A 72,089-nucleotide genomic window follows, 5' to 3' on the forward strand; every position below is an offset into this window, starting at 1 on the left:
AAGTCTAAAGGCTGCTGAAACGGTGGCCGGAGGGAATAGATCAGTGGTGGAGGCATTTTCCTGGAGAGAAAGAAGAAAATGGTTGTGGGAAGAAGAAAAAGAAACTGAAGAAGAGAGATAGGTTCGGTGGAGAAGAAGAGAGAAATATCTAAATGTGTGGATTTCCCATTCTATCCTTCTCTTTCTAGTTCTCCGAAATCGGAAAGCCATCTTCCAATCATGATAACTCCTTCTCCCGACAACTTTCATGATGGAAGTTTTTGGAAACGAGTTATGGATCAGAAGTCAACTCTTGAGTCAACTGAATTAAATCGAAAAACGACTTAATGGTTCTCGAACCGATTTCTACTTCGAGTGAAGGCTATTTAAAAGACGTAGAATATGGATATAACCAAAATATCATTTCATTAATCTCCATGAAATTACAAGAAATGAATAACAATATTCGGGTTATTACAAGCACAGACCTAGTAAGTACATAATACATTCTTATAATAATTTGGCTAATGAGAAATTCAAATATGAACAACTAAGTAAAATGTATACCAAGAACCAGGTGTATTTTGTCACACGAATTCTTACTTATGCATATAGATATACATATCAGCATCAATATATTCAATCAATTGTGTGAATTTTCAAGAAAACCGGTAATTAATCACAAAGTCACATGTTAGGGTTCACGTTTACCCAAAACATGGATAAGCCTCAACATACCGAGGCCAACACCAAAATATGTATACTCAAGGTCAATTCTCCTATGAGTATAATAGTGCACTATCTGTAGAACTATGTCCCAATGCTAACTCACAAAGCGCAAAACAATTTTACCAGCAATTCACTTAAGCACGGGGTAGTACTAATCACCCGACTTCACACATCCAACTCAATAACGTTAATAGAATAGCACAAAGTATAGTAATTAAGACAATATTTAAATACTAAAAAAATATATATAATCTTACACCAAGATATAAATATTTATCAATAACTCAATGTATGCATGAAATAAACAAGTTAATAAACTTGAAAGTAAATGTGCAAATAAAGTAAATGTACTTTAAATTAAAAGTAATTATATGATATTAGTTAGTAGTTAAATGATTAGTAGTTATTTCTCCCATAATAAGGAAAGTCTTTGTCCAAAGTAGCAACTGTCTTTCAAATAACAGTGTCAAAGTCCGTCAAATTTCTGTATCGATAACTCAATCAATAAACGTCCAAATTAGACAAGTGAGGAGTCTCTGTTTCAAGGATGTTTCGTAAAGAATCCAATAGGATAAGTCATACAGTCAAGTTCAAAGTCATTGAGTCCAAAAAGTTCAAACACAGTAGCAGTGTAGAAACCGATCATCAAGTTATCATCTTAGATGTCTACATATTCTACTTATAACAAAAAATTTATCATTTCTTCTCAAACTTTCCAGATTAAAAGTATAGGTCTTATACGTTAATTTGATATAAAGTTTGTGGAAAATGGTTAAGAAATGAGTGAGATATGAGTTTTTAAAGTTGTGAGTGTTACAAAAGATTTTCAGTTAGTTTATTAACTTCAACTTTGATTAGCCATAACTTCTTCATTTCTAAACATTTTTGAGTGATTCAAAAGCCTAAATTGAAGAATTTCTCATGAGGAATGTAATGCTATTATTACCTTGGATAAACTCAGATGTTATAAAATATGAAAATATAACTCTTACCAAAACATGGTCTTTTCCATTTTATCCTTAGTTATGCACTTTTATAAAGCATAAAAGACAAAAGATTATAAGGGTATAAGATGTACTTACTTCGAAGTTTTAGGGGTGAAATGATGGTTTTGATGTGGATCCAAAGTTGAATTACTTTAGTAAAGAAAAAACTTGTTTAATAGATAAAGAATAAAGGCTAGAATTTTAACTTGAGAAATATTGGATGGTTGAGTTTTCTATCAACTAAGGGAACTCTAGACTTGCATGATTTTTGATTTTGAAGTGTGAAGAAAACTTAAGACAGCTCACAACTATAAATAGGCCAAGAATGAACACAAAAGTTCAATTCTCACCTACCCTTCTCAATATTATTGAGTGATAGCCTAGCAAGTTAATGTTGTTGTTGGCAAAGAAAAAAATAGTGTGATGGGGTAAAACATAAAAATAAATAAGTTAGGTTCAAAACATATTTGTATACGGATTATATATATATATATATATATAGTCCTTATCCAAAGTGAACCTTCACTCTAAAATTATAGAGTGAAGTTCTAATTTTGGCACATTTTTTGGTCAATTTTTTTCACCATAAGTGATTCAATATTTAGATATTCTATTCAAGATCATCTCCAAAAAATTTCATCCAATTTAACAATGGTTTGAGCTTTCAAAATCGAGATTTACACGAACGGTTCACGTTGAACAGCTTTAATTCGTTCATTGATTTAATCTAATTTTAATACCTTAGCAATGTCCGAATTGGATGAAATTTTATAGAGATGATCTTGAATAACATACCAAAATATTGAATCACTTATGGTGAAAAATATTGAAAAAAAGTGTGCCAAAATTAGAACTTCACTCTATAATTTCAGAGTGAAGGTTCACTCTGGATAGGGACTATATATATATATATAGATATAACAAATAAATTTATATGTGTTATTCTAAAAAGTAAAAGAATTTAGTATATTCATTTCATAAGGTTTTCAATATATTTGCACTATCTAACACTAATATAATGCATAAAAGATAATACTATTAATATTAGTCTTAAACTCAATTACAAAGTATCGAGTATACGCAAGAATATGAGCTATCGTATTCAAATCGTGGTCTAATACTTACAAAAAGAAATTTTCTATCTTTGAAAATATGAACCTTAGCATCATTGGTTTCTAAAGAGAAATATTAGAAGAAAAATTGAATTAATTCTAAGTTAATATAACCTTAGAGTACTAAATAGTAAATACTAAATTTCTAGGTATTACAGTAACGGGTTTTCTTGGCATTGTCGGCATATCACATCGCCTCCCAAGAGGAAATGACTTGGGTGCACTATATGGGGTAGCCACCGACACCATAAGGTGGAATATACATATACGGTGCTAGCATCATCATAATCATCATCATCATCGTCATCATCATATCATATCATCATCTGAAAGCCCCATATTCAACAATAAATATATATTACCTATACTTCGTTGATTCTAATGGAACAGCCGAGTTGATAAGACTTGCCTATATCTCGTTGATTCTAATCGAATAGCCGAGTTGATAGGACTTGCCTATACCTCGTTGATTCCAATTGAATAGTCGAGTTAATATGGCTTTCATGAGAAAAGAACAATAACAATGACTATGTAACATTAATCAAAGAGAACTTTACTACAATTATAACCCCAAAACTGATACAAGTATTCAATATCATATCCACCATCAATTGATGTAAACACATAGTAACCAACATTAACCGAACTCACAATGTATCGATCATCATCCACATAGGTAATATAACCTATATTTAATCTAAATAATGGCGGCTGCACCCAAACCTTTGTCAGGCTGCTTACGTACCTTTTTCAAAAGGGATCAAGCCACTCGTAGTTCAACTTATTTAAATAACCAAAAATAATACCACATACGATTTCCAACCGTCTATGGCACAATTTGGCATAGTTGTGTTGTGAGTAGAAGTGCTTTTGAAGCTGTTGTGAGCAGAATTGCTTTTGAAGCTGCTGTGAGTAGAATTGCTTTTGAAGCTGCTGTGATAGGAATCAGTTTAGGTGTTTGGTAAATTGTTTTGAAAATTTTTGTGACCGAAAATCAATTTTAAGTGTTTGGTAAGTTATAAGTTAAAAGTGCTTTGGAGTTGAATAATTACTAAAATCTACATTATGTTATAACTGTTTTATTAATGGACAATAAATTCATTAATTCTTCAATGTATGTAGCAAACTTGAGTTTTTTTCCAATTAATTACTTAATTACTCAAAATAATTTCCCATCATAGTCAATTTAAAGGGAACCACTACACAAAATATATTAGTCATTTGAAGTCGCCACTAAACATACTAACTAGATGCATCTACTAGACTTTGTGCAATCATATTTCTTAGCACCTCCATTTCTTGTCTTCCCATATGATCTTCTTCAAGTTCATGATCCTCCATATCCTCACCAATTTCTTCACTTGAGTAATCATCACTTTCATCAAAATATAAATCTCGATGAGCATATCTCCTTATGTAGTTATGAATGGCCATTGTAGCAATAACTATCTTTGTTTTGCATAAGGAAAGCTTGGCATATCACGTAAAATACACCATTTGTTTTCCAAACCCCAAAAGTACGCTAAATAATACTTTTAAGTGAAGAATGTGCATGGTTAAATATTTCTCTATGACCCGTCGGTTCTTCACCTCTACGAAAATGTGGAAGGTGATACCGGTCGCCTTTATATGGTCCTAACTTGGGACCGCATGAGAGAATTTCATCATAATTCAACTCCCACCATATATAACACAGATACCAAAATAATAATTGTGTCAGCCACCATTTGACATATCTTAACGTGGTTGCTCGGTAAAGTCTGTGTTGATGCTTGAATGAAAAAGGATGCAAGGGGTTGTGGAACAGGTAACAAATGGGCAGGAAAAGGCAACGAAAACAAAGGAAAAAATACAAAGGAGAAGAGAGGTAAAGGTGCATGATCTGGGAAGTTGATCTAAGCAAATAGTAATAACCAATTTCAAGAGATAAAAAGAACTCCAATACGTGAATGACATATTGGAAGGCTTAGGCTTTTATTTTTTATTTATTTATAAAAACGAGAGTAGTGTTTGGGGTCATTTTGTTTGGATGAATTTGACGGACCATGAATTCAATTTTAACGAATTTGTTAGTGGTGTTAAGGATTCTATTTTGACATGTGGTTGCATCTAGTGGGTTGCTAGATTACCTACGTACATTCGAAAATGGTCAAACCAATCGTAGTTTGAAAGGGTATTTTCGGTTTTATACCAACTTTAATTTGACAGGGGATCTGTTCGATTACTCGACATCAATATTTAACCCTGTAAACATCGTAAGTAATATAAAGCAAGAGAGTATCGTTCACAAACCGGGGATCCAACTAGGGCATAGAATTACGAACACTTAACAACAAATTCATAAGAGTTTAAGGATTTTGAGATATAGGTTCGATATCAAAGATAAAAACATAAAATAAAATCTAAACTAATATATACATGTGATCAACCAACCAACACACAATACATCACCAAAAAAATTCATATAAAGAAACCGAAAACAATTTCTAGTTCTCCTTTTAGAATCATGCCGAGACTTACTCATGAACAACTAAGATTGGATCATGCAATTAGGGTTCTAAGCAGTAACCTAAACACATAGACACTTAACACATTTGATTTATTCCAAGCGGTCCTAACTGAAATCTAACATGTTCATCTTATCATTTAATTCCAATGCCATGCACATTGAATTCATTAAGCATGTCACTTACTTAATCAACAATCATGCAATTCGAAATTTACATATAAAAGAATAAACGTGTTCATAGCATAAGTCTTTAATCCAACAACCTAAATATCATGCTACAAGTAGATATCAAAATAATTTAAAGGCTAAGCACGGCAGAAATCAAAATTCAAAAAACCAAAACATGAAATTACATCTTTATATAAATTGAATCAAGTAGCTATTTCATAGATAAAATCGAAACAAGTTTACAATATCCCAATCGCATATACAACCAAAACAAGAAAAAACCAAAACCGAAATAAACATAGAGAGAATCATGGTTACACTGTATCAATCAAGCGATCCTACAAGGTGTAGCCGTGGCTTTCTAAGGGAATGGAACTTCTTCACAAGCGTGCTTGAAGCTAAGGATGATGGTGAAGAATGGTGGAATCGGTTTTAGGATTTCTTGGAGGGGTGAGTATGAAATTCGAAAGAGCTTTGGATAGTATGTGCGCAAGGTTGATGATGTTTGAATAATGAGGTCATTCCTCTATATATAGGAGTCAAAAACATAGCATTGCCATCCCAAATAAGAGATCGAATCAGATTGGGAAGCTGAAATCTTCTTTGATATGGACTTTGATTCTTGTACTCCAAATCCAATTTGATGTAGGAAACCAAATCCAATTGGGAGACACTTAAGGGCTGCACGGTATCTCTCCTTCTTCAACTAGGAAATGGCTAGGCCGGCCTCTCCTCTCATCATCCAACTCGGACATGACTTCCTTGTCTCACTAGGAATGCATCACGGCATCACTACTCCTTGTCCAACTAGGATTTGTCTTTCCTGAAAAGAAATCGAGAATTAAGAAATAGGAAATAATGAAAATGGGAAAGTAGAGTCCTAGTCGGGTAAGGAATCCTAGCTCAATAATGATTTCTAACACTTAGCACAATTTCATCATCAATTTATACAAATTCGGCATAGCTCTACTAAAACAAACAAATGACAAATATGAACCTAAAACAACTAAATAAGAAGTAACAAAGCATAAGAATATGGCAAATATACATTAAGAACGTTACAGTTTGTCCTCCTATCAACAACCCCAGACTTAGACTTTGCTAGTCCCTTAGCAAACACTAAAAAGGGAAATCAAAACAAAAACAAAACAACTAGACTAACGACACTACTAATGCGTTCAAAATTTTGTCTCAGAGATCTTCAAACTCATAGCATCAAGAATAACACTCAATTGAAATAAATAAGATGAATTCAATGGTTAATAAACATGAGATTTCTTTTAACAAATAAGACATGGCAGAAACAGAGGTGATATTAAACTCGACATGTTCAAAACATGTTCAAGTTCAACCCACATAGGATATGCACTCCGAATATTTTTCTCTCAAGAACATGGCATATGCTTAAAAGCTTTTCACACACACAAGAGTTATAAACATATAGTGAAATCGAAAAACCTCATGAAAGATACCAATCATATGCACAAATGAACCCAAACCATATGCTTACTCATGAAACAAACTCCACAGATCAAGAGCTACTCATTTTAAGAATCATGCAGATCTTTATAAAAAGGAAGGCTTAAGCTCAGCATGGATATCATTTTTCATGGAAAACGGAATCACAATGGTCATCCTCAAGACTTAGTATAGCAAAACATTCACCTTATGTCGCCATACTCCATAAAACAAGGGCCAAATATCATTATGTTGGACTCATTCTTCACTTTAAACATTGTGAAAACGAACAAAGGCTAAAGTATAACATTATTAGGCCTTCAACAAATACATCACAACTCCAAATTCACAAAAACTACATGTGCCATGCCGTGACATGTTTTCATTTTTCAAAACCGTTCATCATGTTTCTTTTTCTTTTCTTTTCACACGGCATCTTTCAAATTTGGTTTTCTCTCTTCTTTCATACTATTTTCAAGGCATACATACATACATAGCATAACCCCACACTTGAATCAAATCATCACTCCATATTAATACCAAAATTGGTTCTGCCAAGCCTTAAAGACAATCTAGAGATATAACTATACTAAGCAAAGATATTAACATGTTGGTAATGAAAGAAAAAGCTTAACGTAGGCTGAAAGGGGTTAACATTAAGGTATCCCAAGCAGGGCTCAAAATAGGGAATACGGCTTTTTAACTTAAGTGGTGGCTCGAAAGTTTCACAAAGTAAGTTCTAGCATTCTCTAGTTTATTGCAATTCTATGACATATGAATTGATCAAAATAGATATAATGAGGTTATAAAGCCAAGAAACAATATAATAAACTCTCCAAAGAAATGCATATATATGGCTCGAAACTCACATAGGTTACATGAACAAGTAAGGAACATGCTCTTTTTGTACCTAAGTTTCAAAATCCGCATCTACTACATGTTCGTACAATCTTTACACATCGATTAACCATCAAATAACAATTAAGTTGAATTCAATATTGTGATCATCTATCAGCCATAAACTCAAAGATCAACTCATCCTAGACAGTTAAAGGCATACCTAAGACTCAAAACAAAAACAACTTAAACTTAAAATCGAAAAACAAAACCGAAAATTCACACTAGAAATCGGAATTCAAACAACAAAATCGAAATACATAAACATCAAACAATAGAATACAACGAATGATGAATACCCCACCCCACACTTAAAACTTACATTGCTCTCAATGTACAATATGATAAGCAATGAAAGTTAAAAAGAGATAAGGGATAAGAAAATGCAAACACTCGTTGATGGCTCCTTCATTGGCTTAAGTTCAGAGTCTATAGCCTAAACTATCTCAAAAAGATCACTTGCTTGTCGTAGGATCAAGGAGAGAAGTCTCCTCCACGTTATGTTCCACAAAGTTCTCATAGTACGGCTTCAAGCGATGTCCATTGACCGTGAATTCCTTTCCATGCACCATACTTTTGATCTGAATAGCACCAGAAGGAAAAACATTAGTAACAACAAATGGGCCAAGCCACCTAGAACGGAGCTTGCCCAGAAACAATCTAAGTCGAGAATTAAACAAAAGAACTTTCTGCCCAACGACAAAGTGTTTCTACCTAATCATACGGGCATGGAACGTATTAGTCTTCTCCTAGTAAACCATTGCCGAATCATAGGCCTCATTCCTAATCTCTTCAAGCTCATGCAATTGCAACTTCCTGTGCAATCCGGCCTCATCAATGTCCATGTTAAGATTCTTCACAACCCACCATGCACAATGTTCATGCTCCACAAGAAGATGGCACGCCTTGCCATAGACTAACCAAATTGGTGACATGCCAAGAGGAGTCTTGTATGCCGTTCTATAGGCCGAGCATCATCCAATCGTTGAGACCAATCCTTGCGTGATGGTCCAACAGACTTCTCCAAAATTCTCTTGATCTCACGATTAGATAGCTCGATTTGTCCACTTATTCGGGGGTGATAAGGCATAGAAACCTTATGCTTGATTCCATACTTCTTCAATAACGCCTCAATGGTCCGGTTGTAAAAGTGAGATCCTCCATCACTAATGATAACTCTCGGCATACCAAACCTAGAGAAAATGTTAGAACGAAGAAAATTTACAACAACTCGAGAATCATTAGTCTGGGTGGCTCTTGCTTCCACCCATTTCGAAACATAGTCAACACAAACGAGTATGTACAAGAAACCATTCGAGCTGAGAAAAGAATCCACATTCTAACACCTTAAGAGCATTTCTATGTGAACCAAATGTCCTCCAAAAGACTCAGAATGACAAAAAGTAAGTATAGAATGATGTTCAGATTCAGGGACACACCTCTTAATGATTTGATCAACACAATGTTTCCACAAGTATGGTTCATCCCAAACATAATACTTAGCTAATGCCTTGAGTCTAATCTTTTGAACATGCGATAAAGTATCTGAAAATTGCTTAGAAACAAGATAATTCACAATATCTATGTACCATGACTCACTTACCTTAACTCAAAAGAGTTGTTCATCCGGAAAACTCTCTTGGATAGCCAAGGGCTCGGCATCTCTCATCAAACGGCTCAAATGGTCCGCCACAACATTGTTCACTTCCCTTCTTGTCTTTGATCTCGAGATCAAACTCATGGAGTAAGAGAATCCATCGAATCAATCTCGGTTTGGCATCCTTCTTCATCATTAAGTACTTCAAAGTTGCATGGTCAGTGTAAACAATAACTTTGGATTGAAGTAAGTAAGAACGAAACTTATCTAAAGCAAAGATCACATCAAGAAGTTCTTTTTCGGTTGTGGTGTAGTTTTATTGAGCATCATTGAGCGTTTGTGAGGCATGGTAGATGGCGTAGGGCTGCTTGTCCTTCCTCTGCCCTAGTACAACTCCAAATGCATAGTCGGAGGCATCATACATCAACTCAAATGGCAAGGACCAATCCGGCGGTGCCATGATTGGTGCCGACGTCAAGAGCTTCTTCAAGGTCTCAAATGCATGCTTCCAATCATCATTAAAGTGAAAGGGAACATCCTTTTGAAGCAATGAACTCAATGGTCTTGCAATCTTGGAAAAATCCTTGATAAACCTACGATAGAAACCTGCATGTCCAAGAAACAATCGAACATCCCTCACATTTTTTAAGAGGGGTAAGTGACGCACAAGATCTATTTTAGACTTATCAACCTCAATTTCTCTAGATGAAACAATATGGCCTAAGACAATATCTTGCGTGACCATGAAATGACATTTTTCCCAATTCAAAACCAAGTTAGTTTCTTCACAACGTTTGAGCACAAGTTCAACATTCTCTAAACAGGTTTCAAAATTTCCACCATAAACAGAAATCATCCATGAAAACTTCAAATTTAGAATCAATATTTTCAGAGAAAATATGATACATACAATATTGAAATGTACATGCAGCGTTGCATAAACAAAAACGCATTCGACGATAAGCAAACGTACCAAAATAGAATGTGAATGTAGTTTTTTCTTGATCTTTCTCCGCAACACTAATTTGATTGTATCCACTATATCCATCAAGGAAACAATAGAAAGAATGACCAGCTAACCTCTTAAGCATTTGATCAATGAATGGCAACAGCATATGGTCATTCCTTGTTGTAGCATTGAGCTTCCTATAGTCGATACACACTCGGTGACCAGTCACTGTCCTTTGAGGCACTAACTCGTTATCTTTGTTCTTCACCACCATAATTCCTTACTTCTTTGGTACAACTTGAATTGGAAAGATCCACCTACTATCCGAGATATGGTAGATTACACCACAATCATGCAACTTCGTGATCTCGTCCTTGACAACTTGCATCATTGGTGGATGAAGACGTCTTTGACCTTCCTTGGTTGGTTTGGCACCATCTTCAAGTAAAATTTGGTACACACAACATGGTAGGCTGATTCATTTGATGTCGGCTAGGGTCCATCCTATGGCCGTCTTGTGTCTCTTCAACACCTCAATCAATCTCTCCTCTTGTTCCTCGTTGAGTGCAGATGAAATGATCACTGGCAATGTATCCTCATCTCCCAAAAACGCATACTTCAAGTGGTCCGGAAGAACCTTAAGATCAAGCTTTGGGGCTTGCACCACAGAAGGAAGATTCTTGTTAGTGGTAAAGAGAATTGGACTAGGAGAGACATAGCTTACCTCATGTGCAACCTGAAGAGAGGTCATGTTCTTTAGAACAAAGGATGGCACGGTATCATTAGCTTCTAACTCAGAAATGTTAGAACCATCACTTGAATCCAGCCCCTTAGCCAATAGTCAGTGCCAACTCGTCATATGCCAAGGTATCTAGATAGTTATATGAAAGGGAATCAAAAATGTCAACTGAAAAACAATCACTTAATTCTGAAAGGGGATACCTCATGGTTTCAAAGATATTGAAGCTAATCACTTCACCGTCGAACTCAAAGGTGAGTGTTCCACTAAACACATCAATTTCCGTTCGTGCGGTCCTCATGAAGGGAAGGCCCAATAAGATAGGGATCTCCTTGTCATCTACTTCAGTTGGCTCCATGTCAATGACATAGAAGTCTACAGGGAAAATTAAGCTCGAAACCTGCACAAGAACATCTTCAACATAGCCCAAAGGGACTTTGTTGGAACAATCGGCCAATCGAATCACAACATTATCTCGTTTCAAATCCCCTAGACCTAGGTCCTCATAAATATAGTAAGGTATTACATTGATCGATGCACCTAAGTCTAGCATTATCTTTTCAAATGTCATGTTTCCGATTGTACAAGGGATAGAAAAACTCCCTGGATCCTTAAGCTTTGGCTGTAGCTTCCTTTGGAGTACAGCAGAAACCGTCTCACTCATTGTGACAACCTCCTTCTCTCGAGTCATCCTCTTATTGGTGCACAATTCTTTCAAAAACTTAGCATACCGAGGATTGTACGCATTCAATAAAAGGCATGTTCACTTCCACCTTCTTGAAGATGTCGAGCATGGCTTGATCAGAGTCATCCTTCTTTTGCTTTGCAAATCTATTGGGGAAGGGAATACGAGGAAGACCATTAGTTGAAACCAAACCACTAGAGTTAGGATCCTACCTTTGTCATGCACGGCATGATCTCCTTGGGGTAGAGGCACATCATCATTAGCCTTAGAGGAGGCAGTGTCCTTCTCTAAGTCTTTGGCATTGAAACTCTCGGCCTCTTTTCCTTTAGAAGGCACGGCCTTCTTGTTTTGCTGCAATGGAGCATCCAAGATCCTCCCACTTCTTGTCATCATGGGCTTCACGTTAGGATTTGGCTCAGTTTGGCTTTGCAACTTACCTCCTTCATGGATCTTGCCCATGAAGTCGATCACTTGTCCCATCTGCTTCTTAAGCTCGGTTATGTCCTTAGAATGAGCTTGTTGACCTGTAACTAAAGCTTGAGTAGCAGAGTTTAAATTATGTTTCCCTTGAGAAAGGGACTTCAAGAGTTCATCATAGTTAGGTGCACATGTATTATTCGGACCATGAACATTAGAGTTAAAGGGAACAGAACCTTGAGGTACCTGAGGCCTCACAAACAAACCTGAAGGACGAGGTCCTTGACCTTGAGCATTGGATGATTGAGCATTGTTGTTCCAACGAAAGTTAGGATGGTCTCTAAGTCCAAGATTGTATGTGTTCGAGTAAGGATCATACCTAGGCCTTTGTTGCCGCATGAAGTTCAACTCCTCTTCAGTCATTGTACCATTTGGACAATTCTCGGTTGTATGATCTATGAAAGAACAAATACCACACACTTGAGTGTTGATGCTCGAACCATTGAATGCCTTGACTAGAATGTCAAGTTTCCTCTCTAAAGTAGCCATCTGATTTCTTAGATCAACATGATATACCCCACGGCTCTTGCTTCCTCTCTTCTCCTTGAAACTAAATTGGCGATTATTGTCGGCCAAGTCATCAATCAAGGTGTAAACTTCTTGTCCGGTCTTGTTCATGAATGTGCAGCCACATGCCGAATCCACCATGCTCTTATTAGTGGTGTTGAATCCTTCATAGAAGAATTGCACCAAGTCATCCAACGAAATACCATGGTGAGGGCACTTCCTTTGTAGTTCCTGAAATTCCTCCCATGCTTCATAGAGTGAATAACCATCCTTTTGAGTGAAGTTCTGAATCTCCCTCCTAAGTCTTTTCGTGAGTTGAGCAGGGAAGAATTGCTTCAAGAACCTCCTAGTCATTTCGTCCTATGTGGTGATGATTCCCGCAGGCAGAGAGTACAACCAACGCTTAGCGTCGTCCTTAAGGGTAAATGGAAACAAAAGCAACCTCAAGCCTTCTTGAGACAAATGATGAATCGATTGGAGCTTGCAAATGTCCAAGAACTCCCTAAGGCGAACATTACGGTCTTCCATTGAGGAATCAGAGTACTTAGGCAGCTGCCCAAGTAATTGAACTGGAAGGGAGAAGTTGGCTTTATCAAGTGGAGTGAAAGTAATGCATGAAGGTGATTCAGGGGTGGTGGGGATGAACGCATTCTTGAGTGTCATTGGAGCACCGACAAGAACTAGATCACGGTCCGCAATTGTGTCTTTGACTCTAAATTGAAGATGAAGGGGAAGGAAATGTCCTCATCTTCTTCTGATCTAGGTGAAGAGTTTAAGATTGAATTGCTTGGAGATGATTCGAAATCTAAGGGTCCACTTGTGAAAGGGTTGTTTAAATCTCTAAGTGCTTGAATTCGATCTTTGAGCTCTTGTGTTTTCTTAGATATTGCGGACATGCATAGTTCTTGTAACACGAAAGTTAAAGAGTTAGCATTGAAGAATATACAATGAAGACATGAAATCGTGCCCTCCCTTGATCATATACACGACACACTTATGAGAGAGGCACGACAACTATGTTGTCATGTTTACAAAGAGTTTAGTTCTTTACGTTTACAAAAGTTCATACAATTCACAAGTTCCTTTTTGTCATTTCAATGATTGAATAATCGATTGATTCTAAATTGTAAACCGAGGTGGACATGTGGCCTAAGTATGGATGCCTAGACATAAGATAGAGTCCTTGTTTCAGAAGGCCATGTAGCTAAATTAGAGATAGTGAACATGGTAGGACTCATTTTTTGAACTACGGAGAGCGAACTCCCTATCGACTCCATCACCGAGATGTATGTCAGCCAGTAGTTCTCTGAGATCCAATTTTGATCCCATGCACCAGGGTAATAAGAGAGTGTGCCCCTTACTCAGCTGGACTTAACCTTGGGTGTTAGACAAATCTCCAAGTGTTAATAAAAGCCGCCCTCGACCTCATGCAAACCCGAGAGCTAGCATGAAGGGTTAAGGCTAATATTAGCAAAAGGGACTTTACCTATTCCGTTCGATTTACAACCTACAACAATCATTCACTCAAGCACCAAAACAACAACCTAAGATATATTTACTATATGTACAACGAAACAAGCTAAAAATATACAAATGTACAATATGAACAATGAATTCGAAATTAAAAGTTAGGGATCCATCTCCATGGATCCCCGGAAACGGCGCCATTTGATCGGTTCGATTACTCGACATCAATATTTAACCCTATAAGCATCCTTAGTAGTATAAAGCAAGAGGGTATCGTTCACAAACCGGGGATCCAACCAGGGCATATAATCACAAACATTAACAACGAATTCATAACAGTTTAAGGATTTTTGATATATAAGATCGGATCGGTATAAAACATAAATAAAACCTAAACTAATATATACATGTGATCAACCAACCAACACACAAACCATCATCAAAACAAATCATGTAAGAACAACGCCAATGAATTCTATTCTCAATCATGGTCATGCCGTAGGTATCATAGTTCATCTCAAGTTCAATCATGCATCAAGTTCCTACTTGGTTCCTAATACATGGATACTATCGAGCTTAACTACTTGTCTTGCTACGAAATCTAACATACCAATTCATCATGCAATTATGTATCACATAGAGAAATCAACATGTTTAAGCACCTATCCAATGTCGAACTTAAGATCAAAATCGGTGGGAGAACAAAGAATTCATCAACTACTTGTATCAAAATCATTACTTACTTTGAATGATTAACATATGCAATATCAACTACTTGTCTTAATCAGACATGCAATATAAAAATACACCGAAAATTAATCAAGAACATGAACAGAAACTCACGGCATAAAACCTAAAATCATTGAATAGAAATCGAAAACAGCATGTCATTACACAATTCGAAAGTCACAACTATCTCATAGACAAGATTGAATTAAACTTTAAGAAAAAAAAACATAAATCATCCAAGAACAAGAACATAGAAAACCAAAATAAAACATGAAGATCATAGAGTTACACTTTGAAATAGTCATACGTAGTTTATTCCAAGCAAACAAATATCTTAGGCTACTTGCTTCGGATCCAAATGATGGAAAATGATGAATTTCGGTTTTCATGATTCTTGGTTAATGGAGGACTGTTTAGACAGAGCATTAGCTTGTGCTTGTGTGCAAGGTTAATGATTATTGAATAATGAGGCCGTGCCTCTATATATATGAGTCAAAAAAGCCTTCATGCCATCCCAATTAGGAGATAGAATCAGATTGGGAAGCTGAAATCTTCTTTGATATGGACTTTGATTCATGTACTCCAAATCCAACTTTATGTAGGAAACCAAATCCAATTGGGAAACACATAGGGGCTGCACGGCATCTCTCCTTCTTCAACTTGGAAATGGCAAGGCCGGCCTCTTCTCTCCTTATCCAACTCGGACATGACTTCCTTATCTCACTAGGAATGCATCACGACATCTCTACTCCTTGTCCTAATAGGATTTGTCTTTCCTGAAAAGAAATCGACGATTAAGGAATAAGAAAGAATGAAAATAAGAAAGTAGAATCCTAGTCGAGTAAGGAATCCTAGCTCAATAAGGAAATCTAACACTTAGCACAATTTCATCATCAAATCTTCCAAATTTGACATACCTCTACTAGAACATAAAAATGACAAATATGAACCTAAAACAACTAAATAAAGAAGTAACAAAGTAGAAAAATAAGACATATATACATTAAGAACGGCACACTTTGTGCTCCTATCAAATAAGACTCACCTCCTAGGGCAAATTCTCTGCCAAAACGCCCTGGAATCAAATATGAGACGGTTTGTTCTCATAATGGATGTCGTTTGCACTCCTCTACCTTGTCAGTTAGGTGGTTTCGAAAACAACTAAATTTGCATCTTGTAGATAAAGATCTTGAATGGATTGGTTTTAACCTAATTCAAGTCCCTCTAGACCACGGAGCGCATTAACTTGATTAAGGTAGGGATAGTAAAATGAAGTGTGATGGACTCTTAATGAACTAAGAGCCGAATGCTACAATTCCAAAACTCATTGCTTAAAACTCAGGGCTCACCACCCTGACCATCTAATCAAATCTTTTTGACTGGATAATGTAGGAGAATCACTTCGAAGACTTTTTATTGCATTGCGGGATAGATGTTGAACATCCCATAACCCTATGTTCATTCTGCCGAATGGATGAGCAGGAGCGACAATTCATAAGTAATTTATAACTTATACCTAAGACCCTCGTTACGCATAAGTAATTTACCCATAACTGTCTAGGGATATGTAGTATTGCATGCAGCTATGCTTAAGAATGAAAGGATTATGAGAATACTAAAAGTGATGACAGTTATTGATGATGTTATTCATCGGTTGGCTAAAGGTAATAAGGACGTTAAACGAATGCCTACAAGTATTCCATGAATTAGACGAAGTCATGAGAAGAGGTGTTTCCGTCGTATGAGTGATGATAAGTCTTAAGAGATGAAACTCTTCATATTTAAAGTACTATTTGTGTATGCATGTACTTGTTGTAATATACTTAATTCAACATCTCATTAGGTTTAAACTCATAAGGCCACGATGATGGCTAAGTGGGCCCACGCATATGTCAATGCTTGATCACATCACGTCTATGACATCAAATCCTATATCCCAACACAAAAAGGCAGTTTGATTAGCGATTTCATAATCTGCCCAGATTCGTAGGTCAACTTCCATAGGACCTATATGATAGCTCACTCGTTGGAAAATGATGAATTTAGTACCATCTAAACTGTGAGATTGAGTTACCGATCATGGGGAATTGTTTTGAAGACTTTATGGGGAGTTTATACCACATGTTTATCTTCAACTGTAGCTGGTGCGTTGTGCTCTTTTTTCCTTCGACCAAGCTTTTTTTTTTACCCAAGAGGTTTTTGTTTTGCTTGGTAAGGTTTTTACCTAGGCAACAGTATTGCACCATGACACATTAGGATCGCAATACAAGGGGGAGTGTTATAGGGGAATAACTCTCTGTAATCTTCCGGTGTATCTTGTCCTAATTAGTATGAGTTAGTCTAGATAAGGAAGTACATATAATCCTTGATTATACGGGATACGTAATGTCTATATAAAGGCATCCTTATCAATGAATAAATATTGATAATTCTCTCTATTGTAATGCATATTACATTCTTCTGTAACATTTTCTTATTTAAATAGGGAAACTACGTTTGGCTTGATCCCGTAATTGGGTACGTAGGCAGTTTGGTTACCACCAAATCCAGTCATAATTTCTAACAATTCTTTCTTTCATTTTATGGTTATATCACATGTTGAATTGTTACAGATTCATAAGCGAATGAAGACATTAAAGAAACAGTAGCTTTAAGATTTTATTCCTGGAGAAAGCAAAAAAATGCAAATGAAATCAAAGTTCAAACAGTACAGTTTGGGAACTCTGGAAGCAATGAAAGACAAGAAAATAAATAAACGGTCCTACATCATAAGGACATCTAAACAAATATTCAATGGGGAAAAGCGATATGATGTAATCAAATGATTCTTGATACCTCTTCGTCTCCAGGTTGTTTGAAGAAATAACTTTTTCGATCTCTTGAAGTTCCTCTTTCATGCAAATGGACTTCTCCTTTAAAATCGACTGGCCCTGATCCTGTTGTTCCTAGATAAGTTTCTTTAAAAGAGCAACAGTCTCCTCAACTGTGGCTTTCTCAGAATCATGTTTCTGGTCTCTTCTTAACATGTTTCTTGTCAGCTTTAATACCAAGCTCCGCAGCTTGCAAATCGTTGAGCTTCACAGAAGATTCGCCAACCGAGAAGTTAAGTCCTCTTTGATCTTCATGCATCATTCATAGTCGGAAATCAGATCACAAGCAAATGCCACATCGACTCCTGTGTTCGCTTGGAGAAGTGCATAGCTCTAGAGGTTTCAACTGCTACCTTTAGCATATGATCAATGGTGGTTGTAAAATGCTCAAGCAAAGCTTGGCCAGATTTCAGAGTAGGAATGACTGGATGTAGTAAGGCCAAAGATAAATTGATATCTTCAACATGAGTAAGCAAATCTTTTGGAACCATTGAAGAGGAAGCTTTTGCAAATATATTACTCACATGCCCGATGATATTATTCTTGGTGAATAAGGCCAATGTAGGATCAAACACAGATGACAGAATCTTCTCCACATCATCATCGTTCGGTATACACCTGGAAGAAGAAGGTTTATAACACTTAACTGCCTTTGGGACTACCTTCTTAACATTATGCTCCATAGTAGTCTGAGTCTTTTGAGTACATGCTTTACTTGAGCTCTCTTCAATTTTTCTCTTTGGAGGCTGAGTTACAAGTTTTGCTTCAGGAAGAACAAAATTGTAGCTGGAGTCACTTTTAGTCAGATTGATGTTCTAACCATCGTCCAAAGGCTCAGAGACGATTACACTCTCAAGCTCGCGAACATGTTGCTTCACCGTTCTATGAGTGTTACCTCTCATCTGAATACTTTTCTTGTTGGCACCCTACTTTTGGTCTTCTCAAGAGGGGCATGTTGTTTATCTTTAAAGTGAATATCACTTAGTTGCTTGTCCTTGCTATTACTGGCACTTGGTTGCTTGTCCTTGCTATTACTTGTGAAAGATGAGCATGCTAATGTGAAACAACATAGCATATCAACATAGAAGTCACACCAACAATAGCACACAATCCTTGACATACAAGCCTATAAATCTTTACCATTGACAAAACTATCAATGTCTTCAATGCATCAATAAATTCTCAATCATATATTGGTAGAATAGTTGTACTATCATCTCTATATAAGAGCATCACCATAAGTTTGTAATAGATAGTTGAATATCAAGTATATACACCAATTCTGGTTTTAATCTCTCTTGATTTCATCTAGTTTAACTTGGTATCAGAGCAAATATATGAGAGGACTTTGTCTCTTGTCTCTCTTTTCTAATTTCCTAGAGTTTGAGAAATCTAGTCATTAGAATTCATCATCGTCACCTGTTGGAATCCATCAACGTCGTATTGTATTACTATCGGCATTCCCATTCCGACATCTTCTGTGCATCTCCAACACCTAGTCCCTCCTCCACCGGCGTCTCAAGCCCGGCTTCTTCAGTCCGGCGTCACTCCATTTACAAATCCGGTGTCATCTTCAACAACCTGACCCGCGTCGGTCACTCATCCTTAACCTGACATCGCTCTTCTATCAATCCGACGTCATTTGAAAACCTACCCGCTTTGGCCATAAAGTCCAGCAAAAGTACGTAGAGTATATGCTATATTGTTTCTACTGATGGTGTAAATACACCGGCAGGTGCACCCAATGCAGAGAAGATCCACCGAAAGTGCAAATACACATGAGGCTAATTCTTTTTTAGTTATATTTCCACTGCATAACTACTCATTTACTTATTATTTTATGATGGGCGATGGAATTGAAAACTCTAAAGTCATGAGGTTCAGAAGTTTGAAGTATCTGTCAAGAATTCTGAAAGTAGTTCCTTTGGGGGAGCCAAACTCAATGGAACCAATTTCCATAAATGGAAGAGAATCATGACAACTCATCTCCGAGGATTGCATAAGATGGGGCATGTAACTGGGATAATTAAGGCCCCTAGTGAAGATGATGTTGATGCCAACACTAAGTGGGAAGATGATGATGGTCTTGTAATGTCAGTCTTGTATAAAGGAGCAATGTGATACTGCACGGATAATCTGGAAGACATTGGAAGACCTATACACTAATGAGTTTGATTTCATATAGGTTCATGAGTTAATGTGCACAACTTCAGCAATGCAACAAATTGGGCAGCCGGTGGCATAGTATTTCACCAAACTAAAAAATATTTCGGCTGAAATTGATATCAAGCGTCCTTGCAAGATCAAGAATCAGGAGGATATTGTTTGGTACCAGAAAGAAAAGGAGCTTGAGCGAGTTCACCATTTCCTGAGAGGTTTTGATGCAAAGCATAACAGTGCTAAATGAGAGCTGCTCAGAATTACAGAAACCCCTAGCCTGAATACAACTTTCACATATATCCGTAAGGATGAGTCTCAAAAGGAAAGTCTCAACCAAGCACAAGTTGAATTTTTTAGTCTTACTGTTCAATCGAGATCTCCAGCATCACTTCTTCATAAATTAAATTCAATTCCAATTCATCAGCAAGGACCACAACCTGGCTTTGAGAATCGTCCCCGTCCTCATTACTCTTACTGTGATTATTCAAGCAATTTTTGAGAGACTTATTGGAAGCTGCACCCGCATCTCAAACCGAAGAAGCATGGTTATCGTCCTAAGGCGAAAGCAGCTGTTTAGTTGGTCCAAGAACCAGATTTCTATGGTGTAACCGGTGAAGATCATCACACAATATAAATGGTGAAGCTACTCCTACAGCCTCTATAGCTAGTCGTGGTAAGATTGGTATGACTTTAAATATTTCTAACTTTGTTGGTTTTGATACATGGATTATTGATATTGGTGCTTCAGATCATATGACTTATGATAAATCTTAGTTTGCTAAATTATCTCCTCCATCAGTATCCTATGTTACTAATGTCAATGGTGAGGCCTTTCCAGTTTTAGGAGAAGGTCAGTCCGTATCACTCCCACAATAGAGCTTCTTAATGTGCCGGACTTGTCTCATCATTTGATATATGTTCCACAGTTGAATACTGAATCTAAATGCTATGTGACCTTTTATCCCATGTATGTGATCTTTCAGGATCTTCTCACCATGGAGTTAATTGGTCGGGGATATCTGAGGGGCAGGTTGTTCCATCTGGATCAAACATACGCACGAGAGAAACTAGGAGCACAATCCCGTGCTACCATGACATTGACATCTGATAAGCTAAGTGAAGTTTGGTTATGACATCATCGTTTAGGGCATCCATCTTTTAGTCTTATAAAGAAATTCATGCCTACTTTGTTTATTGGTGTGGATGAGTCAGGTTTACGTTGTGAAACATGTGTTTTGGCCAAAAGTCACTGTACTACTTACTCTCCTAGTAATTCCAATAAAAGTGTTATTCCTTTTGAACTTATTTACTCTGATGTTTGGGGACCCTCTAGAGAACCTACTGTGTCGGGTATGAGATATTTTGTGTTGTTTATTGATGATTGTACGAGATTGTCATGGATTGTCCTTCTTAAAACTAAAGATGAAGTTTTTTTAAGCTTTTGTTGCTTTTCGTACTCTTGTTCAAACACAGTGTAATAGTACTGTAATGACCCGAGTTTTCGAAACAATTTATTGGATTGTTTTAAATTTTATAAAGTTTGTGAAATTCATTAAACGACATTTGGTTGCTTTGCGACGTTATAAATCGACAACGGAAACGTTATCGGAACTTTTATTTAGAAAAACGTTACGTTTCCGCGACGTGAGAATCGACTTTTACTTCGTCGCTAGTTTGTGAAAACTTCCTTCACGAAAGTTGTAGAGCTCGTCGATACGAGTTCGTGGGCGAGTCACACGTTCAAATCGGACGTCGGACGTGAAAGTTATTAATGTCGGAAGTTAGTTTTCGATTTTGGAAACGAGTATAAAAAGGAAGTTTTTGAGATTAGGGTTTCCATTTTCGGAAACCCCTATCTCCTCACCCCCGCCTCCCTTTCTCCTTTTCTCTCTTCTCTCTCTCCCTCCCCGAGCCCTCTCTCACTCTCCGAGAAAATTCGTCGCCGATCTCACATCTCCGAGTGACATGGTCCTCACCGCTGGCACCTATGCCCTCGCAGGTTCGACTCCACCCTCCACCCTCCTCCGAGCAAGACGTGATCCATCTCGCCGCCGCGAAGCCTCGCCGCTCCTCACTCGAACCAAGCACAGCCGGTCCAAGCTCTCCGACGGGCTCTGGTGCTTCCAAGGCCGGGAATAGGTGAGGTTTTGATTAAATTGGTTGTTGTGATTATTGTTTGGTGATTTTGGGTTGTTTTGGATGGATTTGAGGAGGATATAGAGGAGATCGGAGTAGGAGGAGGAGGGGAGGATACCGCCGCCTTAGGCGGCACGTGTGGGTGCATGGAGGAGGTGGGAGGCGGCAGGAGGCCGTGGAGGAGAAGAGGGGAAAGAAAGGAGAGGATTTGGGGCGGCGGTGGCGTGCTACGCGCCGGTGTCGGAGTTGGCGCGTGGGCCCCACGCGCTGCCACAGTGAGTGGCGCGTGAGCGCCACGTGCAATCGCCGGAGGTGGCGCGTGTACCCCAGCGCCGCCACATGCGGCGGCGCGTGAACAGTGAATTCAAACAGTAATTTTGTAAAAATTATTTTTACGTACGGTAAGTGTAAAAGTGATTTACGTACAGTAAATGTGAATTTATTTACGTACGGTAATTGTAAATGTGAATTACGTACAGTAAATATAAAAGTAATTTCGGAAGGGTAAATCGTAATTATTATTTACTGAGACAATATGTATATGTACAAGAATACGTAAACAATATGTAAATGTACAGGAATACGTAATTAATATGTATTGTACTGTAATACGTGAATAGTAACTACGTGAACAGTAATTTCGTAAAAATCAGAAATTACTGAACAGTAAAATATTATTACTGTTTCGGCATTTATGGTTTTACGTAACGATTCTAAATTCACTTCTTATCTTTTCAAGGTGATCGATACTTCACATAAAGGATTCACATTCGGAATAGTGGAAATTACGCTCAGGATTATAAGGTGAGTAAAATCTCACAATGACGAATCTACCCTTGTGGAGATTCAGGAATATGCTAAGTGTTAAAGAATGAACTATGGTATGTATTTGATATAGTGGATTGTGTATGTGTATAAATGGTAAATAGGTACATATATATAGTTTGCTATATTATATATTGTCGTAATTTCCGTTGTGAATAAGTTCATTTTAGTGTTGAGATATATATATTGAGCATGTTGATTCGATCGGTACAATTTAATGTGATGATTGTTGTACGTGGCTTTAACATTGAGTTTTGTTAAAACGTTTTCGTCTTCGGACGTGTTTCTTGTCTTCGGACGTATTTATGTCTTCGGACCAGTCTTCGGACGTATTCATCAAACTACATGTCCACAAACACCTGAACAAAACGGAGTGTCAGAGAGGAAAATCGCCATTTTCTTGATATGGCTCACTCTCTTCTCTTTAGTGCTCATATGCCTAAATATCTTTGGGGCGATGCTGTCTTAGCCTCTTCCCACTTCATCAATCGTCTTCCGTCTTGTGTGTTGTCAGGAAAAATTCCCTTTGAGGTACTTACATCCCATGTTTCCTTATCTTCATTTCACAATCTTCCTGCACATGTCCTTGGTTGTGTTGCTTTTGTTCATGTACCTAAAAATCAAAGATCTAAGTTGGATGCTCGGGCAGTCAAATGTGTGTTTGTTGGATATGGAGGACATCAGAAATGGTACAAGTGTTATCATCCTCCTACTAGAAAGTACTATATCACTATGGATGTTACTTTCTTTGAGAATATGAGCTATTTTACCTCTTCTGATACAACTCTTCAGGGGAATCATTTATATTTCGAAGAGTTGTATCATGGAGAGGGGGAAGAATTAGAAGAAGTTATTCAGGAGAGTGAAACTTTGACGAATCCAGTTGAAATTATTAACTCATCAACTCTCAAAGAATATTCGGATTTTGAGCCTCCAAACATCTAGGTACCAGAACCGGCCCCTCATGTCATCACTCCTACCCCTGACTCACATCTCCCTGGTACTGAAGATTATCAAGAGGTTAGTCTGTCTACTGATATCAGTAGTAGTGCCTTCCAAACAAAGGCCCCCATAATTCACAGAATGCCTTCCAAACAAACTTGGGAAGCTCATAAGGAAAACGGGATACAGCGACGACACCATAAATGCCTGCTTCATATAGTGTCTCTTTGTAAGTTTCCAACACATATTCAATCCATTCCAATACACCGAAAGCAGAAAGGGAGTGTCCCCGAAATAAAAAGCCGTTCTCCTAGTCTTGTTTCTTTTGCAACATCTGGTGCATTATGGGGTAAAAATCAGCTCCGACTATCATCTTGTTATCTCCATCTTCACTATTGTTGACTTTCTCCAGGGTACAAGCTTTGAAATAGCTGCCTTAACTACGGCACGGTTTGATTACTTGGTCTTTTGCACGACGATCAAATTTAAGAAAACCAGAACGCAAATCTTCCTGAATAGCCCATGTTGGTCGACTCTCAAGTGACATAGTGAGTTTGATTGATTTAAGCGGAAGAGACCTCTGATACTCCAAATCACTCATGAATTTTCTTCCACCCTCTTCCAGGGACACGTTCAGAATAAAGCTCTCCACGTGGGTTCATGTCCTAACAGAAAAAAAAAAAACAAAAAAACAAAAAGAGACAATGGTTAAGCCTCGCACATGTAAGTCAATTACACAAACGATTCTTGAGGAGGCAACTTGTGGTGGTTGGCTAGGAAATGTTGCACGGGATGCAGCCCGGATAGCCCTCTACTATTATCCGTATCTGCTAGTTTAGTCATTCCCACCTGCAATATCTGATGCTAAATGTCTCAAGTTTAAAGTTTCTGGTATGATGCTTTTCTCGGTAGGTCAAAAAGGCGTTGACTGAGTTTCATGATTATTATACACGTGAATTCCCTCACAAGGCAGCAGAAACAGACGATCTCAGGTTGGTAGGTTGAATGCCGAACATAAGAAGAGAAATGAGCGGTCATAAGCAATGAGAGAGAAGCTGGGCAAGCTGCAGTCAGAGATAGATGAGAAATGGAATAACTTGATTGCTTTTCTCGAGACTGGTCAGAAAAATTTAAAAATCACCGATGATGTGAAGCCTTCCCTCCGAGTGGCGATGATGATCGTAAAAGGTTAAGAAAGTATATGAATTCTATTCTTAAACCAAGTTCTGTAGGTGGAAAAGTGGACAGCAAATTTGAACATCCTGGAGAAACCTCAATTGTGAAGAAGCTTTGGGACTTCATCATATCATAAGAGCATGTTGACTCTCCATTTACTACAAGGAGGATATTGAGAACGCTAAATTTTCTCAAAAGTAGTAACAGAACAATTTTAGGATTTTTGTTTGTCTACACTGATTGCACAGTAGTATTGCAGAGTGGAGGGGATTGTTGTTGGTTGGCTTTATGCTTCTTATGCATGTGAAACAAATTCATTCAACAGTCCTCGTTAATTTGCCTCATTGCATAAAGCCATAAACTGTTCTCATGTAATTTGATTCTTGGATAACCTTTTGTGAGTTATTTGCTTAATTGGGTTTGCAATTGTCACCTTGGATTTCTAGGTTTGGTTTATGCAATTGTCACCTTTGCACTAATCTTATTGCACTTGGCATGGACCATTGTCACAAAATTGGTAACAATGGTTGATCATGTTGCAGAAACAGATATTATCCCAGGTTGTATAGCTAGGCACGACTCCAGGTGATGTTATGTCACTGGAAATTGAGACAATAGTAATAATACACGTCTCTTTTAACCAAGTATCAAAAGTCCTAATAGAAAAATAAATTCGGAACGACAGGCTAAACAATTTCGCTGATTGGATTTCCAGACCATCTGCTTTAATCCTGCTTTGAATCGGATGATCTGTCTCTCCGGCCAGAGTTCTCATTCTAGATGCATTTCTGCACAACAGTAGAAAAGTCAGCTAACCCCATTCAAGACCAAAGTTCCATTCTTTAAAAATGGAAAAAGAAAATCAAGGAGCATGTGGAATGAGAAGGGAGACACCTTGGACTCTTTTGATCCCAGTGTAGAATATATAGCCGCACAAAAGTTAATCAACATTTTTTAATCTCTTCTCCATTTCTATGCATCTTTTCTCAAGCTCATTCACGCCCGACTCATCAGATACAATCTTCTCTACTCCTTTAAATGTCGTTCCATATGTATCAGGTTCGATTCCTTACGCTTCTTGTATTCAGCGTAGCCAACTTGCCACTTGTTCAAAATATATTTTAGCCGTAAGCAATGCTTCAATGATCAGCCTCGAAAATGCTGGTTTCCATTCAAACAACCACGACTGACGTACACACAAGGGAGAAGCATAGCCTTCCGCGCCGGTGGGGGAGTTGGGGATCGGCGGAGAGAGAGAGAGAGAGAGAGTAATTTGCCGAGGGAGAGATAAATCAGTTGCAATTTTTAGTCCAAGCATAAAAAATTTGGGCCCTTATGTGGATAAAGTCCTTATTGTCCTTGTAGTCTCTATAAAAGGTTAAAGAAGGGGGTTTCAATAAAAAGAAAAAAAAGGCATAAATGCCGATTTGCACCCTAAATTTGGCTGAAATTGTCAATTTGCACCCCGAACTTGCATTTGAGTCAATTTACCTCCTAAACTTGGTAAAAATTGCCGATTTACACCCCGAACTTGTATTTGAGTCAATTTACCTCCTAAACTTTGTAAAAATTGCCTTTGCACCACATCCGTTAAATTTAACTGTTTTTATCCAATTTTGTGTCACATGTCATGTACATGAAGGGTAATGTTGTCATTTTATATATTTTTTTTTCTTAAAAACAAATAAAACTATTATTTAAAATGAGGATTATTTTGTTAATCAAATTATTTATTTATATATTTTTTTCTACCTACTTAACCCTACTTTGAATTATATATTCAATATACCCACCCATTCAAATATAGTGTGTTGTGTATAAATATATTTTTATATGTACACATTGTTGGAGGATGAACAAAACGAGAATAATAACGACGTAATAGAACAGAACGTAACCGTTTATTGATTGATAATGAGGCCAATATATAGGCTTACATGTGATTTGGAGTCCTAATCTATTACAGAGATGCGAATCTATCTCTAACAGGAAACCTAATAAGGCTAAGACACACACAATGGTAGAATAGTAATTCTCTCGGAACACATATTTATTTTTAATTTTCAATATATTTATTTGTTTATATTTTTTCTAATATCTTTTAACATACCATATCACATAAAATAATAAATATATAAATCAATAACATGTTTCGAAAAAACAAACATTGTAGTAAGTGTTCATCTTAAGTAATTTTATTAATTTATTTCATTATTCAATATGAATAAATATATAATGACAATATTACCCCTTAAATGCATGACATGTGACGCAAAATTAGATAGAAACAGTTAAATTTAACGGATGGGGTGCAAATCGGCAATTTTTACCAAGTTTAAGAGGTAAATTGACTCAAATACAAGTTCGGGGTGTAAATCGGCAATTTTTACTAAGTTTAAGAGGTAAATTGACTCAAATGCAAGTTCGGGGTGCAAATTGACAATTTCAGCCAAATTTAAGCTGCAAATCGGCATTTATGCCGAAAAAAAAAGACAGTTATTGCCCTTGGAGAAAATTAGGGGAAGCGATGATATAAGCAGCCGACTGGTCTCACTTGATCACTCCAGTCCCCGTCGATATGGCTGAGAAGGAGGCTGCTCTTGCTGCCGTTCCCTCCGATTCCCCCACCATGTACTCTAATTTCGATCCTCCCTCTATCTACCCAATTTACGCACACCTGTTCTTTGTTTTTTCACTTCTTCTGATTGAATATCTCTGCAGATTCGACAAGGTCATCAACAAGGAAATACCGGCTGAGGTGGTGTTTGAGAACGATAAGGTGCTCCCCTGTTGAGAGCTGGCTGCTATTGCAATATTCTGTTTGCAATTATTTAAGATGAGAACTTCACTTTTCATTTTTTGGTTGGCATGTATTTCTCATCCAGTAGCTGAAATGATATTATTATACAAGTTATTACTGTTACTTACGGTTTGGGACACCAATTGCTCTAAATATTTTATTATTTGAGTCGAAATTTGTTTCCACTAGTACAGTTGGCCCAACTTTGTCATGAATTCTTATTCCTAGTGTTGCTTGCAAATCGGTCCATTTTTCTTCTTCTGGGTGAGCGTATATAATTTTTTGTGAAAGTATGTGTTTCAGCAATCCGTGAGATATGTACACTCAGAATGTTATTGTTGTGTGCTATTGATTATACAGCATTGTGCATCCTTATAATTCTCTCCCATATGGGTTTTTATTTTGAACAGGTCCTTGCATTTAGGGACATCAGTCCCCAGGCTCCAACCCACATTTTGATCATTCCCAAAGTTAGAGATGGTTTAATTGGATTGTCAAAGGTAATTATTACTGATTTCATGTGCCCCCCATCTAAAAGAAAGGAGGATATAATGAGGATTAAAAGCAATGAAAGTCATATATCTTTTCAGTACAGTAAACTCATGCTTTTATTCCGATATCTTTATTTTCTGTTCCATTGCACATTAGTTTTAGCATACTAAAATCGTGATATAGATAGACACACATATGTAAGTGTATACTTGGCGAATGCAATTCTAGTCTTACATGCACAGGCTTGGGTTTTTTGTTTTTGTTTTTAAGCTATGTAGCACCGACACCGACACCGCGATACGGCAAATCTTAAAAACTTAGATTCTGACACGTCGTCGATATGACAATTTATATATAATTTAATATATATTAATGTGTAAAAATATATATATTAATGCTCTTCTGCTACTGTTTAGAGATAGCCAGATCATCATACTCCCTTGCTACGACCAGCCCAAGCCCATTGTACACGTCTTTCCACAACTTCCTCTGTTCTGCAATGTTCACAAATCGCATGGCATCCAACTCCATCCTCGAGTAAGTGATTTTGTTGTTGTTGGCTCAAGCGCTGCCAGCTTGAATCATAGGGAGGGTGTTCTTCTCAGGTTTCAACCCATTTGCCAGCTTCTCTTTCCTTCTTTGGTTTCTTGCCTTCTTCTCATTCACTTCTTGCTTTGCTGCACTCCTTTGTGGACCAGATTGAGCATGATATTATATTTTTTTCTAATACAATCCCCCAAGGCCCGGCCCGCAAAAACCAGCAAGATCCGCTTTAGGTGGGCGGGCTTGGATCTTCGTATTTGTGAAAATACTCGGCCCGCCAATTATTTAAATTAATTAAAGCCCGAGCCGGCCCGGCCCGTTGACGAGCCCTAGTTTTCACCACAGAATCTGTCACGATCCCAAAATTTCAAGTATGAAACTCGAAATTCGACGTCATGAAAAACTCTCAAACAATCTCAATAAATCGAAATCATTTAAATGTTTCAGTGGATCATTACTGAGTTCACAATATAACTCAGACAACCAATTATTACAAACCAAAATTTATAAATCAACATTACATCAAATGGAAATGTAATAATCCTCACATATTCTTACACAAATCCACACAATCCTTACCACAAGATGGAAGATGAACGACTTCGAATCTTCAGAGTTGTCCTTCGATTTCCACTAATCGACACCTGCAGAGTTATCCCCTACACCATCGAATAGGTGCACCGGGATTGTAAACACAAACCCGGTAAGCTTTACAGTTCGTATGAGTAAAATAACAAATACTACTCGCATATCAATATATACGAAAATCCACAAATCAACAAATATAAATGCACTCATATCAAATTAGACGGCCCATCTGGTTGTCTAATAATGTGAAAATACATGAATTTATGAGAATTTGGCAACCCCTCTGTTTACCCAAATGCATTTATAAAACGGGTACTCATTAGCACTAGTACACCTCTGTTACCCCTCATTTAGTACACCGCCGACATTGGACAACCATCTGTCATCCAATATCAAAAACATATATGGGTACTCATAAGTCGATAACCCATCTGTTACCTCATCTGCAGTACCCCGGCAGACAGACTAGAGCTCTAACTGTATCGTAACTTTCGCCCGGCTAAAGGCTAGGTTCCGACATGCCAAACACGTCTTTACTATTAATAGGTTTTCACGTATTTACTATTCATGTATGACTGTATAAATACATATTAAGTACGTATTTCTGTACGTATGAATACTATTCTAAAGTAAATATTATTTCAGTAAATAATAATTACTGATTTACCCTTCTGAAATTAGTTTTTACATTTACTGAAAGTAAATTACATTTACATTTACTGTACGTAAAATAAATTTACATTTACAGTACGTAAATCACTTTTTACATGCACCGTCGTAAAAATAATTTTTACAAATTTACTGAGTCGAAAACACTATTCACGCACCGCCGCACGTGGCGGCCCGTGAAGTACACACACCACCTCCGGCAGACCGCGCGTGGCGCTCACGCGCTACTCACTGTGGCAGCGCTTGGGGCCCACGCGCTAAGCGCCGAGCCTTCGGCCGGCGCGTAGCACGCCACCGCCGCCCCTAATCTCCTCCTTTCTTCCCCCTCTTCCTCCCCTAAGGCGGCGGTGTTCATTATTTCCTCCCCTCCACCGATCCTACTCCGATCTCCTCCAGAAATCATCCAAAACATCCAAAATTCACACAAGAACAATCACAACATCCAATATAGTCGAAACCTCACCTATTTTCGGCCTTGGGAGCACTGGAGCTCGTCGCAGAGCTCGGACCAGGCGTGCGGGGTTCGGTGAGGCGCGACGAGGCTTCACGGCGGCGGGCTGGTTTGTGTCTTGCTCGGAGGTGAGTCGCGTCGAGCTTGCGAGGCCGCTGGTGCCAGCGGTGAGGAGCACGTCCCTCGGAGGAGGGAGATCGACGGTGAAGCCGAGAGGGAGAGAGAGGTTTCGGGGAGAGAGAAGAGAGGGAAGTGGGGAGAGTGAGGAGAGAGAAGAGGGTTTCCAAATATATGAACCCTAACTGAAAAATTCCCTTTTTATACTCGTTTCCAAACTCGGAAACTAACTTACGACATTAATAACTTTCACGTCCGATGTCCGAATCAAACGCGTGACGCGTCCACGAACTCGTATCGACGAGCTCTACAACTTTCGTGAAAGAAGTTTTCTCAAACGAGCGACGGAATAAAAGTCGATACACACGTTGCGGAAACGTAACGTTTTTCTAAATAAACGTTCTGAGAACGTTTCCGTTTTCGTTTCGTAATGTCACGAACCACCAATTATCGTTTTAAATTAATTTCACAACTTTATAAATTGAAAACAACTCGATAAATAGTTCCGAAAAATTCGGGTTATTACAGAATCACAGATAAGGCTTTCTTTTGCGTCGTCCTCTGCTTTGAAGCAAAACATAAGGAAAGTTGCGAGGTGGGAACCGAGTGTTAAGGCTTAGGGCTTAGGTTTAAAAAAAAAAGCAAAATGCTGATGTGGCGTGTCGGAAACAGTAGGTGGCGTATCGGTAAACGTGTCGGGCCGTGTCAAAAAAGTCAACATTTTCCGACACGCCGCGTGTCGGGCAGTGTCGGACACTCCGACACTTCGGTGCTACATAGTTTTTAAGGAAAGCCATAATATGGTTGTCATGAATTCTTACACGTGATGTTTAAATGCACGTAGTATTATCAATATTTGTTTATTAGATTTACTAGTATGCTATACACTCAGAATTAATCCATAGGATTATTCCATAGGATTATGGCACAAAATAGCTGCGGAGCTAATCTTCGTAATTATCCATCATATCATGTATTGTTCCAGGTCTGTTGTTAATCAGTTAATCACAGTGATAAATGTGAACTTAAACTATAGAAGCTGATTCCATTGCCTATTCATGTCTGCTGCGATTAATTGGTTTATATGCCTCCGTTAGGTATGGTATAGCAGCCTTTCCGAGCGAGCCTCTGGGATACCATATTAAACCAAAAGTAACTGAACTCAAAGGCCACCTTATTAATTTTTTCTAGTCTGTGTGAGATATACAAGTTGTTTGAGGAAAGAAAAGGGGCAGGACTTTATGGGTATTTGTTGTGGTGCACAGGCTGTATGTTCTGTGGTTTTTTTTTTAAATCTTTTATAACTCTTTTTCTGGTTATTTCTTATGAATTAAATGCCGTTGTAAATTGACATTGTTTTGTTTGTTTTTCCAAGTTGTTCTTTTTTTTTTATGGAGTGGACTTCTTTTTCTCTATATTTTTCTTTAGTTTTATAGTTATCTGAAATAAAACTAATGGTTCTGCTTCAGGAGTAAAGATTAGTAGACAAGTGTAAACAAACCCGTAAAACTAGTTTCATAGTGCTGCTTCTCTCAAGTTATAGGACTCCAAATAGGTGTTCTAGTAGTAGTTTTTAGGTAAGAAGACAATTGTTTTCATTAAAAAACATTCCTTTATATTTTCTAAAGTCATTTTTGTGACTTGAGGTATTTGTTTCAGTTCCAAATATTGATGCATTTTCATAATTAAGCGGGAAAATTAAGGTGCAATAGTCATTAAATCCCATGTAGGGATCCTGTTGCTTTGGTTGTCCCTTACAATAAGTGGATTTGTCAATTAAGTATTGCAATTATTTAGTGTTTTGTCAGAATCTTATTCAGATCTGCCCTTGTTAACAAATTGCAGTATGAGTTGGACTTTTATTCTTTTTTTGAATTTTTTTACCAGGCAGAAGAGAGGCACTGTGAGATTCTTGGTCAGCTTCTGTACACTGCCAAGCTTATTGCTAAACAGGAAGGCCTGGAGGATGGCTTCAGGATTGTGATCAATGATGGGCCAAAAGGATGTGTGTATTCATCAATACTTCAATGCGCGCTTTGATGATATCATTTTGATGTGTGTTGGTTTGTTAATAATTTTTTTAACATAGTAATGAGTAGTGTCCTTGTGCAGGTCAATCGGTGGATCACATTCATGTCCACCTCATTGGAGGAAGGCAAATGAACTGGCCCCCAGGCTAATATGTGGGTAAACAAAGTCTATTGTGATAATCTTCATCAAACTTATACTTGGCTTGTAAGGTGTTGCTTTCTGTATTATTGGAGATCTAAAATTGGACCTTTTTGTTCAATTATAAATGCCACATGATACACTGCTTGCCATTGGTTAACATTTAACGCTTTATGCGAGTTTGATTTGTGTTTTCTAGTGAATCTCAACATTGGTTGGTTGTGTTGTAGAGTAAAACTACTTCCTTGGGTTTGTTTATTCAACTTATTCTAGACCGGAAAAATATAGTTGAAAGCTAGGGTTTTGTATATATGAGTTGCAGAGAAAATGAAGAAGATGAAGAAAAGTTTGTATTGGCTTAATGAATGAATTATGTTACAGACAACAGTATAAGAGCTTAAGAGAGCTAAGAAAGACTGACACATGTCAGTGTACAGAAAACGAGCTAACTAACTAATATTAAGACAAATACATGATTTAACACCCCTCCTCAACTTGAGTTGGGTTGCATAGCCTCAAGTTGTTACACAAAAAGTATGTTGAGGAGAACATAGTCCTTTTGTAAACACATCAGCAAGTAAGTTGAAATCTGGTGGATACAAATTGAGGGGGGTGTATTCAACTAGGATTCTATAGGATTTTCTTGTATTTTAAGAATCTTTTGAAATCTTGTGGTATTCAATTAAGATTTTAAACAATCCATTGAAATCTCAAGGTATTCAATTAAGATTTCAAAAACTCCTATGAATTATAGTGGTATTCAAAAATAGATTGATTTTGAATGATTTCATTTATTAGTTGATTTTGTTGGATTTTGAAGCATTTTCACACTATATTATGCTTGTTAGAAATCAAGCATCTAGACATGAGATTTTGATGTATTTTCTCTCTCTCTCTCTCTCTTTCTCACTAATCATGTGTTTTATTTTAATTGCTCAAATCAATTTTTTGGGTTTTTCTTATGATTTGGTATAATTGTTGTAAGCACAAAAGAAATGATGGTTGTTTTTATAATTGTTTAAATAGTTGTTTTGCTAAAAAAATCAATTGTATAACAATCAAATTTCAGATTTTAAAATACTATTGAATGTTAATTGGGTGAAAGTTTATAAAATTGTTATTATATCTTTGATCCTCATTCAAGATAGTTGCACCGTTGTGATATTGATCTTGTACCTTTGTTTTATCGATGCTTATGGAAGTTTATAGAATTGAATCAAACTCATGTGACTTTAGGATTATGTAAAAATGAGATATTAATCCCTAATAATACATAGGGATGTTTGTTATTGCTTAACATGTATGTATAAAATTAATAAGGATGTAAGTAACTAGTAAATCTTGCCAACATACCATCGTAAAATCTATTAAAATCTTCCAAATACAATACAATCGATTCTTCTCAAATCCATACAGAGTTTAAATAATCCATGGATTATGCAATTCAGTAAAACTCCACAGATTATATGAATTCAAACAAAATCATTTGAAATCTAGATTGAATACACCCCCCTGAACCTTCATATAGCCTGCTTTGACTTGATTCCTCGTAAAATGGACATCAACCTCAATGTGCTTTAGTTTGGAGTGATACACTGGATTTGTGGCAAGAGCCAAGGCAGAAATATTATCACAATGCAAGATTGGAGTGTCACTTAGCTTGATATTTAAATCATGTAGGAGCATCTTTAGCCACATTATCTCAGAAGTAGTGTCAGTCATATTTCTATATTCTGCTTCAGTAGAAGATCTGGATACAGCAGTTTGTTTCTTACTACACCAAGAGATAGGAGAGTCATTTAACAAAATCACAAAACATGTGGTACTTTCTATCGTTAGGATCACCAGCCCAATCTGCATCACAGTAAGCTTGTAGTTTGAATGAGCAAATAGAAGAATCAGCACCCCTCCTGAAATAAATTCCTTGATCAACTGTGCCTTTAACATATTTGATGATTCTTCTTGCAGCATATAAGTGAATATCAGTTGGATTATGCAGAAATTGACAAACTGAGTTTACTGCATAAGAAATATCAGGTCTTGTGAAAGTCAAATACTGAAGACAACCAACTAGACTTCTGAATTGAACAATTTCATGATTTTAAAGAGGAACACCTTCACCTTGAATAAGTTTTAAACCAGACTTGCATGGCGTTGTGTGTGCATAACAATCATCCAACCCTGCCTTATGAATAAGATCCCTGGCATATTTCCTTTATGACACAAATAAACCTGATGGAGTATATTGAATTTCAAGGCCAAGAAAGAAGTGTAACTGACCCAAATCCTTCATTTCAAATTCAACTTGAAGAGCAACCTTCACCGATGATATTAGATGTTCACAAGAACCTGTGCTGATAATGTCATCAACATATAGAAGCAGAAACACACATTGAGAATTTTCATACTTGACAAACAGACTGGGATCTGCATAGGAAGAATTGAAACCAATTTTTGGCAGAAAGCTGGTGAACCTCTCATTCCAAGCTCTAGGGGCTTGTCTAAATAGAGAGATTTATTTAACCTACAAACATAATTAGGTCTGTTAGGATCAACAAACCCTCCTAGTTGAGCCATATACACCTCCTCAGATAATAATCCGTGCAAGAAAGCATTTTTAACGTCCATTTGATGAAGCTTCCAATTTTGATTAGCTGCAATGCACAGAATTAACCTCACTGTTGTGTGTCTAACCACAAGAGAAAACGTCTCATCATAATCCACCCCATACTCTTGACTAAATCCTCTAGCCACCAATCGAGCTTTGTGCCGAGCTATAGAGCCATCTGCATTTCTCTTTAACTTTGAACAACCATTTACAAGATACCAAATTTTTATCTGGAGGTAATGGCATAAGAGTCCAAGTGTTTTGATTTTGTAAGGCTGAAAACTCCTCCTCCATGGCCTGTTTCCATTCAGAAATTTTTAATGCTGATTTATAGTTCTGAGGTTCAGTAGTACTGGGATCAAAACTGACATGAGATAAAAGAGCAGCATAGCACTTCTTCTTAGAAATACCTCGTTTAGATCTTGTGGCCATGGAATGCTCATTTTGAGGAGCGGCAATACCCTCAATAGGATCAAGAATATTAGTTTCAGAAATATTGCTTGTAGGACAATAAGATGAAGCTTGTTGAAGAACCACAGAGACAGCTCCATTTCCAGGCTGAGTAGATAAAGAGAACAAGCCATCACTATGAGAAAACTGAATATTAGTGTCAGTCTGGGGATGAAATACAGATTGTGTTCCATCAGAATTTGGAGCAAGAAAATTTCTAGATCATTATGCACAAATTCACAAGCATTTCTGACAGCATGAGGTTCAGAGTAAATTTCATTCATAGCACTTGAGGTGTTTGCTGCATCATGAGTAGAAATATGACAATTATGAATATTTGAAATATCAGTCTGAGTTGAGATGTGACCTGATCCTGAAGTTGATACAGTGACAAGTGCAGGCAAGATTGGAGAAGTATGGGACTGAGTAATAGAAGAGCAAGGCTAAGAAATCTTTTCTTGAGCAATAATTTTCCTTGCATCACCTTCAGCATATGGAAACTTTGATTCCTCAAAAAATACATGTCTAGAGATAAAGAACTTTCTGTTAGCAGGACTGTAGCACATATATCCTTTATAGCCCGCAGCAAATCCCATAAACACACATCTTATAGTTTTAGGCTGCAACTTATTACTTCTGTAAGGAGTCAACAAAGGGTAACAAGAACATCCAAAAACCCTGAGCATATCAATCTTTGGAGTAGCTTTATACAATGCTTCATATGGAGACTGCATGTTTAACACAGATGTTGGCATTCTGTTAATCAGAAAAATAGAAGTAGCACAAGCATGATACCAAAACTTATCAGGTAATGAAGCATGTTGCATAAGTGTCACTGCTGTCTCTCTTATATGTCTATTTTTTTCTCTCTGAGACACCATTTTGCTCAGGAGTATATGGACAAGAAATCTGATGCAATATCCCATTTGCAGACAAAAATTCCTTGACATTTTTATTGACAAATTCTCCTCCACCATCACTTCTAAAAATCTTAATAGATGAAGAGAATTGAGTAGAGATCATAACACATAGAGATTTGAAGTAAGAAAGCACTTCAGTTTTATTTTTCATTGGAAACAACCAAGTGAACCTTGTACAATCATCAATGAATAAAACAAAATACTTGAAACCATCTATGGATAGATGTGGAGCTGGACTCCAAACATCTGAGTGTACAAGTTCAAATGGTTTGCTACTTCTAAAAACAGATGTTTGAAAAGGAAGTTTGTGAAATTTTCCTAACAAACATGACTCACACACCATACTATCACTATCTGTAGTAATACTAAGATCATTCTTCTGCATCATTAGCTTGGCAACTTCATTTGTAGGATGACCCAATCTCTGATGCCAAAGAGAAGCTTTGACATGCTTACCAATAAAGGCTGATGGAGAAGATGACTTGGAGAGCTCAGAGACTATACTATAACTTTTATTTGCTGAGGAAGTAGAAGATACTGAAGCTGACCCATGCTTGTTTACTAGAGGAATGTTGAATGGAATTGGATAAAGACCTTGCTTACTCAGTCCCTTGAACAGAATCTTGACATGCACCTTGTCCTGTATTATACACATAATATCATCAAACCACATTGAGCAATTATTTTGTTTGCAAAGTTGATAGATTGACAAAAGGTGAGCAACTATATCAAGAATATAGAGAACATTATTTAATTTTAGTGATCCCAATTTGGTATCACCAGAATGAGAGATACTCAATTGTTTACCATCGCCAATTTGAACACCTTCATCTGAAGGATATGGAATGACATTGTTCAGCATCTGCAGATTGTTTGTCATATGGTTGGAGGCTCCTGTGTCTGAAGCCAGTATTGAGGACCAATGGAATTAGCAGCAAACATGGCAGTGTGATCGTCTTGTTGACTCTACTGATTAGGGAAACCAATGATGAAGTAGCAGTTGTTTGCAATGTGGTTCCTCAGACCACAGAACTGACAAAGCTCATTTTTGTTGCCCTGCTGATTATTGCTAGAAGGAAGAGACCTGCAATTTTTGGCAACGTGGCCAGTCTTGTTGTACCATTGACACACAACACTAGAACTGGAAGCACCACCATTACCATTGTTGTTCTTAAACCCACCATTGTAGTTGTTACCATTGAACCCTCCATTGTTATTGTTTGCATTATTGTTCCTCATTTGATTGCCTCTGCTTGCATTACCATTTCCATTCCTTCCACCATGAGTGTAACCACCATGATTGTGACCACCATTACCATTTTGATTACCACTGCCTCTGCCAGCAAACATACCACTCATACCATTTGGATTAAACATAGGAAAACCAGTCATAGCAGGAAAACCATATGGGAACATAGGAGCATAAGGGCTGAAGCTTGGAGGATTAAACCTTGGAGGAATAACATGAGCATGATGAGAGCTAGAATTGCTATTTAGACTAGGAGTGGACATGTGAGTGGTAGAAGCAGCGCCACTTTGGCTTGACACAAAGCTAGAAGGCCCTGATTTTGGGGTGACATTGAGATTAGCTAGCATGGCTGACAAAAGAGTCTGAATGTTCTGATTATCAGAGGCAATATCCATCTCTGCAGCTTTGAGGAGAGTCTTGATCTGATTGATAGGAGCACAAGTATACTGAGTACGAATCACAGTCTTGATAGCAGCATACTCATTAGGCAAACCATTAAGGATAGCCATAACCACATCTTCATCATCATGTAGCATTCAACAGTATCTAAAGCATCCTTAGCACTCTTGAACTTATCCAAATAGGTTTCTATATCATCTGAGCCTTTCTTAATACTCTGCAAGTTATATTTCAATTGAAGAATATTGTGCTTACTAGCTTCAGCAAACTTGTCCTTCAACCTAGACCACATATCATGTGCAGATTTACTGCCAACAACACATCTCACAGCCACAGAGCCAAGAGTTTGACCAATCATGTTGACTATGCTCTGATCTTGAGCTTTTCAAACAACATATTCAGGGTTTATGACATTGCCATTCTCAGATTGAATAAATTGATCAGGAGACCTTAGCATTCCATCAACAAATCCAAAAAGATTCTGGCTGCAAAGGAAAGATTCCACACGAAAGAGCCAAGAAGGATAGTTCGAGGCATCAAGGAGGATATTTGGGAGGTACACAGTAGTGTGTGAAGAAATTTGAGGTTGGGAATTAGGGGATGAGTTCATGATGACTGAGTTGAACAGAATCAACAACTTCTGAAGAGTTTTAAGTATGAAATTGAGAGCTAGAAGCAAGAATTATACGGCGGAAGCTTAACAAAGACTTGAGCTCAAGCTAGGGTTTCAAGATTGGGATTTTTTTTTTTTAGATATGAACAATTCTATATATGATTTGCAAAAACTACTAATAGTAATCAACTCAACACAAGAATCCACAGCTTCGATGTAAGAATTAGCAACAGAAACTTGAATTTCACACAACAACTTCAATTTTGAGCTTGAAGAACAAAGAAAACTTATCTTGAGAATGAACCAGAGCTCGATCCAAGCAAGTATGATCTGTAAGGAATGACCGCGAAGCACCACGATCGTGAACCTAGGCTCTCGATACCATGAAAGCTAGGGTTTTGCATATATGAGTTGCAGAGAAAATGAAGAAGATGAAGAAAAGTTTGTATTGGCTTAATGAATGAATTCTGTTACAGACAACAATATAAGAGCTGAAGAGATCTATGAAAGACTGACACGTGTCAGTGTACAGAAAACGAGCTAACTAACTAATATTTAGACAAATACATGATTTAACAAGAGTAATTGTGTAAAACTTTTGCGGCGGGTTCTAGTAAAATATTAGACCCCGTTGTCAACTGATGGCCGAGTGTAATGAAACGAATGGGAAGCCTCTTCCCTTGTCCTCTGAAAATGCTTGTAATATCAAAAGCCTGGACTCTTATTTTAAGTTATTGACTAGTGTCTGCTGAAGTTTGGAAAGCCTATTATTATTTCTTAAAAGTTTTATCAATCTGAGTTTGCAAGCCTGGTATTGAAGTCATTTCATAAAAATAAAAATAAAAAAGACCCTCCTATATTGATTTTAATACTTGGAATCAACGTTTTTTTTTTTGGTAAATACTTGGAATCAACGTTTGAAAAGTGAAAACCCATGCCTAGTAACCGATACACAAGGTCACAACAATATCAAAACAAACCCCAGTCCATTTCTATTGTTGCATGCTTATTTTGAGCCAGTTTGTAATTAGTGAAGGTTCCGGTCATGGTGCTTGTAGCTACTGCTCAACTTATATTGTAGAGCTGGGTACGTGATGTAACGAGCCTTCTAGTTATTGTTTTGCAATACAAAAATCGTGCCTAGCTTACAGGTAAGTCCGTAACCAAGAGCTCCATCGAGCAACGACCGAATTTTTAAGGCCATTTAGGTTGTTCTTGAGCGATTAGATTATGGCGACAATGGAATCATACCCCGATCTTTGGGTTTGAGGAATGGGCAATGGAGTTTGTATCTCTTGTGCTATGAATTTACATAGTGTAAACGAAAATTGCTTCATGATTGCTCGATGATCACAATCTATATTAAAGTTTTGTACACAAGCGTCAGTTGTAGGCCTGTTGATTGTGTATAAATATTGATATGCTGTTGCAGCACCAAGTACTGAAAGGGACAGGCCATTCAAAATACATAATTTCCCCAATTTACGATCCAATCTTTCTTTCTTTCGATAGCCAAAGAAAGAAGAAAAAATAAAATAAAGAGGAAATTAGGGGAATAATGGATCGATCAAAAGGGGTCAGTAGTGGCAGCAGCAGCAACATTGGAGACAGAAATGCAGCCTTCTCTGCGTATGGCAGACCAGATCATGAAAAGGATGGCGTTGCGGCGGGCGATGATTCCACTGAAATAAGCATTTTTGAGGCCCAGAAGTACTTCAACGAGACCATCATTGATGCCCAAAAGGTGACCAACAACACGAAGAACAATAATCCTGCTACTGCTATCAATTACAGAGCAGTTTCATCTCATTTGGGCAACAATGTCACCGTCGACAACATGGAGCAGCCCCCCAGATTCTCGTGGGCTTCCTCATCCGTTCATGATGAGTACTCCAGTATTAACATGGCACGGAATAACTACAGAGCCCGGTCTTTCCATGCTGCTGCTACGCCGACGGCTTCATCTGAAGCCAGTTGGAACAGCCAGACTGGTTTGTTATCCCATCCTGCTGGTACAGTTGCAGTTTCATTGCGGAGTCCTACGCAACACCATGATCAGAAGAAAAGTAGAGGAATGGCGCCATCGCCGTCGTCTTCTTCGTCTTCTCCGAGGGTGAGGTGGTTTAGTTTTCCGAGAAGATGTCCATGCTCAAGCAAGAAATCAGTTCGAGTTGAAGATAAAATGTCCTCATCACAGCAACCGGCTAAGACAACCTCACCATCACATTTCCCAGCAGCAGCCCCCAGAAGTATTTCCTTGGATCTCAGAAATCAAACACCTATGTCGAAATCGGTGATGGCAGCGCGTGAAGACCAGCATGTGATGTGGGGCGAAGAACGTCGTCGTCGTTGGGAGGAGCAGCTGACAATTAAGTTACCCTCAGCTGGAAACCCTCATAATCGTTTATGCAGGCCACTTCCTGCTGCTGGGGAGTTGCAACCTCAACATACCAACGCCTTTAGTTTTCCCATATTGAAACTGAACGGGAGGGGCACATCGTGGTCCTCATCGTCCCCAGTGTTGAAGTTGCAGCAGCCTGCAACTTTAAAACAAGAACCAGCTCTGGTAAGAGAAGGTGCGGAACCCTTGACTACTAGTGTTGAAGAACAATCATCCACAACTATTTCAATCCGCAAGCCTACTATTACTGATCACTCAAGTACTACTGGTCTCACATTCCCTGGAAGTCCTCCCAAATCCAGAGTGATTATGAACAATGACGACGATTTGGGAAGCGACGCAAGTTCTGACTTATTTGAGATTGAAAGCTTCTCTGCTAGTACTCAAACAACAGCTACTGCCAACAACTACACATCAGCGTTGTACCACCAGTACAACAACTACCGCAGGGACTCAATGGAAGATGATGCTCCCAGTTTTAATGCTATTAGAGGTTTGTATCGCCGGAGAAGCAGCTTAGATATCGAGCCAATGACGCCTTCATCAGCCGATCAGTACTGCTACGAGCCTAGTGAAGCAAGCATAGACTGGAGTGTGACCACCGCAGAGGGGTTGGACCGGCCCAGCACATCGTCGGAAGCAGATTACCATCACGATGAGCTGGAAAAGACTAGCAGATCACGACGGTCGTCGTCAGCAGGGGGGAGTTATGGGTTGTTGAGCTGTCGATGGGAGAAGGCGGTGAGCGTGGGGCCTAACCCAGTGAGACTAGTGAGTAGTGGTGGCGCTGCTGTGGCTGTTGGTGATGAGGTGATGAAGCATGTGGGGAGTAGGCCACCCTTACCCAATAAACCACGCAGCTCTCATTTGTCTAATCCTCATGCAACATCATTCTATGCATAGATGCAACAGATGCAGCAGCCTCCTGTTCCCATCTCTCGTCTTATTCTCCCATGCTTTGCTTTCCTTTCCCTTTGGATAAAGCGTGTGATATGTTTTCTTTCATTCAAATTGAAATTGTGTGTCCACTTGCATCGATGATTGAAACGTCGAATAGTTCTTTGATTTTATTCCTTATATTTCACCCTTCTACAATCCCATCCACATGCTGCTTAGCTCGTATCTTGTCATTCTTGTGTCCCAAGGCAAAAACATCAATCAATCAGAATAAGATGTTTCTAAGTCCATGCTTTAACCACCAACGTATATGAGAATTCTCAAACATCAGATCCAGAAACTACAGCACTGCATGAAACCATCGCATTGCATTGAGTTGGAAAATACATTCTACTACTTGCACTAAATGTGAGAGAAAATAGAAGTAGCGCATACATTGTATAATTACAAATGGACTGGAGTTCTTTATACGTGGTATACATAGCATAGTTTATAATTGCTGGTGCCAGCATTCATCAAACACTATCAGCTGAAATCCCTATTGTTCTGAATCACACAAGGGACGTAGCTCCAGAGGCCCTTTATGGGTAGCAACGCCAGCTTCTGCCCCTTTTAATTCTGTTTGCAAGTTGAAACCACATCCACCATCACCAGGGTAGATGTCCCGATCCCACTGACCAACAAATTCATTTTTCTGGTCAGCTTTTGGAGGCAGATCAGACGCAGTGCGATCACTTGGCAACAAATCATCCATCCTGTGTTTTTTTCGGGGAGATGACAACATTGTAGATGCATCACTAGGTGTCTCCAACTGGGATGGCTTTTGCTTATCTTCTGCTGATGGTAATGCATCAGACCCTTTTAGGACGCCACCAAGTTTCTGTTGCTCCTCAATGATCTTCTGCAAGTACTTCCCCTGAGCCTCTATTCTCATCTGTAGTTGTCTTTGAACCTGAACATATTCAAACTTATTAGTCAATTTTTAAAATAGCCATAAGGTATAACGGCCATAATTAAAAGAAAAACTTCCCACACAACCTAGCACATGTATTATTGAGACAACTGAAAGGGAACATAGAAAAACAATGAAAGCAACACATGAACAATTTATTACAAGCTTCAATGGTATATAATGAAGCTTGCATCTGATCCTCAAAGGACACCCAAAAACAGTTACGGTTTCTTGCAATGTAATAAAGTGCTTGAAGGAACAGTCAGTTACTATTTTTTAGGCAGTCCTTAGATTTGGATACAATTTCGCAAGTGATAAAAATAGCATTAGCATACAACATGTCAATTAAGCAATGAGTGAAACTTGTACCACCACCATGCTGCTCACCCATCAATCCCTTAAAAAAATTTCTCTTCTTAAAGACCATATCATTCGACCAACCCACAAACTTTCCCAGGATAGACCTAGACACATCCAAATTATTCATTGCTGAGCTAGAGATGATACCGTGCTGGAACTCAGCAGTGCTAACTTCTACTGTAGCCACTAATTAAGCAATGAGTGAAACTTGTACAACCACCATGCTGCTCACCCACCAATCCCTTACAAACATTTCTCTTCTAAAAGACCATATCATTTGACCAACCCACAAACTTTCCCAGGATAGACCTAGACACATCCAAATTATTCATTGCTGAGCTAGAAATGATACCGTGCTGGAACTCAGCAGTGCTAACTTCTACTGTAGCCACTAATATCCTGAACATGACTTCTCTCTGATTATTCTTCTTCATTGCTTTTAAGGTATATCTCATACAAGGGTGAAATTGCAATAAACCAATTACAAAAGCAACCAATGCCAGGCTGAAGGAAAACAAAGAGGGGCAATAGAGGAAGTCTTAAATAATACACATGTACGCAACCCATTGGTTCTCTTTGCTGTAGAACTATGTAACAAAGGAACAGGGGTACATGACAAACTAAAAATAAAGGTTCACACATTGAGGTCTCACAGTGAAAATAAGCATTGAGGCCACACACACACACCAAACTAACTATACGAAAGATATAAATTAGCAAAGGATCAGGTTGGGTGCTTGAACACAAAGATGCTCACCCCTACTATATGCCACCAGTCAAATATTTCACTTTCTAGGCTAATTGGAAGAATGTAAGTAGAAGTTCACAAATCTTGTGTTGGATCAATGTTTTATCTTTCAATAGGGATAACTAATTCCAGAGAAGTGAGACCACCACCCAAGAGAAAAAGACCTGTTATTAAAGCAACACTATCAATGCAGTACAAAAGCAGGAAAGAAAACCATGCTTTATTCATGGAAAACTAAATCCACTGATGACCACAACTTGAAAATAAAAAATAAAATAAAAACCTGTCAGATCTGTGCAGTACTAAAACACTGCTCATAAGGAACTTACGGTGAAAAGTAAGGAATAATATGATTAAGAAAAAAGAAAAAAAAAATACTGCAAGTGATTTAAGAGGAATTCAAATATGTGAATACCTACGCTGCACGGAATCGGGTACGGGTACGCGGAAGCGAAACATTTGGAAACGCAGAAGCATTTTTTTCAAATTTTTTAGGAAGCGGATACGTTTTGGAAACGTTAAAATAAAAATTATAACAAATATATATATATAAATTATACAAAAAAATAAACATAATAACAAATTTTTAATTTAAGTAACTCAAAGTCTCAAATAACTTAAATAACTTAGTGTTCTACATTCGAAATAACACAAATATAATGAGAGATCTAAGTATGAACAAGAGGGAGGGAGGGTCGGCGACTCAACGGGAGGTCGAAAATATGTCGAAATGAGTCATTTGACTCGACGAAAGTAGGTCTAGCCCTTCATTTTTTAGAAAAAAAAATTTAGAAAAAAAAACATAAAAAACCTTATTTTATCGGAAACTCGCGTTTCCAAAACACCTTTTTCTGGAAAAGCGTTTGCGGGCGTTTCCGCGCGTTTCCGTCGCGGTTCCGCTTCGGAAGCGGGAAACGCACCTTCCCCCGCGTTTCCGTGCTTCCTAGGCGAATACCACTATTCATTACTCAAAAAAAGACCATACGGAATAGGCATGTGGGAATATGCATACCCAAGAACGACCCTTTTAATAGATGTATTGATTTATCCAAATCCAAAACACAACCCATCGAATAAACAGGTTACCTGATCCAACCCGCTTATCCATTTAACGCATTTTATGCTACAAAAAGCACAACATATGATCTGACAAGAATTACAACTAGATATTAGTTGTATATGACTTATTGATTTATACTACAAGCAGTAAAAAGGGGAAATGTAATACACAGAAACAGACTGACCATTTTGGACATTGAACTAGACTAATAGAACCTAGGGTTGAATGAGTAATTTTTTAGTTGGCAGGCTGACCCACAAATCAAATCCATACTCATATTTGTGGCTTGGCTGAAATTACCTCAAGTTGTTCATGAAGTCGCTTCTGAACTTCCATCTGCATCCTTAATGCCTCATTAATTTGCACCCCACTGAAATTAGGAAAATATTCTGTATAAAATATCATATACTGCATAGGATACGGGATTAAGCATGTAAAGAGATAGGATGGTTTTGGTGATGTAAAGATATTAGCTGAGGAAAGGGTACTCACGGAGAAGAATCTGAACAAGAGAGACTGTCTCCAGAACCTTTCTTCTCATCTTTAGAACCTAGTAGTTGAACACTTATCAAATTCATGTTCATATTTCCATACAGCGGAAAAAAAGAAGAAAATGCTTTCACTAAAATAAGATAAAGAGATAGAGGGAGACTTTACCATCAGCTGGAGAGTCTGGCAGATACTTTGCAAGACGATACTTCTAATGAAAACAACAATGAGAATGACTTAGAATACGTTTTAAAATAAAACATGGTAATACTGTATCATAGTAGGGTGGTCGCACCTGTAAATGGCTCTTCACATGATATATGGTTAAACCAGGAACACCCATCACTCTCAGAACACCTTTAGGTGTGGCCCCTAAAGAAAATTGGAAAAACATTTAGCCTGGTGACGGATATTATTGTCAAACACTAGTGTGGCACGACCAGTTCTGCACAAGTATACTAGGGCCCAAATACAAAACTTAACTGCAATATGCATCACATTTTACCCACATCACAAAAGCCAAAAAAAAAAATGACTAACTGCAATCCAATGCACTCAAATTTATTACATGTCAATCCAACATACATAAGAAACACACTGAGACAGAAATGTTCACACACTCATACATACCAGAAAATCTCAACATATTATTGCTGAACACCAGCATAGTACCGAACGGAATTAGTAATTTGCTTTTATTTCTTTTTCTTGCAGTACTCACTTCTATTTCATGTTCTGTGTTTAAAATCATGTGTATCTAACAAGTGTGCAACTGTACTACATGTGGTATGTACGTTATTGACTTTCATGTTATGGATATCAAGAACAATATGCACATGACTTCCCCTACAAACAAGTACAACACATAGAAAGAAGCTAGAAACTCATAACCAAAGTTAGAATTACAAAAAAAAAAAAAAAGTATCAAAGATATATAGATACACTAATACTACTGCGCAATATGAAAAACAGAGTAAAACATAATTCTTAAAATTTTGATGTCCAAAAACTGATTTGATTTACTCTAATAGGAAAATTCTAACTCACAGGTTGACAATAGTTCAGCTACAACTTAACATATCAGTGGACATAGAAAGTTTATAAGATTTCCTTGCTGTCTACAACAAAAACAATCAAGTGTAAAAGGTCATCCAAGACCTCGTAAAAAGGATTCAAGGCCAAAGGTCTGACTTGGTATAAAACAATGATAGGCCTTGTTGGGATCTCTCATGGTTTGGGAAATTTTAGTAAAGGCTGTTAAGTTTAGAGTTTACCAGTTGACTTCTTTGGGACTTGTTCTCAATGGGAAGGTTATGAGTTTTTGGATTTTTTACAAGGAGTTTTTCGTTCTAGAATTATCTTAGCCTCTCTATCTAAGTTAATAAAAATGAAACTTTTACTTTGCTCTAGGTTTCAGTGATTGCAACGTAACCCTATGTGAATGACAGAAACCCTACTAGCGTGATGTTGGCAGTCCTATCCTTGTTTTCATAAAGTTCTAGTTATTTACTCTTCCAAAACAATCATTATCCGCGACATTAAAACCCTAAATCCTACATACTAACCCTTGTGCGGCAAGCTTCCCTAAAAGTCCAGCATCACAATTTCAAACCTTTTTCTCTTTGGTCAATAACAATTTCAAACCTGGAAGTCACAATTTACACTATCCTGCAGGAGTGAGAAGGAACTACAAATGACATTGAATTCCAGTAAAGTGAAACTTTATGCACCTTGTCTCCTTAGCAACTCACAATGGATCTGAATTCCCACAAACATATACAAAAATAGCTTTAAAAGCTCAAACTCACACAAGAGGTTCAAGAATTTATGGCCATAAACTGAAAGATCCATCTTCGATCAGCAACATAACGATCACTGGCTGTAACACATGAGATATACATATGTACACAACCTTCAAACTATTTAAACAAAGAACTTTCAGAGTGCATCCATTTTAGCAGTCAAGAGTCATGAACTAACTAACACATCAAAAGAGTCCTATCAAACAATATAAGCAGCACAAATTCCCACCCTCCCTTTAAACCCTTACCACTTGACCCCGAGAATTCAAGATGGGATTTTAAGGAATGCAAGTTCTTCCAAAAAAAAAAAGGCAAATTGATTAGGATCAATAGTTGATATACAAACAGAAATGCACTACTGAAAGAAGATACCCACTATCTGGTCCACCAAGCTGAGAGATGGCATCGACGAAGCGGTCGTGGAGATCGGAGGTCCAGCGGAGGCGTTGTTTGCCGTTTCCGGCGGAAGCGGAACCGGAAGCGGAATTAGAAGCACAAGGAGTTGGGTTTTTCAGTGATGAATCACTCGCCAGCTGCTCAGAACTCTGAGGTTGTTTATGCGGGACTAAGCTCGCCGTCGAGAATTTCTTGGCGTGGTACATGGTTGACCCGCGCCTCTGAATTCAACAACAACAATAACAACAAGCACCAGATGATTACAGAATTGAAATCGAAGGCCTCTAACGAGAAACTGAGAGAGAGAGAGATTGAGAGGCGCACCTCCAGAATAGAGAGAGAGAGAGAGGATGGAGAATCGGCTCGACGACTGATATTAAGTAGTTGGTTGGCTTTGATTGGTGGATTGTATTCGGAGAGGCCTGCAAAGTGGTAAACGGGCCGTTTTCAAATGGAGCCAAAGAGCAGGCCAATGGCCACATTTTCACTATTTTTTTATTTTTTTTCCGGCCAATTGGCAACGCCGACCACAACGCGCACACCGTAATTTCCTTCTCAAACGCGCCAAGTGTTACTGTGTTAATTTTCTTTTCTTTATCATGAGTAAACTCATTATCTCAGATTTTTTTTTGGAATCTTTCCCACTTTCAAAAAAAAAAAAGATTTGAAAAATTCCCACTAGCAACAAAAACTCTAATAGTATGTTTCTTTTTGCCTCACTATCACAATTTTTCTTTATTTTCAACTATCCTTCCTACACGCGTTAAGACACATGCGGAAGAACGTGTTCTCATAAAAAAAACCTTTAATTTACATCATAAACCAACATACTTACTCAACTGATATTAGAACGTGAATCCCTGTATTTAATTTTGAATGGGAGAGTTTATAGGAGAAAAAGGAATCAATTTGTTATCTTTTACTTTCTTATCATCTATCTAAATAAATCTCTTAGGACAAATACTTATTACTCCATAAACTTTACCTCTAAAAACAATTTTGTCCCCCGCCGTTCAAATTAAACCGATTAGTCATTGTTTTATAGTACCTACTTTGCGTGTAAAATGCATTCTCTATATTCTTATTGTGATTTCAAGTAAGAGGTCTGTAAGTGGGAGTAGTTCCACTATAACGGAGTTATACGGTTTAGGGTTTAGTGCTAGTTAATGTCAGTCATAAGCTCTAGTGTAAATAAATATATGTAAATGCCGAATGACAAAGATATGTCATTTTGAGTTATCCTGTGATGGGATTAAACAGAGAAATTTGGGAGATATTTTGAAATTGTAGTGTTCTGGGTATGAAGCCTAGACTAGGTGTGAAGCCTACATAGGGGTGAAAGACCTAGGAGTGAATTCTAATTCCTAAGACCAGTGAGTGTTTAACCTATAAATCTTAGAACTTATGATCCTGGTTACCTAGCAGCTTGTGTGCTGCATCAGAGCAGCCTTTCGATAATTGAGATCATTTGCTTGTGTCATAAGTGGTGGTATCATGGCTGCCTCTTTTAAAGTGTTTACGGCTAAGTTGAAGGAAATACAAATTGCAGTCACCTTGATGAGATACATTACTTCATCACCACCTTCATTCCTAGTATAGAAATCATTGTCTTCATATAATGTGCAATGTTGTAGGTCTACATTGTGGCTATGTGCTCGGCAATTGCCATGCTTGAAGTTAAGCCAGGTGACTCGATTCCAAAAAGGTTGACAAGACCAGTTATTCCGTGAATATCCTCTCCCTGCATATATGAATTTACAGTATTTATTAATAAATAGTACAGGCACTCGCACCAAAGAATATCCACCCTCCAGAGCAAATCTAGACAATATATATATATAGAGACCATTTCAGGTGCGGACGTGGTGCGGACGTCCCGATTCCGGCGACGCCAGGCCACAACGGCGTGGCGGACCAGCACAACCGCACTACCCACCTCTGGGCGATCCCGTCTATGCCGGCCGGAACTCAATCGGCAACCCACGGCGGCTGGAATCTATAAAAATCAAGTTTATGGGTAGATTCCAGCGATTTCGCGATTCCGGCCGCCGTGGGTCGCCGATTGAGCTCTGACCGGCACAGACGGGACCGCCGAGATGTGGGGAGTGTGGCTGTCAGGGTCCGCCCCGCCATTGCAGCATGTCGTCACCGGAATCGGCGAATCTGTACCTTACGTAAGGTACAGACGCCGCACCTGAAAATTCTCCTATATATATATATATATATATATATATATATATATATATCAATGAACCAGTTGTGCCATATATGTGAGATTGTATTACCATGCGTGCCTCTACAATTTAACCTCTATAGAGACAAAATAACATGTAAATGGCTCTTCACATGATATATGATGTAGTATAGCATGCTGGATAAACATAAATATCATCTGACCCTTTCGCTAGGTCATATAGGGAAGAAACGTTTTATTAAGAAGCTTATTCAATATATATTATTATAGAAAATTTCTTATGGCACTGTCAGAAAGAAAATGGTTATTAGCTAATATTCTATATTAACTCAGTTTAGTATCTGTCCTGCCTAATTATATTTATAGTTACTGGTAAAGGGAAGGTTCATTAAACATTATGATATGATTGCTCACGAATAAGAAAGAAAGAGAAAGTGGTGTGAAGATTTTAACACAAACAGTTATTTAACCAGATGACGGAGGTTAAATGTGATAAATCAGGCCAAGCCGTAATTTGAGTTAATAATGAACTGAACAAAGGTATTAATATCTTTCGGAATTATAAGATTAAAATCATGCTAGATAACCAGAAAAAAGTAATTAAACGGATCCATATGGGCCAACACTGGAGGAATTGTACTCTTGAGCGTCTGAGCTATCAGCTACCTATGTTAGGACCTAAGAAGAGGAGAATTGCTAAATATAAATATACAACCAGAACAAATGTTGCTCAACATGATCGTATTGTGGCAATACTTCCTGAACAAATGGTTAATCAGTATGATGCAAATAAGAGACTAGATAAAAGCTGCAATGCACCTGATAAAACTATTCCTGAGCATGCAACGTTATTATGCCCAAATGCAAGTCCAAGAATGGATGTATTAAAAAGTAAATCATGATCTAGCATGTCAGGTTTATGCAGAAGATAATAGTTGAAAGATAACCTGTATCAAAAAATCAACGGGAGGCTGTCTAGGACCTGAAAGCTTCGGTCTAATCCCTGCATAACCTGGCTCGAGGCTCTCATCTTTTAGATTGGGGTAGTACTTCTTTATTTCATGGTAAAAAAGCTTCATGTGACTCGTGCATACAGAATAATCAAACCTGGGACCAAGTAATTATCTTACTTTCAAGGTGTGTACAATTTTATCTCATATTGGCATACAGGAAAAAAGAAACTAATGCAAAATGAAGGCAACAACAGATCATATTTTTCTACCCATAAAGACCTATGTGTTGGCATGCAACAGTGACAGCATCTCATACTTTTCTGTGATGATAGGTTTTACAGTTTTCAAATATAGCTTTGTGTTACCACCTACAACACTATGTTTAACACTTGTATCATTACCTTATGATGACTTCAAACATTATCATCCTAAGTATAACGAAGCAATTACAATGAGAAGTTTTCCCTAGAGTCAAGATTAGTTTACCTCATTTTTACATTTTAACACTTACCAATGACCCAAAAGAATATTAGTGACCGGATGAATGTCTACACAATAGTACACATACATGAGTACATATATATGGTGGTAGTAATTAGGACCTATGACTTCTTACCTACTAACATGAGCATTCCACTTGAAGGAGTTTTGACCTTAGTTGCAACTCTTTATTAACAGGTGTAGCAAAACTTTCATACAAGTTAATGACCCTTTACTTTATAACAACCTATCAGCAAAAGTGACAAGGACCTGCATCGAATCTTCAAGCCTAAGGAACATGCGTTTCAATTAACATTAAGTGGAATACAGAAACTTCATTTTGTGTCATATCAAAATTATTACACTACAATTTATTAGACAAAAAAATTGCAGGATATAGCCTTTTATTTTACGTTAAGCATGCATACAAATTTCGGGCATATGGTGCAGTGGTTTAAAAAAATGAAGCATCAAAAGATATGGAACATATAAGTTCTGCGCACCAAAATTAAGATATGATTGAATCACTAAAGAAATCTTACTTATTCAGGAAGCTTGAAACGTCGTCAATACCATCAATCCATTCCACATTGGGGCCAAACTTGACCTGACCATTTAAATCCAAAGTCACATGCACTCCAAGGCCACCATCTTCTGGTATAGGATATATCAAATGTTTGAAAGGACATATTCCAGTATTAGAGAGGGTGAAGTAGCAGCCACGAGCATAATAAGCAGTGGGAATAACTGCACTTTGGAGGCCATCAAATCGCTTAGCAAGAGCAGGGGCACTCAAGCCAGCAGAGTTCACTACAAGCTTAGGAATGAGTACAATCTCCGGTTGCAGTGAAGTATTTCCATTGCACATTTCAAGATGCTTGGTTTGAGAAATATGAAGGCACAATTCACCTTGTTCTACATGGCCACCAATTACAGTTGTGTTACAGGAGAAGATTGTGCCGCCATTCTCAGCGTCACCCTAAATCAAAATGGTGGTGAAGACTGTTTCAATAAGCTTTAATACTGACCAACAGATAACACCTAATCCCCTGCCCGCTATAGAAACATAGTTGAAGAAACCGGAAACATAGAAAGGCTTACCACCAAAGAAAGCATCAAGGAATGTGTGTCGACAATCCCAGAAACTGGTGACAGTAAGGCTTTCGAGCATCTCAATTCGGGTTCTATTCTCATGGCTTCGGAACCCTCCATCATTTTCAGACCATGAACTCCATTTTTAATCCCACAATCCATTAAATAATGCAACTTCTGAATCTCAGAAGGTCCAGTGGCAACAATTAGTTTACCAATTTGCTTGTGAGGAATCTGACGCTGAGAGCAATATTTGTACAGCAACTCTCTTCCTCTTACGCAAAAGCGTGCCTGCGAAATTGGGTATTTCTTGAAAACCAAGCATTGGGTATTTGACTATTTGTTTGGAAAAACCAAGCAGAGGACTAAGAGAAAGACAGACCTTGAGGGAATTAGGAGGGTAGTAGATGCCGGCATGGATGACTTCGCTATTGCGAGAACTGGTGACAGTACCGAAGGTGGGAGCAGAGTCTAAGACTAAGACCTGTCGGCCTCTTAAGGCGAGCTCCCTGGCTACTGATAATCCAACTACACCTGCTCCAATCACCACGCAATCTACTCTCTCTCTTGGGACTCCACTGCTGAGACAATAGTTACGATTCCCCACACTTTTCATTAACAATTTCAGCAACCTGGTTTTCATTATCTTTATGCTTCCTCTCCACCTCACTCCTTTGCAGCTCCCACTGATTATTTCGAGTTATTACTCTCTTAAAGCGAACTGATTCATAACTTGAAAGTTGAAACCCCGTTCAAGCATAGAATGAGAACCTGCCCATAAAAAGAATTTGTACTCAAACTTTATCGGAATATCAGAACTACTACGCAGCTCAAAATCAGTAAAGATGATGATGAACTAGCACTCATCATTTAAGCCGCGGAACCCAAAAACCCAATGGCCCGCAAATCTGATATGCTTTTACAGTTTTACCCGGTCCGACCCGGCAAAAGTCCAGAAGACCTAGTCAACTAAAAACCCGTTAATAAATAAAATATTATATATATAATATTAATATATATATATATATATTAATTATAGGTCTTTTTTTAATAAATATACATAAAATATTATATATATTAATAATACTATATTTAAAATTTTATATTTCTTTATATTATAATTTTATTTTAAATTTTAAAATAAAATTGTAGTATTATGAAACAATTATATGAAGTATATAAAGTAAACTTCTCAGAATTAATTGACACTAGCTGATGTTATCGGTAATAATATTTAAGGACCTTGTTAAAACATCATCTAATTCGGATCACGTTTGACCGTCAGAATTTCCGGTAAACCGAAAACACAACTAATATGCCCTAAGGGATGACCCATTACCATGATGCAAACGTCGAAAGTTGTTTGCATATCTAAAATCATCTAATTTTTGTCACCGATCGTGCGCGGTCGCACCGAGAAAACTCATTTGGCAAAACCCTGGTCAATGGGGTTTTAATATGTCAAAATGCCTCTTTTTTTTACCATAGGTACGAACGGTCAAACTATGTCCAAAACGAAGAAAAGTTTTACAGAGTCCCTAAATATATATACCGATCACATCTGCTGGTGTTGATCGACCGTATTTAGAACCGGAGTTGTCGATTCCCGAAGTGTCAACTAATATATCATAACATTTATACTAGGTTTAAAATAAAACTAAAAATGAAGTGACTATATAAAGGAAACTTTTCGGAATTAATCGACATCACCCGATGTGATCGGTATATATATTTAGTAACCATTTATAAAATTGTATCAAATTCGGACCTCGTTTGACCGTCAGAATTTCCGGTAAACCAAAAATACCACTAATATATCCTAAGGTAGAACTCATTACCAAGATGCGAATTCCTGTTTACATATTTGAAATCACCTAATTTTGTCACTGATCATGCGTGGTTGCAACGAGGAAACTCATTTGGCAAAACCCCGGTCAATAGGGTTTTATTATGTCAAAACGCCTCTTTTTTTGCTTAACCATAGGTATGTACGATCAAACCATGTTCAAAACGGACGGAATTTTTAAAGGGTCCCTAAATATATATATCGATCACATTTACTGGTGTTGATCAACAATATTTTCAAAACTAGAATTTATTTGTGACTTTTTTTAAGAATGTTTTCTAATAATTCTTGTATTATTCCAAATCCTTAAATAAGAGTATTATGTTTTTTTCAAATACAAGTGTAACAACTAAAAATATAAATATAATGCAATGAACTCAAATTGCATGGTAGACAATGTAGCATCTGTTTGCTTAGAACTACACGATATTGCTCCACCAGCCATGAGGAAAACAAAACCAGAAGTAGACTTCAAGTTGTCCTTATCACCAGCATGATCTGAATCAGAATACCCAGCCACATCCAATGACTCACCTTTCATGTACACTAGTTTGTAATCCCTTGTCTTTTTCAGGTATCTCAACACTTTCTTGCATGTCGTCCAATGGACTTCTCTTGGATTAACTTGATACCTACCAAGCATACTGACACTAAAAGCTATATTCGGGCGAGTACAAACTTGGGCATACATCAAGCTCCCTACAAGTGAAGCGTACGGTTTGTTCTTCATGGCATTCTTCTCAAATTCATTTTTAGGACACTGTGACTTGTTGAATTTGTCACATTTTATCATTGGTAAGTCTCCACCACCACAATTTTCCATAGAAAAGCGCCTTAGTACTTTGTCTATGTAACTCTCCTGCGAAATTCCCAACATACCCCATTTTCTATCTCTTGTGATTTTGATTCCCAACACAAAAGATGCTTCTCCTAGGTCCTTCATTTCGAAAGACTCTAACAAAAAAGCCTTAGTCTCTAGGAGCAACTTTATATCTATATTAGCTAGCAAAATGTCATCAACATATAAAACCAAGACAATGAATCTACTCCCACATATCTTAAAGTATATGCATTCATCTAGAGGATTCTCCACAAAACCATTTTCAGTCACAACTGAATCAAATTTCAAGTACCATTGCCTTGACGCTTGCTTCAAGTCGTAAATTGACTTTTTAAGCCTACACACCATGTGTTCATTCCCTTGTTCAATGAAACCTTGAGGCTGCACCATGTATATTTCTTCTTCCAACTCTCCATTGAGAAAAGTTGTCCTGACATCCATCTGTTGCAACTCCATATCATAATGAGCCACTAATGTCATATTCATTTGAAACACATCATGGTAGTCAATTCTTTCTCTTTGAGTAAAACCTTTCGCCACCAACCTAGCCTTATACCTTTCTATGCTTCCATATGCATTTTTCTTAGTTTTGAAAATCCACTTGCACCTAATTGGCTTGACATTTGGGGCTGGTTCAACTAGCTCCTACACTTGATTATCTTTCATGGACTCTAATTCTGCATGCATTGCTTCAGTCCACAAAATTGATTTAGAGCTATTAATGGCTTGGTTATAGGTGACTGGTCATTCTCCTCGCTAATATCGAAATTAATCTCCTGTAGGTATGTACAAAAAATTTCAGGCTCTACTTCTTGAAGATACATCACATACTCAACTCCAATTGCAGGCCTCCGAACTCTTTCAGACCTTCTTAGTGGAACAACTTCTTGAGCAGCTTCTGGTTGTGCTATGGCTGCTTGATTAGGAGGAAGATCTTGGTGTTAGACATTAATATCATTCTCAATAACCTGATCATCAAAAACTTGAGGATTCTGAGTTACTGGTGAATAATTATGACATAAGTAGCTGGGGTAGTTTCTTTTGGACTTCGAACAACATCTTCACCCTCTTCCTCCAAAACAATATCCTGGACACACGATGTCATATTATCTTCTAGAAACTTGGATTTATTAGTTTCAATTATCCTAGGAGAATGGTTGGGACAATAAAACTTATAGCCTTTGGACTTGTCAGGGTAGCCAATGAAATGGCAACTAATGGTTATGGAATCTAGCTTCTTCTCATTTGGATTGTAAGCATGAGCTTCTGCAGGTATGAAAATGCATGAGGCTTGGCTTGTGATTATTCCAGATTTCAAATGGTGTTCTGTCAACAGCCTTGGTCGGTACACGGTTAGAGATATAATTCGCAGTCTTGAGTGCTTCACCCCACAAAAAAACCGGTAAGTTGCTTCTGCTAATTATGCTTCTAACCATATTCAACAAAGTCAAGTTTCTTCGTTTTGCAACCCCATTTTGTTCTGGTGTACCACGTGTTGTATATTGTGCAAAAATTCCACTTTCCTCCAAATATCTTGCAAACGGACCCTTATGTTGTCCAGCCTCAGCATATTTGCCATAATACTTTCCTCCTTTGTCGGATCGAACAACTTTAATAAATTTCTCCAACTTTTTTTCAACTTCAGTCTTGTAAATTTTAAATGCTTCTAGACTTTGAGATTTTTCAGAAAGCAAATAGATATGACAATACTGTGAAAAATCATCAATGAAGGTACTGTAATACTGTTTTCCACATATGGTTTTGACATTAAAAGGACCAGCAATATATGTATGAATAAGCTCTAGGAGTTGGGAACTACATGTAGAACCGAAATTTCTGGAATTTGTCATTTTACCTTTTATGCAATCAATACAGATTTCAAAATCAGAGAAGTCTAAGTTCGAAAGTATTCCAGACTTAACAAGCTATTGAAGACGTCTTTTGGATATGTGTCCTAGACGTTTTGTGCCATAGGAAGGAGGAATTTTCATTGAGACATACTCTTTTGGAACCTATAGATTGCTCTACAAGATAAGAATCAACAGAATGAAAACACCTCAAACGCCACATATCATCCTGAAGAAAAGCACTGCCAACACAATTTGAATTAAAGAAAAACTTTATTTCTTCAGAAACTATAAAATAAAAACCATCCTTAACAAGTCTGACAGGGGAAACTAAATTCCTTCTCATCGAAAGAATAAACAAAACATCCTTTAAATTCAAAACAAAATTGAATTCTAACTTAAGGTGAACAGTTCATATGGCTTCAACAGCAACTTTTACTCCATTCCCTACGAAAACTTTAACTTCATCTCTACTTGGAGTTCTCCGGTTTACGAAGCCCTGTAAAAAATTTGAGATATGAATAGGAGAACCAGTGTAATACCACCAGGAATTTGAAGGAACATAAATAAGATTTGACTCAATTATTGTAAAAACATGAGATGAACCTAGACAAGGACCTGAGAGAGTGAAAACATGATATGTAACCTAGCCATGATATACTTGGCACAATTTCTCTTCATATGACCATAATTTTTGCAGAAAAAACATTTAAAAACAGTTGTTTGTTTTGGCTTAAGGCTCTGAGATCCTTTGGAGGAGGAATTCTGTTTTGAAGGAGCATTTTTGTCATGATAAAACAAACGTTTGCTAGGTCCAGCAGCCTTCCCTTGAGTTCCAGATTGAGTAACCAAATTGCCGAATTTCTCCTTATCCCTTTTCAGCCTAGCTTCTTCCTGCACACAGTGTACAATAAGCTCATCCATGGTCCACTTATCTTTCTGAGTATTGTAGCTGACCATCAACTGACTATAAGCAGGTGGAAGAGGTTCAAGAGCAGAATAGACAAGGAAAGTATCATGAATAGGGACTTTGAGGGCAGAAAGGCTCTTCCCTATATCAATCAACTTCATAATATGTGCCATAACACTTCCTTCTCCATCAAAATGTGTGTTATATAATGCCGCAATGTAACTCCCTGCTTCTGCCTTAGAAGACTCCTGATACTTCTGTTCTATGGCTGCCATATACTCCTTGACATTTTCAGTAACTTCAATGGTACCTCGAACTGTCCCTTGCATGTATTTTTGCATGAACATCTTTGCCACCCTGTTGGATCTCTCATATTTTTCAGCTTTTTGCTTCTGAACATTAGTACTGGTCTGAGTGATTACAGGTTGACCTCTCTTAAGGCCAGGTCGAGATCTATAATCCCTATGTTTATCATTATATCTTGCTTCCACTCCTTAAAGTTGGTTGCACTCAGTTTGTCTAGAGGTGACATAAGTGTAGTACCAGTAGTTCCACAAAAAGGGATTGTACAGTAAAACATGTAATGGACCTTAAGAAATTCATCCTAAAACATGTCATACAATGAACAATAAAGGCAATCTAGAAAAACATATAATTGTTCAAAATAACCCCAACCTTTAGTTGCATTACCAAATAACACCTGTAAGCAAGAAATTCAATAGTGCCTTGAATTCTTTATCACACCACAAGCTTTATAGGGCACAAAACTGTATTAATTTTTATCAACGCATGTGAGCAAGATGATAAGATTACGATATATATAATTAACACCTGTATGGCAAGATAATCCATATATCGTAGTTTAAAATCACAAGTTTGGTCTAACACTATAACCACGAACTAAGAAAAACCTGAACAATTTTTAACACCTGTATGGCAAGAGAAAATTATTATGAGGTATCCCATAACTAAACCAAAGTTTTATTTGTGTCTTATGAATTATATATCTGAAGTTTGAAATTTCAATTTCTGAACAAGACAACAATCAAACATGAATAAATGAAATATCATCTAGCCCAAAAGTTCTCTATATAGATGATTATGCAAATGTATATATCATACGCATTCAATAAGCAATTTCAAATTCAATTAGCTCAACAAAATGATTGCTAAACCACATTCTATACCTGAGCAATTGTTCCTGTAAGAAAAACGCAATATACATATAGACAATTCTAATTACACCCAACCAAACAATCAAGACATTGAAAAGTAAAACTAACTTCAATGAAACAACAAGGATGCACATTATATGGGTTCGTGGATGATAGAGTATGAAAACCCATTGCTTGATTTTGAGTAAGAGATGGACATTAGAGATGAAAAAAAACTAAAAAAAACCCCCCAAAATTGGGATTGTGCAGCGGAAGAACTCAAAATTGGGTTTTAAACACCTTTTTTTTTCAATTAAGTAAAACACACTATTTTGGTGCAAAAACACAGGTCCCCCCCTTTTTTTTAATGAATATTCAAAAACCCAAGTGAGAGAAAAGAGCCGTAAAACTTCAATTGATCCCTATATATGCAGGGCGGCTCTGATACCACATGCTGAATCACCGAAGTATATAACATATATAGATACATATAATCTGCATAGTGATAGAGATACAAATATATTCATCAATGAATATGAGTAACTTGAATCTAATGAACATCGTCTTGTCGTAAGTAAATTGGTAAGACAAAATCTTCTACTCTCTCCAACACTTGTAGTTCTATCTCTCAATGGGGCGAGATTAGTTGTGAACTTGTGTTAGTCAGGAGAACATGGACCTTGACTTATATAGGTGCTATATGATAGAAGTTACCCATCACAGAGAATCTATCACTTACCATATATGCACCTCTTTAATGGTTAAGTCACTAGATTCCATAACTTATAAGACATACATAATATCTTTTATTAGGATCATAATCTATAATATTAATCACAATATTTAGCTACCGATTTACTGCATATATATAATCCTTTGCTTTATTCGCAAGATATCACATACAATTATCATGTAAACTTTATCATTAGATGATATGTCCAATACAGTTCTTACATGCTGAGCACAATATCCAACAAACAAAAGGTGGTATGAATTCTAGAAATATAAGTGGACAATAAAAATGCCAAAACTTTGGCCCTATGAGAACCAACTTTTAGAGACCAAAACCTTTTGGGACAACTCTATATTCCAAAATTTGCTATTACTGCAAAGGACCTGGACATTTACAGAGAGATTGCTCGCTGATACGAACAAACCAAGGCCAATAATGCAGTATCGTCCAAATCAACAGGTTCAGTTTCGTGCTCCACAACCTCAGTTTCGCCCTCAGCGACAACATGGTTATGCACCCCAACCACAGTATCAGGCACCTTTCCAACCCATGTAGAATTGGCAAAGGCCAATAATTTCTCAACAAGTACAACAACCAGGGAACCCCATAAGGCCTAGAGCACCAACGGGCGCACGACGTCCAACACATGGCCGAGTGTATGCTATGAATCAGGCAGAAGAGGATAATGGACCCTAAGTTGTGGAAGGTATGTTTCTAGTGTTTAATTCAGTGGCTAAGATACTTTTTGATCCAGGCTCTACACATTCATTTATATCATCTTTTGCATCAACACTTGATTTGAAACCTGAGATTAGAAAAACTCCATTAGTTGTTAGGTCCCCATTAAGTAATGGTGTGCGAGTTAATATAGTGTGTAGGCGTTGTGTAATAGAGATATCAAATCACAACTTGGAATGTGATTTGACCATGCTAGAGATGTCAGATTACGATATTATTTTGGGTATGGATTAGCTTGCACCTTATAATGCTATTATGCACTGTGGTACAAAGAAGATGATGATAAGTACTTCTAAGGGTGAAACTTTTAGTTTTTAAGGAACCAAGAGTACTTATAAACAAAAAGTATCTTTGAATAAGAGATCTGGTTATATGGATATACTTACACACATTGTGGTTGAAGAGGCACATGAGATCAGGTTACCGACTATTCCAGTAGTGAAAAACTTTTGTGTTTCCAGAAGATTTATTTGGGTTACCTCTGGTACGAGAGATTGAATTTGTAGTTGAAGTATTCCCATGAACGTCACCTATTTCAATACCTCTCTATCGTATGGCACCTGCATAATTAAGGGAACTTAAGACACAAATTCAAGAATCTGAAGGAAAAATGATTTATATGTCCAAGTTCTTCACCACGGGGAGCACCAGCCTTGTTTGTGAAAAAGAAAGAAGGAACTCTCCGGATGTGCGTGGATTATCGACAATTGAATAGGTAACTATAAATAATAAATATCCATTACCCAAAATTGATGATTTATTTGATCAATTGAAGGGTTCTTGTTTCTTTTCTAAAATTTATATTCATTCTGGTTATCACCAACTTTTAGTCAAATCTGAAGATGTGCCAAAAACTGCTTTTAGGACTCGATATGGGCATTCTGAATTTTTGGTTATGCCTTTCGGTTTAACTAATGCTCCGGAAGCATTCATGGACCTGATGAACCATATTTTTTACCTTACTTGGATCCGTTTGTAATAGTCTTCATCGACGATATTCTCATTTATTCTAATTCTGAAGAACATCGGAATCATCTGTTAATTGTTCTACAGACTATAAGAGAACATCAGTTATTCGCTAAATTTAGCAAATGTGAGTTCTAGTTAACATAAGTTAAATGTTTGGGACATGTGATCTCTAATGAAGGTATATCAATTGATTATTTCAAGGTGGAGGCAGTAGTGAATTGGAATCAGCCCAAGAATATTTCATAAATTTGAAGTTTCTTAGGATTGGCGGGTTATTATCGACGATTTATAAAGGATTTTTATCGATTAGCTACCCCATTGACCAAATTAACTTGAAAAGGAGTCAAATTCATCTAAAGCAAGGAGTGTGAAGACTCATTCCAAGAATTAAAGACGTGTCTAACTACTGCTCCAGTATTAATTATCCCTGAAAGAGGAGAAGGTTACGTGCTTTACACTGATGCTTCTTGACGTGGATTGGGATGTGTGTTAATGCAATCTGATAAAGTAGTTGCATATGCTTCTTGACAATTGAAGACACATGAAAGAAATTATCCAACACATGATTTGGAAGTAGCTGCAATTGTTCATGCTCTCAAGACCTGACAACATTATCTATATGGCGAGCAATTTGTGTTATATTATGATCATAAAAGTTTAAAATATTTGTTTACTCAGAAGGAGCTCAACATGAGACAACGACGTTGGATGAAATTTTTAGAGGATTATGATTTTGGATTACATTATCATCTTGGAAAGGGAAACACAGTCGCAGATGCCCTCAGTAGAAAATCAGAAGGTTTCATGGCTAGCTTGCAAATCCAAAAATGGAAAATGATAGAATCTTTATGTGAGTATGATCTACATGTGGATGTGCATAAGAATATAGGTCGTATTTGTAATCTAGTTACACGACATGTTTTTATGGAAAAAGTTATTGAGAAACAACGAGAAGATGCTCTGTCAAGATCCATTCGAGATCAAATTGTATCTGGAAATCAACTTGAGGGTTGGAGTTTTGACCAAGATAAAGGCTTGAGATATTTTGGAAGATTATATGTACTTGATATCACGGATCTTAGAGAAGAAATTTTACGTGTAGCACATTATTCATCATATACTATTCATCCCGAAGATACAAAGATGTACCATGATTTTCATCGTCAATTTTGGTGGGCTATATTGAAGAAAGATGTTGCAGTACTTGTCGCAAGATGCCTCACTTGTCAACAAATCAAAGCAGAACACAAAAAGCCAGCTGGAAAACTTCAACCACTACCAAGAGCTAAATGGAATTGGGATCATATTACCATGGATTTTGTAACAGGGTTACCACGTTTTTGAAAGTCTCACCTAGAAAAGGAATACAAAGGTTTGGAAAGACTGGAAAGTTGGCTCCAAGATTCATATGTCCTTTTGAAATCCTAGAAAGGACAGGCGAAGTATCTTATAAGATAGTTCTACCCCCACAACTATGAGGTATTCACAATGTTTTTCATGTCTGAATGCTATGAAAATATGAACCAGACCCGACATATGTTTTAGATTGGACAAATTTGAACAAAGATAAGCAGTTATCCTTCGAAGATAGACCAATTCAGATATTAGATAAGAAGGATAAGGTACTACGAACAAAGACCATTCTGATAGTCAAGGTTCTTTGGCAAAAAGGAAATGTAGAAGAAACTACATGGGAATTGGAATATGCAAAAAAAAAAGTATCCTGAATTATTCCAGGATCTTGGTATGATTAGAAATTTTGAGGACGAAATTTCATAAAGGAGGGAGGAGTGTAACAACTAAACATATAAATATAATATATATATATATATATATATATATTCATGTGTTATATATATATATATATATATAAGTGTATGTATTTTGCTGAAAATCTTTTTAAGTCTTAGGTTGTTTCTATGCTTGGGTATTAATAGAAGAGAAGTCCAAATTTTGGTCCAAAACCCATGATGATAGAGCGTTGGTTAAAACTTCTATAATAAACCCTGTAAAACATCATCGTTAGTATAGAATAAGCAGGGATCGTTCTTTCCGGGGAATTGAAGGGAACTCTAAACTTTTAGTGTTAACAAATAATGGGGGGTTTGAGATTGATTATTAACTACTAAAATAAAATCTAAATTACTATTTACATGATCGACTTCTCTTTAACAAACTTAAACCAAATTTACCATTACACCACATAATTACAAGTTCGAACCTATCATGCATTCTAATTCGACCAATTACATACTTTTTAGACACCAATACAATTAGAGCCTTAGGGGATCATCTAATCATGCAAGATTTCAATTAATATTTAGATTGACTTAGGGCCTAATCTAAATTTGCATGCAATCGAATTCAATAACACTTAGAGTAGAAATCAAACAAGATTACATTTAAGCACCAAATCTTTGTTAGAGACATGTTTCATGTGTGGCGTCACCCACCATGGTTTCACATGCAAATTTCCAGAATTTTTACCACTTTTAATCAACACAAACCGAACCTACTTAGGGCATGATTCGATTTGTGTCAATATGGTTGATGAATCTAGCACTCAAACACAATCTTAGGGATTGCATCCAACCACTAAATTCATATGCACATATCTGAAAATTATCTAAAAATATGAGAAAGATGATTAGAATACAATAGAAAATACAAACTCATTAATTATAAGAACATAGATTTGGCATAGTCTCAAAAAAATATCAAATACAACTGAAATTTAAAACAAATACAAAACCAATATTTCCACATAAACAACAACTTACAATCTTCATAGACAAAGAATTGTAGATTAACACAAATAGACGAAGCCATGGAGATGAGTTGCGAGAATCACACGTTGTAGGAACCTTGGAGGTGTGTCTTCAATGGTGAAACTCGGTGGAGATGATGATGGTTTTGGGGTGGACGGCTTGGCTAATTTGTGAGGGAAGTTTATGGTGGTGTTTTGGTAGAGTTTTGGCTCTTGAATGCTAATGAGAAGTGATCCTATTTGAGAGGTGAAGCCATGTATATATAGAGAAAAGATGGAGGGTTTGAAATTGCTTCTTTCTTCCTATAAACATGCCATGCTTTAATCGCTAAAACATGGAAAGTTTTATTCTCTAAAACATGTCATGCTTTAATCCATAAAACATGGAAAGTTTTATTCCCTAAAACATGCCATGTTTTAATCCCTAAAACATGTCATGTTTTATTCCCTAAAACATGCCATGTTTTATGTCTTTAATGATCATCTTCTATTTAATTGTTGCATGACTTGGCTCCATCTTTTTTCCTTTAATTATCTCTTCAATCAAATCTGAAAATAAGAAAATAAAATCATAAGTAAGAGATAATTAGTTTCAAAACCTAACAAGGATTCCTAATCAAACTAGGACTCTAAACCAATTATGCGTTCTAACTCATGTAAGCACAAAAATGCATCCAATACCGCTCAAGACTCTTACTACGACTTAATGACTCAATAGTACAATAATAAGGGCTAAGAAAAGTTCAAATTGAGGTAAAAACATGTTAAGAACGTCGCACAAAGTGCTCCTATCAACTACCCCACACTTGGCTTTTGCTAGTCCCTTAGTCAAACAAAACTAAATGAGACACTATTGCCCCTAAATGATTGTCTCAGAATCTCAAAACACATAGTTTTCAAGTTTAAGCATTTTAATGTAAGCACATAAATTCCAAGTTTCATAAACATGCTTCATGGTATGAATTAGTCAGATACGGGACAATAAGCATTTAACATGTTTAGTCAATCCAATCCTCCTCACAAGGCATACTCTTTTTTTTTCACTCAGATTCATGTTTATCATTCACACATAAATATATGCAAGAGAAAGGATATTAAGACATCAAATAACTTGCATATTTCAACAAATGAAAGCACTTTGTGAATAACATAGGAAAACCTCATTTAACAACTAAGTGCACAAATGGACCAAAACCATATGCTCAACTCTTGTGATCGTCTCCACAAACCAAGATTTGCTCATTTTAAGAATCATTTGGATCATTAGATAAGGTAAATGTTTAGGCGTAGCTAAAAGCATGGAATATCAAGGAATCACAAAGGTAATCATATAGACTTAGCAGAGTAAACATCATCCTTATGACACCACACACCATCAGGGGCCGAATATAACAAGTTGGGCACAATCATCATTCTAACCACAAAGTGAACATGGACAAAGGTCAAGTAAAAATTTTTAGACCTTCAATTACAACTCAACTCCAAATCACAAATGAAAGACAACATAACATTTTTTCTTTTCTTACCGAGTTCATCATTCTTTTTTTTTTCTTTTTCTTGTTTTTTTTTCCGGCAATGCTTGCTTAAAAGCTTGTTGATTTTTTTTTTCAAATGTCTTCCACCCCACACTTATTTTATGTATCATCACAACATCATCTCAATAAGAATTCTGCCAAATCTATAGGACAAGGTAGAGGTAACTATACTAAGCATGGAGATAACATAGTGATGAATAAAAGGCTCAATGTAGGCTCAAATGTGGTTCAACTAAGGGGTCTCAAGCAAGGCACATATAGGGATACATGGTTGTTTGGCTAAAGTGGTGGTATTCCTAGAAATGATCCATAAATCATTTTCAAAATCAGAGCATTTTATGACTTAAATGTTTCAACAATCACCAAAGTGAGTTCTAGTAAATTCTAGAGTCCATTAAAAGCTATGACACATAGTTATTGAATATGCAAAGAATAATGAGGTTCATGAATAATCACGAAATTTCAAATTACATCTCATGAAAAAAAAAAGTACATATAGGCTCAAAAACTCACAGGTTATTATGGACTTTAAACTGACCAAAACATGTATGTCATAATCAATCAATCGAAATCTCACATGTTCATACCAAATCCACATCATCAATGAAACTTACAATTCAATTCGTATGAAATGCAAAACCATCATCTATGTATTTTAGAGACATAATCATCCTAGACTTTAGGGGCATCCTAAGACTCAATAAAGCAATAAAATTTTTTTTTTATCATGACACAAATAATCAATGAACTTGCAACCCTACCCCACACTTAGAAAATTACATTGTCCTCAATGTAAGCTCAATAGTAAGAATGTAATTCACAAGCATAGAATAAGATCACATATCAACACATATACAATTCAACCATAAGAGTGAAGGGATTAGAAAATTCAAACTCCCGTAGACGACTCCTCCACAGATACGGTTGAAATGGGTTGCCTCCCATGCAGCGCTTGAGTTTTATAGTCTCTCAGCCTAGACTTTCTCATGTTCATTCTCATTTAGGCGCATCTCTCACAATTGTCTCCTCATGCGTGTACTCCTCATATGGCTCATAGTAGGGCTTAAGTCGATGCTCATTCACGTTGAATGTCTTCCCTGTTTTATCATTTTGAATCTCAACTGCACCATGAGCAAACACGTTAGTAACAACAAATGGGCCAACCCAACGCGAACGAAGTTTCACTGGAAACAACATAAGCCTCAAATGGAATAACAGAACTTTCTGGTCCACTTGGAACTTCTTTCCTCTAATCATTTTTTTGTTATTATTATTTTTTTCTTTTTTTCTTAATTCTTTTTTATTCTTTTTTTTAATTTTTTTTATTTTTAATGTTGCGAAATCTACATAAAGTATTACTAAGTCTAATTGATTTTATTCACACACAATCCTAACATTTAAGGTACGTGGAGCAGAGAAGCTAACTGTGCAACGGACTGAAACAGCCCCAGGTAAGGGTCTTGCTTTATCCGATATACCTTAAAAGTTAGAATATCATTTTCTTTTGAAACTATATACATCTATTTATACAAAGTTATTTTCTAAGTTATAAAGCGAGGTGGACATGCGGCCTAAGTATGTTTTCTAGACACAAACTCATTCTTTTGTTTCAGAAGGCTGGATAGCTAGATTCAGAGATAGTCGCAAGGCAGGACTCATTTGTTGGACACCACGGAGGCTACACCCTCGAAAGGATGTTTCCACTATCGACTCCATCACCGAGATGTATGTCAGTCTATGGGCCTCTGAGATCCAATTTTATAAACCTTGAACCAGGGTAATGAAAATAGCATGCCCCTTACTCAACTCGGAATAAATTTGTGTGTTAGACTGCTCGTAAAGTGTTAATAAAAGCCGCCCTCAACCCCAAGTGACCTTAGCAAGGTACAAATGGAGGGTTAAGGCTAATATTAACAAAATGGACTTTACCTATTTTGTTCACTTTATAACTTACAATAAACTAAGCATAAATAAACATTTAGTTTCCTTAAAAATTATCTAAGTGTAACAAGTATCCTATATGCATACTACAACAAAATAAAAACATTTATCACAAAATTTTTTTTTTTTAAAAAAAGTTTAATTTTTACTGTGCGTATTTTACTGTTACCTAGTACTGTTCACATACATTTATTATTATTATTTTTTAATTTACTATTTACTGTACATAAAATTTATTTTTACAAAGATAAAGTTTATTTTTACTTTTTATTTTTACAATTTATAAGTATTTTTTACATTTTTACACTTACAAAAAAAAAGTAAAAAAAAATTTACAGAGATTTACTTTTTTTTTAGATGTAAAAAAAAAACTTGTAATTGTTTTTACTGAATGTTACTATTCACCGTACTATTCACAGGAATTTATTTTCACAAATATACAATATAGTAGAAAATTAACACTTCAAAGAATTGAGATTTTCTCAATTCCCCGGCAACGGCGCCAAAATGATAGAGCGTTGGCTAAAACGTCTATAATAAACCCTGTAAAACATCATCGTTAGTATAGAATAAGCAGAGATCGTTCTTTCCGGGGAATTGAATGGAACTCTAAACTTTTAGTGTTAACAAATAATGGGGGGTTTGAGATTGATTATTAACTACTAAAATAAAATCTAAATTACTATTTACATGATCGACTTCTCTTTAACAAACTTAAACTAAATTTACCATTATACCACATAATTACAAGTTCGAACCTATCATGCATTCTAATTCGACCAATTACATACTTTTTAGACACCAATACAATTAGAGCCTTAGGGGATCATCTAATCATGCAAGATTTCAATTAACATTTAGATTGACTTAAGGCCTAATCTAAATTTGCATGCAATCGAATTCAATAACACTTAGAGTAGAAATCAAACAAGATTACATTTAAGCACCAAATCTTTGTTAGAGACATGTTTCATGTGTGGTGTCACCCACCATGGTTTCACATGCAAATTTCCAGAATTTTTACCACTTTTAATCAACACAAACCGAACCTACTTAGGGCATGATTCGATTTGTGTCAATATGGTTGATGAATCTAGCACTCAAACACAATCTTAGGGATTGCATCCAACCACTAAATTCATATGCACATATCTGAAAATTATCTAAAAATATGAGAAAGATGATTAGAACACAATAGAAAATACAAACTCATTAATTATAAGAACATAGATTTGGCATAGTCTCAAAAAAATATCAAATACAACTGAAATTTAATATATAGAGGAAAAATGGAGGGTTTGAAATTGCTTCTTTCTTCCTATAAACATGCCATGCTTTAATCGCTAAAACATGGAAAGTTTTATTCTCTAAAACATGTCATGCTTTAATCCATAAAACATGGAAAGTTTTATTCCCTAAAACATGCCATGCTTTAATCCCTAAAACATGTCATGTTTTATTCCCTAAAACATGCCATGTTTTATGCCTTTAATGACCATCTTCTATTTAATTGTTGCATGACTTGGCTCCATCTTTTTTCCTTTAATTATATCTTCAATCCAATCTGAAAATAAGAAAATAAAATCATAAGTAAGAGATAATTAGTTTCAAAACCTAACAAGGATTCCTAGTCAAACTAGGACTCCAAACCAATTATGCGTTTTAACTCATGTAAGCACAAAAATGCATCCAATACCGCTCAAGACTCTTACTACGACTCAATGACTCAATAGTACAATAATAAGGGCTAAGAAAAGTACAAATTGAGGTAAAAACATGTTAAGAACGTCGCACAAAGTGCTCCTATCACATGACCCGACCGAAACGCAGTTCAGCCAAAACCAAGTAGGAAAGAATGTGATTACAGTAACAATGATCAAAACACCCGACATTCTCTTCACAAACTCAAAACTTTGTCTCCTCTGTTGATCATGTGCTTCCTATTTTCCTTCTTTTTTCATATTCTCCTTCATCTAAAACCCAACCACCAACCTTGATTAAGCCACCAATTTCTATCCAAAAACTTGGGGAAGCATGAGGTGTCAAATGGGTGGAGAACAAACTTTCCAGCGGATGACTCCTCAAAGCTATTGTGCAGAACTGGAACCCTAGAAGTAAAAGGGTGGCAGGTCTAAATGGCTAAGGTTTCAAGTTAACAGTTCAGATAAATTTATTGATTCCTTTGTTAAGCTCCAAGTTCTATCCCATTTCAAGTACTATAAATAGGGGTGTGTTTCTACGTTTTTAAGATAGGATTCTCAGAGGTTTAACCTGGATAGAGAGCATTGGAAGAGAATAGGTACTACATTTTGTTCTTTAATTGTTGGGCAAAGTTAAGATTTTGATGTTCTTAGTTTGCTACAATTAGAATTTGATATTTCTGTTTAGATGTTAGATTGGAATTGATTTTGTAAAGTTAGAATTGGTTTTGGTTTTATTAATTCTGTTTTGGTCAAGTTTTTTGTTAGATCTCCAGAAATTTATTCATTTGGAACATGTGAAAACTGATTATGTACTTGCAATTCGAAATTCCATAACTAATTATAGAAAAATTCGTTTGCGGGTATTTCCAACTCTGAAATTTTCTTTAGGATTTCTAGTTTAATTGTTATGAAGACACCTATATGATGTTCCCAGTCTACATTATTCATTTTTAGCCAAATAGTTTTCCTGTACAAAGACTCGTTAGAAATTCCTGAAACTATAGTTTAATTTGAAAATTCATAATTTATTCTAGAAACATTATTTTAAAGTGATTCCATGTCTCAGAGTTTTGTTAGAGTGTTAGCTATAAGTGTTTAGAATAATTTGATGTCAAAATCCTATTAGTTTGGTACAGGTTTCAATGTGTTTGTATTAAGATCAGAAAACTAAAATATTAGTCATGTGTTATTTAAAAACCAACTTTTGGGAAAACAAAGGCCGTGCTTGTTTGTTAAACTTTATATTAGTGTAATCCTTTAATTATATGACATTGATTCTATGGTTTTAACCTTTTATTAGGAGCTTGAGACATGAGGTGGAAATCAGCAAAGGTAGGAGGACATCGGGGATCCTCTATGATTGTATATATATGTTGTTTGGTTTTCTTGTCTCAGTTGGTTGCTTTTGTTGCTGGTTTCTAATCCTATTGTTGATTTGATTATGTGTGCTATTGATATTACTACGTAATGAATTGTAGGAAGGGATAGTGTTATGGTTAAGTCACTTGGGTAAAGAAGTTAGGATCAAATTTTTGTGTAGTTGAGTCCATCACCTCAGTAGGTACCATATCCCATGTATGACTAGGATAATGCGCAAACTAGTATATGATATGTTAAGGGTAATTCGGGATTGGTGAAAAGGGAATGAGAAAGATGACTAGCAAAAGGGTTTTATGGGAATGATGAGAGAATAGTTCATGTAAAAGAAAACTCTAAGTCACCCTAGTGGTAAAGTACATAGTATAGGACATGTAGACCTAGTTTTTTCTTATACATGAACTATGTGAAGTAGGAAAAGTTGCATTAATATGTTTGTCATGGCTGAAAATTAATTGGAAGAGGTTTTCCTCCTACTGAGCTTTATATGCTCACCCGTTTTTAAATATTTTGCATGGGAGGAACAAGTTGTTTGAAGTTATTGTTCAAGAGTGTTTTGCTGTGTGAAGTTTTGCTTGCTCTTTAGTTTCCTTACTTTCCTAGAATAAAATAGGCTTTGATGAGTCTATCCTTGTAATATGTTTGAACTTTGAATAATAAAGTGTTTACTTTTCAGTTGGTGTTATTTGAGTTTCTTTTTTCGAACTTTTTTTCATATTCTTTTGTGGAAATTCATTCC

The 72,089-nt window shown here is 36.9% G+C and overlaps 4 protein-coding genes and 1 non-coding gene across 5 annotated transcripts; 3 read left to right on the forward strand and 2 right to left on the reverse strand.

Annotated features, from left to right (window-relative positions):
- The first annotated feature begins 12,991 nt into the window (after window positions 1-12,991).
- LOC126805333 (small nucleolar RNA R71) lies at window positions 12,992-13,098 on the forward strand. Its single transcript, XR_007674005.1, has one exon. It is a non-coding gene; the product is annotated as a small nucleolar RNA R71 (small nucleolar RNA).
- Window positions 13,099-27,618: 14,520 nt separating this feature from the next.
- LOC126789022 (adenylylsulfatase HINT1) lies at window positions 27,619-33,120 on the forward strand. The gene is made up of 5 exons (XM_050515066.1): window positions 27,619-27,728; window positions 27,819-27,876; window positions 28,308-28,397; window positions 32,645-32,762; window positions 32,870-33,120. The coding sequence occupies exons 1-5, from the start codon at window positions 27,676-27,678 to the stop codon at window positions 32,935-32,937; spliced, it is 387 nt and encodes a 128-aa protein (XP_050371023.1). The 5' UTR covers window positions 27,619-27,675; the 3' UTR covers window positions 32,938-33,120.
- Window positions 33,121-40,723: 7,603 nt separating this feature from the next.
- LOC126804091 (protein PHYTOCHROME KINASE SUBSTRATE 4) lies at window positions 40,724-42,713 on the forward strand. The gene has a single exon (XM_050531865.1). It carries the CDS (start codon window positions 40,724-40,726, stop codon window positions 42,467-42,469), a length of 1,746 nt encoding a protein of 581 aa, XP_050387822.1. The 3' UTR covers window positions 42,470-42,713.
- A 99-nt stretch (window positions 42,714-42,812) lies between these two features.
- LOC126788774 (myb family transcription factor PHL7-like) lies at window positions 42,813-48,523 on the reverse strand. The gene is made up of 6 exons (XM_050514788.1): window positions 48,251-48,523; window positions 46,368-46,444; window positions 46,241-46,283; window positions 46,076-46,133; window positions 45,884-45,953; window positions 42,813-43,415 (listed from the first exon to the last, which is right to left on the reverse strand). Exons 1-6 carry the CDS (start codon window positions 48,474-48,476, stop codon window positions 43,002-43,004), a joined length of 888 nt encoding a protein of 295 aa, XP_050370745.1. The 5' UTR covers window positions 48,477-48,523; the 3' UTR covers window positions 42,813-43,001.
- Window positions 48,524-49,773: 1,250 nt separating this feature from the next.
- LOC126788609 (L-2-hydroxyglutarate dehydrogenase, mitochondrial) lies at window positions 49,774-53,799 on the reverse strand. Its single transcript, XM_050514622.1, has 5 exons — window positions 53,372-53,799; window positions 52,999-53,280; window positions 52,440-52,876; window positions 51,412-51,571; window positions 49,774-50,011 (listed from the first exon to the last, which is right to left on the reverse strand). Exons 1-5 carry the CDS (start codon window positions 53,630-53,632, stop codon window positions 49,907-49,909), a joined length of 1,245 nt encoding a protein of 414 aa, XP_050370579.1. The 5' UTR covers window positions 53,633-53,799; the 3' UTR covers window positions 49,774-49,906.
- Between the last annotated feature and the right edge of the window lie 18,290 nt (window positions 53,800-72,089).

The sequence above is a fragment of the Argentina anserina genome, chromosome 1 (assembly GCF_933775445.1).
Source record: "Argentina anserina chromosome 1, drPotAnse1.1, whole genome shotgun sequence".
Classification (NCBI taxonomy): Eukaryota; Viridiplantae; Streptophyta; class Magnoliopsida; order Rosales; family Rosaceae; genus Argentina; species Argentina anserina.

Coding starts and splice junctions, on each gene's coding strand:
- LOC126788774 (XM_050514788.1), bottom strand. CDS start 48,476: ATGTACCACGCCAAGAAATTCTCGACGGCGAGCTTAGTCCCGCATAAA. Junction 46,284..46,367: donor ATGTGAAGAGCCATTTACAG/GTGCGACCACCC, acceptor TGTTTTCATTAG/AAGTATCGTCTTGCAAAGTA. Junction 45,954..46,075: donor TCTTGTTCAGATTCTTCTCC/GTGAGTACCCTT, acceptor TCCTAATTTCAG/TGGGGTGCAAATTAATGAGG.
- LOC126789022 (XM_050515066.1), top strand. CDS start 27,676: ATGGCTGAGAAGGAGGCTGCTCTTGCTGCCGTTCCCTCCGATTCCCCC. Junction 27,729..27,818: donor CCCTCCGATTCCCCCACCAT/GTACTCTAATTT, acceptor ATATCTCTGCAG/ATTCGACAAGGTCATCAACA. Junction 28,398..32,644: donor GTTTAATTGGATTGTCAAAG/GTAATTATTACT, acceptor TTTTTTTACCAG/GCAGAAGAGAGGCACTGTGA.
- LOC126788609 (XM_050514622.1), bottom strand. CDS start 53,632: ATGAAAACCAGGTTGCTGAAATTGTTAATGAAAAGTGTGGGGAATCGT. Junction 53,281..53,371: donor ACCCTCCTAATTCCCTCAAG/GTCTGTCTTTCT, acceptor CCAATTTCGCAG/GCACGCTTTTGCGTAAGAGG. Junction 50,012..51,411: donor CCGTTGATTTTTTGATACAG/GTTATCTTTCAA, acceptor TCATATATGCAG/GGAGAGGATATTCACGGAAT.
- LOC126804091 (XM_050531865.1), top strand. CDS start 40,724: ATGGATCGATCAAAAGGGGTCAGTAGTGGCAGCAGCAGCAACATTGGA.